We start from the raw sequence: 72089 nt of genomic DNA, 5'->3' as shown, positions 1-72089 counted from the left end.
CTTCCACTCTATTCCACAGCCTCTCTATTACAGTGCTAAAGATTTGACGGGGCTATGTTTTATACTGGGGAGCGTATTCACTACTGATTGGCCTCTGGACCCCCTAGTCACTCCAATCACATTCCTAGCAGACTCCTGCCCCCTCAATTGGCTTTTACTGATGTTTCTGGTCCAATCGCAGGCTTTTAAAGCCCAGTTCCTGTCCCATTGCATTTTGGGCGGTTCTGGTGGCCGAATTCCGAACTTTTACCGCGAAAAGTTCGGAATTCGGCCGAATTTCGAACAGCCAATGTTCGGGTCGAACCGATGGTTGACCCGAACCGTTCGATCATCCCTAGTGATAAATGCTCAGCATAGAAACTGAGAACTGAGCATGTGCAGAGTTTCCACCATAGCTGCAAAATCCTTAGCTGAATTGGGGACATGGACAGAAGGGGGAGATAGAGAGCAGCAGGATCAACCAGGTTTTTTGCAGAATACAGAAACCTGATCCCAGTGTGTACAATATGCGCAGAATGTAATACACCATTTATTGATAGTGTTTTATGATAAGAGTTTAGTGTCACTTTAAGTATATGACGTGCGAAGGCCGCGTATGCCCACACGGGGTGCACAGGTGTTCTGTGCATCCCCCTGCAGGCAGTCCTATTCATGTCCATGGGGATGCAGAGTCTGCATGGACACAGCTGCTGCTCCCAGTTTGACATCCATGCTGGTGTGGGTGCATGTCCCCGAACACACACTGTCTGCATTCGGAGACACATACTCGTACCTATACAGCTGTCAAATTGGAAATAGAGGCTGTGTCCTACTGCATCCCAATTAATATGAATGAGACTGCCTGCACATGGATACATAGAGCACCCATGCATCTCCGTGCGGGCAAACACAGCCCTTGCACAGGTGTACGCTTAAGCACACCCGTGTGAATGAGGCCTAACAGTACTACACAACCAAAGTTTAACTCTACCACTCTGCAACGCTGTGCTTCAGTTTTGTCCAAATTAAAACCAACATGCCCCCTATAAGACTAGCTATGTTCCCGGCAGTCCTTCAGCAAGGATGCTAAACACATTCTTTGGTTTCCAGATGACCACGAAAAGGAACATCTGCATGTCTGTATAGGAAATATTATAATCATATTAACCACTTGCCGACTGCCTAACGACGATTTACGCCGGCAGTCAGCCCCTCACAGGCAAAGTGACGTAGTACTACGTCGCTAGCCTGTGAGGCTCTAGGGAGCGAGCGCGCGCCGCAGGAGGCGCGCTCCCGCTCACTCACGGACTCCCCCGCGCGTGTGAGCGCCGGACCCGATGTCCGCCGGTCACTTGCGATCGTCGGTTACACCGGGAGAAAGGCAGGCGGCTAATGTAAACAAAGCCGCCTGTCATTCTCCCCTGTGTAACAGCACAGATCATACGGTCCTGCTATGTAGGACCGTAGATCTCTGCTGTTACATCACAAGCCACATCCAATCACAGTTAGAAGACCGCCCCTAGGGACACACTTAACCCCTCCCTCTCAAATAATGTTAACCCCTTCCCTGCCAGTGTCATTTTTACAGTAACAGTGCATATGTATAGCACTGATTACTGTAGTAATGTCACTGGTACCCCCAAAAGTGTCAAAAATGTCAGTCAAGGGTCCGATCTGTCCGCCGCAATGTCGCAGTCCCGCAAAAAAAAAATCGCAGATCGCCGCCATTACTCGTTAAAAAAAAAAAAAAACAATAAAAATGACAAAAATCTTTCCCTTTGTTAGTAAACGCAATAACTTTTGCGCAAACCAATCAAAATACGCTTTTTGTGATTTTTTTTTACCAAACATATGTAGCAGAAAACAAATTGGCCTAAAATGTTAAAAAATTTTGATTTTTGCATTTATTTGGGGGGAATTTCATATAAAAAAATGTGAAAAATATTGTTATTTTTGCTAAATTGTCGCTCTTTTTTTGTTTATAGCGCATGATCAAAAAATCGCAAAGGTGATCAAATACCACCAAAAGAAAGCTCTGTTTATGGGGAAAAAAGGACGTCAATTTAATTTGGGTACAGCGTCGCACGACCGCGCAAAAGTCACGCAGTGCTGAATCGCAAAATAGGCCCTGGTCAGGAAGGGGGTAAAATCTTCCAGGGCTTAAGTGGTTAAGTAACAGCAAGCAGGTAAAAATGTCATGTCAAAAATGCATTCTCAAAAAAGGTTAAAGCGTAACTCTTTTTTTGGCCTTTTTTTTCCCCCCTCCCACGAAAGTGGAGTTACCCTTTAAAATAACTTAAAAGGGGCACTTATTGAGAATACGCTATGGTCACCCTTTAATCGGGATATCAGTTCCCTAGGAATGGGTGACACCTTGAAAGCACTGCGTGCTTCATACCTTCCCGAGGTCACTTGTCGCCATTGAATTTCTACACGAGATTTGACTTTCTCAGCCCACGGAATTGTTGCTGTGACAGATAAACTTTAAAGTTGCTCATCCTCCATTTAATTAAACACCAATCTGCACAGGCAGAGTGAAATGACGGATTCGCAGCCCATCCTTTCATGTTTGTCTTTCCCCCGAAGACACAAGGTGACACACGCAAGTGCCTGTCCCTCAACAGACTCTTCAGCGTGCAGCCGAGCAGAAAGCCCTAATATCTATTCATTCATAATCTGTCATTTGAAAATCATTAGGGACAATTGACTTCACATGTCTCTGATAATTAAAATAGTCATCCTCTTCCCTCAGAATTTTTCAAAGCGCATACCGCACATTTCTAAAACCAGAGCGTTTATTGACGTCTCTCAACGAGCGACATCATCCTGTCAGCAACACAAGCGCTGTGAGTCTGCTATGGTATGATTACGGTGCACAGGTAGGATATGGTTAACCGTAAAGTTGGCGAGCCATTGGGGCGTGAAGTACACTTGAAGAATTGCTAGGAATTAAATATCTGACTTCTTAAAGTGAACCTGTGCTTTGCACATGTAGGCCAAAGCAACAGGTTCATATATTGTAACTCCCACTTTCTTCATCTTGGCCCCCATGAGGCTCCATCTGACCTCCAGAAGGGAAAAGGTCTGTGGAAGCCCAAAGTCACTTCTTGAAGCCAGTGCCGTGACAAGGTCATCCAACGCCCAGGGCAAGGATGCCAAACTGCGCCCCCCTTCCCTTGCGGTTAGGGTAAGGAGCCCTCCTTCCGTGCAATAAACAATTGCGCCCAGGGCAACCTACCCTCCTGCCCACCCCTTGTCCCGGCCCTGCTTGAAGCTTACACAGGGATGAGGACTCTCACACCCTCACCCCCCCTTATGTGAGAGCAACAAATGTCTGAATGTCCAATCATTAAGCTACAGTGTTATTACATGGGAGTTGGGAAGGAAAGTGAGTCACATGCTTGCATTATCCAGAGAACCCTTTCTCTTTGCTCCCCAAAACCAAACAGAGCAGTTGAACACCGAATGGGGGGGGGGGGGTCGAGTATGCGGAGCTGCAGGGGGCAGCTGTTTAGCTGTTTAGTGAAATTATAACAATAAAACTAACCATCTTTATAACCCTTATACTAACACTAGTCCTCCCGGCTATGCTAACACTAACCCTTTCTGCATCCCTAACACTAATTCTAATGGTAGCCTTTGCTGTAACCCTTACACTGACCATCCCTGTAACCCTTACACTAATTCTAACGGTAGCCTTTGCTGTAAACCCTTACACCCTTACACTGACCATCCCTGTAACCCTTACACTAACTATCCCTTTAACCTATACACTAACACCAGCCCTCCTAGCCAGGGCTGCTGTTAGAAATCGCGGGGCCCCGTACAGACTACCTGGCAGGGCCCCCCCAAGAAAATATTAAAGATATATTTAGCTAAAATTACAACAAAATCACTATTAGCAGACACAAATATAACATAACTCGCATAATTCCTGCTAAATCTAAAAAAAAAAAACTATGTTAAATAAAAATGAAGATGAGATGAGAAAAATATACAGGCTGGGCAGTTGGAGCTCAATGATCAGAGTGACAGAGAGAGAGAAACAAAGTTACAAATAAACTCCTGAGTAGAGATAACATTAGAGCCAGTGCTGGGAGGATTAGTAAAAGCTGATAGCAGGGAGAGGGACAGAACAGATTCAGGTGCTGGAGGAAGATTTCTGTATTTGTTGTCCATCACTAATCCCCCTCTCTGTATGGGCCCCCCTGTGTGCTTGGGCCCCCTACAAGAGGGCTGGTGGTCCCCCCCTATCAGCGGCCCTGGGCTCAGGTAAGTATAAGAGGGGCTGGGCTGCTTGCAGAAGGCTTTTTAACCTTAATGCATAGAATGCCTTGAAGTAAAAAAACCTTTTGCCTTTAGAACCATTTCATTTTCTTATGGGTAGCATGATCAGACACCCCTGCACTGTGCTGAAGCATCGTCCTATAAGATTTTGGATACTCAGTTCCCAGGATCTTGCTGGAAGGATCTGTCAGCGTCTTCCTGTCCTAATGCATGCAATCCAGCGCAGGCTGCTTATCATGGTGGGCTTCTCTATGGTGACAGTGGCAGAACATGCCTGAACAATTAGTATCATTGAGGCTGCTGGTAGTCTCCAACAGGAGTTCATGTGAAAGGGTGGTGACAACACAGGAGAGCAAATGGGAAACAGGGACAAGCGTTGTCACCCTATGTTGGGAAGAACCTGAACACTATTTCAATGAAAGTTGCAGATTTAAAAAGATTGAAAATGACTTCTGAAGCTACAGTAACAAATTTTAAGATTATATAGGGGAATGTAGTCATTGGGTTTCAGTCTCCGTACTAAAAAGGCAACGTGTGAGTAAATGAGAGAGGTACTTTACATAAAAATGCGTGTTGTCACTGCTATACCTGCTTGATGTTTTTTTCCACAGCGCTGGCTCTATTCTGGGTATCTTCCTAAAAATAACTAAACAAACAGATCTTATTCACATCCCTAGCCAGCAGAAACTCCTTAGGGACCAGGCACCTGCAGCACATGCACACACATACAGTACATTTACATATTCAGATTACACTCAAGCACCATAAAAGAGACACGGCTGGAGGGCTTGTCACACCTGTCCACTATTTAAGATCAAGATAACAAGAAAATGCCTATGTAGTGTGATTCTGTGCAGCACCTAATGCCTCAGAGCACATTGAGAAGTGACAAAAAACATATAAAAGCAATCAAAACTTCTTGATTGACAAGGCATAGGTGAGAATTTATGGCCGCTGTAAACACATAAATTAGAGAAATGTGTGAAAAGGGGAAACAGTTGGATAAGATGCTCAGAAATGATAAGATAGTTTGGTGAACGCCGCTGAGTCTTAAAGTGGACCTCTGATGAGTAGCTTTGCAAGTCTGTATGAGTAAAGTCCTGACATGTCATATCTATTGCAACAGTATAGATCAGCCTTTTTACCCTTAAAATAATTTTCAGGTCATGGAGAACCCCTGCTAAAATCAAATCGTTGGTTCAGTGAAAAATAAGGCATTTATTAGTGGTCATTAGGAAGAAAGCTCCCCTTACAGGCGGATCAGAATGCCATCTTTAACCACTTAAGCCCCGGAGGATTTTCCTGCTAAACGACCAGGGGGTATTTTGCGATTCGGCACTGCGTGACTTTAACAGACAATTGCGCGGTCGTGCGACGCTGTATCTAAACGAATTTGGCGTCCTTTTTTTCCCCACAAACAGAGCTTTCTTTTGGTGGTATTTGATCACCCGTGCGATTTTTACTTTTTGCGCTATAAACAAAAAAAGAGCGTACATTTTGCAAAAATAACAATATTTTTCACATTTTTTTTATATGAAATTCCCCAAAAAAAATGTAAAAATCAAAATTTTTTTTAATTTTCGGCCAATTTGTTTTATGCTACCTATGTTTGGTAAAAAAAAAATCGCAAAAAGCGTATTTTGATTGGTTTGCGCAAAAGTTATCGCGTTTACTAACAAAGGGAAAGATTTCTGTCATTTTTGGTGTTTTTTTTTTTAACGTGTAATGGCGGCGATCTGCGATTTTTTTTGCGGTACTGCGACATTGGAGCGGACATATCGGACCCTTGACTGACATTTTTGACACTTTTGGGGTTACCAGTGACATTTCTACAGTAATCAGTGCTATATATATATGCACTGTTACTGTAAAAATACACTGGTAGTGAAGGGGTTAACTTTATTTGGGAGAGAGGGGCTGTGTGTGTCCCTAGGGGCGTGCTTTCTACTGTGATTGGCTGTGGCTTGAGCTGTAAGGACACTGATCAACGGATCTACATAGTAGATCCATGTGATCAGTGTCTTTACAGCGAGGAGAATGACAGGTGGCTTGTTTACACAAGCTGCCTGACATTCTCCCTCTCCCCCGCCGATCGCCGAGTGACCGGCGGACATCGGGTCCGCTGGTCACACGCGCGGGGGGGTCCGGGAGCGCGCCTCCGCGGGCGCGAGCTCGCTCCCCAGAGCCTCACAGGCGAGCGACGTAGACCTACGTCACTCTGCCTGTGAGGGGCTGACTGCCGCAGTAAATATACTGTGAGCAGTCAGCAAGCGGTTAAAGATAGCTAAAAAGATCATTGGTGTCAAGGAAATGAGTCTGACATGGGACACTGGCCTTGGAACTATGCAGGCCCCATCAGATGGTAGGTCAATCAACTATAGCTCAAGAAACCCCTAGCATCATCTGAAGGAACCCTAGGGTTCCATGACACCCTGGCTGAGAATGGCTGTTAAAGGTAATAGTAGTTGATAACATTTAACTTGTTCTGTAATGTTGGTGATGCTTCGTAACTTCTTCAAGCCACTTCTTCAGTTCCAAATGGAAGGGATGGATTGGTTTGGAAAAGCAAAAAACACCTTCAACATTACAAATTACAGTGTCTTGCGAAAGTATTTGGCCCCCTTGAACTTTGCAACCTTTTGCCACATTTCAGGCTTCAAACATAAAGATATAAAACTGTAATTTTTTGTGAAGAATCAACAACAAATGGGACACAATCATGAAGTGGAATGAAATGTATTGGATATTTCAAACTTTGTTAACAAATAAAAAACTGAAAAATTGGGCGTGCAAAATTATTCAGCCCCTTTACTTTTAGTGCAGCAAACTCTCTCCAGAAGTTCAGTGAGGATCTCTGAATGATCCAATGTTGACCTAAATGACTAATGATGATAAATAGAATCCACCTGTGTGTAATCAAGTCTCCGTATAAATGCACCTGCACTGTGATAGTCTCAGAGGTCAGTTTAAAGCGCAGAGAGCATCATGAAGAACAAGGAACACACCAGGCAGGTCCGAGATACTGTTGTGGAGAAGTTTAAAGCCAGATTTGGATACAAAAAGATTTCCCAAGCTTTAAACATCCCAAGGAGCACTGTGCAAGCGATAATATTGAAATGGAAGGAGTATCAGACCACTGCAAATCTACGAAGACCTGGCCGTCCCTCTAAACTTTCAGCTCATACAAGGAGAAGACTGATCAGAGATGCAGCCAAGAGGCCCATGATCACTCTGGATGAACTGCAGAGATCTACAGCTGAGGTGGGAGACTTTGCCACAAGCCACCTGGGAGACACACCAAACATGTGGAAGAAGGTGCTCTGGTCAGATGAAACCAAAATCGAACTTTTTGGCAACAATGCAAAACGTTACTGGCAACACAGCTCATCACCCTGAACACACCATCCCCACTGTCAAACATGGTGGTGGCAGCATCATGATTTGGGCCACCTTTTCTTCAGCAGGGACAGGGAAGATGGTTAAAATTGATGGGAAGATGGATGGAGCCAAATACAGGACCATTCTGGAAGAAAACCTGATGGAATCTGCAAAAGACCTGAGACTGGGACGGAGATTTGTCTTCCAACAAGACAATGATCCAAAACATAAAGCAAAATCTACAATGGAATGGTTCACAAATAAACATATCCAGGTGTTAGAATGGCCAAGTCAAAGTCCAGACCTGAATCCAATCAAGAATCTGTGGAAAGAACTGAAAACTGCTGTTCACAAACGCTCTCCATCCAACCTCACTGAGCTCGAGCTGTTTTGCAAGGAGGAATGGGCAAAAATTTCAGTCTCTCGATGTGCAAAACTGATAGAGACATACCCCAAGCGACTTACAGCTGTAATCGCAGCAAAAGGTGGCGCTACAAAGTATTAACTTAAGGGGCTGAATAATTTTGCAAGCCCAATTTTTCCGTTTTTTATTTGTTAAAAAAGTTTGAAATATTCAATAAATTTCGTTCCACTTCATGATTGTGTCCCACTGGTTGTTGATTCTTCACAAAAAATTACAGTTTTATATCTTTATGTTTGAAGCCTGAAATGTGGCAAAAGGTCGCAAAGTTCAAGGGGGCCGAATAGTTTCGCAAAGCACTGTAGTTTCTGTAGGAAAAACTATGAAATGTCTTCAACAATACGGAGCAACTATCTTACCCTGGCATCCTCAAATGTTCCCATTGCCAATTAAATGAATGAGGGACATAGAAACCTAGTGAGAACTTTGCCCAGGCTTATCAGTCTGCTATAGGTAGGAGGAAGCATTTACTTAGGCCCCTTACACACGGGACGGGCTCTGTGAAGCCTCGTACACACGATCAGATTATCGAACGATCTGTTGTCCGTTTTTTTTTCTCAGTCTCACGTCTAAAGTGAAGAGGTTACTTTCATACGAAAATTCTCGTACGACAGATTTCAACTTCAGAAGTGATGTCATGTGTTGAATTGTTTTGTATGTGTTCTTTCGTTTCTGAGCATGCCTAGTCTTGCTTTTACGATTTTTTTCAGACAAAAACTGTACTAATTAAACGAAAATCGGATGTTGTGTTCACGTACAATAAAAATTTCATAGCCTGCACATCCAGTTTTTGTCGTCCAAAAATTCGGCTGTCGAAAGCACTATACTAACAATCCGAAAATCGGCAGATCGTTCGCCGGACAAATTTTTCCTTTCGATTTTCCTATTGTGTGTACGGGCCTTTAGAGTCTGCCTGCTCAGTGGGGAATCTCTGCGCTGAGCAGGCAGATGGCTGGTCCGTGCAGTGGTGTATTTAGGTTTTGTGCTGCCCTAGGCCTGACTAAACTTGGGCACCCCTAATTTAAATATGACCCACCCCTTCCTGTAACGGCCACACCCTTTCATGTTTATGACCCGCCCTGTCATCTGTATACCACAGACCACAACCACAGTCTATCAGTGCCCATCAGTGCAACCTCATCAGTTCCCATACGTTTAGCTTCATCAATGCCCATCAGTGCAGCCTTATCAGTGCTCATCAGTGCATCCTCATTGTTGCCCATCAGTGCATCCTCATCAGTGCAGCATATCATCGCGGCCTCATCAGTGGCCATCAGTAAAGCCCCATCAGTTGCAACCAGTGCAGCCTCTCAGTGCACATTAGTGCCGCCTATCAGTGCATCATATCAGTGCCTATCTGTGCTGCCTTATCAGTGCAGCCCTATCAGTGCAGTTTATCAGTCCTGCCTCATCAGTGGCCATCAGTGCAGTCTATTAGTGCCCATCAGTGCAACATATCAGTGCCCATCAGGGCAGCATATCAGTGCAGCCCCATCAGCTTTTTTGCTGCCCCCCTGCAAAGTGCTGCCCTAGGCCTGGGCCTTGATGGCCTAGGCCAAGATACAGCACTGGGTCCGTGTGCCCTCCGCTTTTGCTTTAGCGGACACAGACACAGTCCGCTGTCCTCCATGGGCAGTCAGATGTAAATGGACCTGTCGGTTTACATCCGACTGCCATTCAATTTGATCTGCCAGAGGTCTATTTTTAGAGGACAGGACCGGATCGGACGTCGGTGGGTGTCAACGGACACATGTCCTTTGACACCCGCCACTCCATAGAGGAGACTGGAGGGTCCAGTAAGGTCTGCCTGAAAAACTGATAGGTGGACCTGATCAGTGTGAAAGAGCTCTAAGTCTCCTCTCCCTCACTTTGCAGATCAGACTACAGAATTGTAAAAAAAAGTCAAAAGATAACAGGCTGCAGCAGGGCCTTATCTCTTACAGATATTTGGGAACACAGCCAAGAACTACAAAAGCACCAAGCTTTGCAGTACATGATTGTATCATCTTTGGGCCCGCATCTCTATCTAGGAAAAAGACTGTGACCCTTGATGATAACTAAACAAAGATGGTTCTGTTGACTTTAGGGGGGTAGGGACAATGGATATGGCCAATTTGGTTTAGCCAATCTTGGGTTAGCCCTCTTTCCTTAAACTCTCCCATCTTTCCCACTTCTCTCCTTCTCTATCCCCTCAACCCTTCCCACTACTGCCCCCCCCCCCCCCACACACACACACACATTTTCCCCCTTCTTTCACAAACAGAAACCTCAAGCCCACTCCCCTATCTTTTATTTAGTAATTTTAGTTCCTTACGATAACAGCTCTATTCCCCCTTCCTTTGCATCATTTTAATCTTTACCTACTGCTTCTAAATCTATCCATTCTATGATACCCGTTGTTTTCTCTTTCTGTGTTTCCCATTGTAAGCAACATTGCATTTCCAGATTGGTATGATCTGCACATAAAACCTGTATCTTTTTGGATTTCTTTAACAAGTTGAAATTATTTTATGAGAATCAATAAAAATATTGAACAACACAACATGGTTATGTCCTTCTGGAGAGAAAAGCAGATGAAGGCATTGTTAGAAGTACTGTGGTCTCTGCGGGAAGTAATAATACCTGGAAGTGTTACATTTACACACTACTTAAAAAATATATCTCTTGCTAGGATTGTAAGCATTGCTTTTAAAAATCAAGACCAGATTAGAAGCCAGGTAGTTTGACCATTGGGTGATTGTTGCCCACTAGCGAAGATCACCAGCTGTTACCATATTTCTGATTGCAGAGATTGATTGGACATGTTAGAAATTGTTGTAAAGTAATTATTTTCTCCCCATGCAGGGGCTTTGGTACTTGTTCACTTGTCTTTCCCTTGATGTCCTGCAAAGTTCCAATTGCCAACTAAATTAATACGGGCCATGGAGGACCTTGACTTAAAGAAAATATAAGCTGAAACAAATTTACTCTTACCCGTTAAGCAATTAAAGCATTTGAAGGCATGACTTGGCATGGAGAAAGCATTGGATCATCAGGCACAAATGACATACAAAATGCCTATAACTTGACAGATCAGACAGGAAAATACTGCTGAATGCCATACCAAGTTAACTCTGTACCTATGCAGACACTATTGGGTGGGGGATCACTGCATAGATCCAGTGTCGGGTGCTGGAACACAAAGTGGTTCATCAGAGGGTATTTATTCCTACTCTGTAGACCTTTTCCTGTCCAGGAAACAGCTTACACCACTGCAAGTATCATTAGTCTTTGGAAGATTCAGAGAACCCAGGAGACTTGCTACAACTGTTGGAGGACTGGAAAAATACCCTGAGTTATTGGACGTCTCCCAAGTTTTCCATTAACAGCTCTGTATTTAGAAACTGATGTGAAATTAGCTGCGTGCACAAACAAGCATGTTAACTCAAATGGCACCATACAGGAGATGACTAGGCAGAGGCGTATTAGCCATCCAGGCCAGTACTAAAAAAATATGTTTGGCTGGTTGTCCTGAATGAGACCCACAGCCAGTGACACTTGGTGGACTTATATAGCTATCTACACTCTGTTCAGACCAGCATTCCCTGCTAAACAGCTTCTGGTCATGCCCAGAAGCTGTGGAGGAATGCGGCGCCGCACCGGAAGTGACGAGAGGGGCCGGTGTAGGTGCATTCTGGGAGAAGAAGACATGGAAGAGGACGCAGAAGAGGATCGCGCCGGCTTCAGCTTCCCACAACAAAGATGGCAACGCTGGAGAAGAAATTTTATAAGTGAGTATTTCTTCTTGCAGGTAAGTGCGAACCGGGACAGATCAGAAGCTAGCCATTGTGGAATGTACTAGCCCTGACTGTCCCGGGGGTATGTTTATTGAGAAAACGTTTTCGTGGCCCGGAACTCTGCTTTAAGTAGAAGTCTTGCAGTTAGGGTGATGAGGTTCTTAGCCTTTTAGTGCCTTATCTAGGGGCTTGTGGATACAAGAGTGACTTCCCATTAGGAAATTCCTAGTCCCTAGCATTTAACACTTGCTTGTCCTCAACGAAAACAGGTTCACACTTGAAGGTGGTTTTAATGCTTTACTTAAAATTTCGTATGAATAATAAACAGAGGCGGACTACCCAAAACTTTCGAGGGGCTCCTACAAATCCTTATCTTATAGTCACTGGGTGACTCTCTGCATCCTGGAGCATCCAACAGCTTCCTCTGGAGTGTAGCAGCCACAAAATTGGAGGTTCTAGTGTCTCTTTATTCCAGTAAAAACTCTAGCAGATCTTGTAGACCCACATGGCCTCCTGGGATATAGCTTGCTCACGCAGAGAAGATATACCCTATGGCCTGGACTCCAGCCCTAGGGCACTAATTCAGGCGCAGCCTACTCAAAGGGGAAGTGCCGCTTCAGGAAGGACACTTTTCTACCCAGAGGTGGGGGGTTAACTAGGGATGCCTCTATTCCTCAAAGAAGGGAGGAACCCCTCCAGAACATCAACTCCATGTTTTGTCAAAGTTAGGCCCAACCTTCTAATGACAAGTTCACGAAGAGTTGACCAGCTGACAGAGCAGACAGGGTTCTCTATACCCACCCCTGACATAGGACTCTGGAGGCATCTCAATTAATACAGAATATTCCTGATTGCAATGCTCTGCAAGAAAATCCATACACAAGCGTCACTAATAACGTCAATTCTTAGGAAAGTTTTTTAGAATACACTGACTGTCCCCATCTGTAGCCATGCCCTACTGACGCATTTCACCTGGATTTGGGCTTAATCATAGAGGTGGGCTCTACATTTAAGCTTAATCCAGGTGAAAAGCATCTGAGAGGCATGTCTTCAGCTGGGAAATGTCAATGTGTATGTTCTGAATAAACTTCCTTGAGTATTGACATCATTGGTATGAGGTCACTTTTGTATGGACTTGCGGCGTGCTGGAGCGAAGATGGAGTACCATGGCCAGCACCTTTCATCTTGGTCCAGAACAAAGAACACATTCCTGCATGTGAAAGGGGCACAATAAACTATGTTCTTTAGGAACACCTACCTTTCACCATGCCCACCACCTTTCCGTGGTTTGCTTTCTTTATCCCACATAAATCTGTGCCTGCCATGAAAGGGCTACTTGGTTGTGTATGCCCCTTCCTATTGCCAAGACAAAGTTTCCCAGTCCTCCCCTGGACTATGGTTATATACGATGATAACATTCAAGGAACATGCAGGCTATACATGGGCAACACAAGGTTATTCAAGTATATAGGTAACAAACGTCAGCTACATACTGACTGTTGTCACATCAGATATGCAACAAACTTGAGCCACAAACAGGTACCGGTGACAATACACGAGCAACAAAAGGCTTTGGTGGCAAATAGGCAGCTAAAGCCTCGTACACACGCGTCGAAAATTGGCAGGGAATTTTCGTCCAACGACCGATCTGCCGATTTTCGGCTTGTTAGTATGAGGCTTCCGACAACCGACTCCGACTTTTCGGCCGAAAAAAATCTGGTCTGCAGGCTATAAAATTTTTGTCCGCCGTCAAAACACGGACCATTTTCGTGCAGTCAGTACAGATTTAGACAGGGAAAAATCTAATGGGCAAGTCTGGGCATGCTCAGGGAAGAAAAAACACAAAGAAAGCAAACCAACACATGACATCACTTCTGAAGTAGAATTTTGTCAGGCGAGAAAATTTGTGTGCAGTCTAGGCACATTCCAACCAACAGACACCACTCTGGACAAAAGACGGACGATCGGTCGGCCGATAATCGTTGCGTGTGTACTAGGCTTAAGAACCAGGCAATGGTAGCAATATAAAAATCAATAAAATGTAGAGATGATCCCGTCCAGTTTGGACCTCAAAACCATTTAGCCAAGTGAATCCATTCATGGTGGGCACACTTTTGTTAGCCTTTTTTTTTTTAAAATCATCAATCTATTCTGTGAACAATTTAGAATCTTACAGCTATTTGCTCACCAACAGCAATAAAATCAGAACAGAGCAGCAGACAATGACACACTAAGCAGTGTATCAGACCATAGGAATTGAAGAAAATGAGGAAGACAGAATTGGAGGCATTAATTACACAGACATATATACCTTTATCTGTGAATACAGTCAATTTAACAATAATAAAAAAGAGATAATTGCTATTTTCTGAGCAAAAGTGTTCATTATTGGAGAAAAAAACGGAATTAATACTTTATGTTAAAAAATGCCTGAGTGTAAAGATATGGAGCAAAACAGTTATCAAAAATAAAAATGCGCATGAGTGATACGTACAGCTGAGGAATGTGATTGATCGGGATTACAAATGATGTTTTATGCAATACAGCGATATAGCTAACAGATGATTGCTTGTTTGGATTTATGTATACAGTACAATATTTTAAGTACTACTACAGCTACTAAATCAATCTATCTTTCCAGCAAAGGGTGTGTGTATACAGGCTGCAGGGATAGGCCCTGGCCCTGTTTCTTAATTAAAAAAAAAAAATATATATATATACATATTGTGGGGACTTAGCTCGTTGGTAGGCGTGGATGACCCCTTTGGGGGTGCGTTTTCACAGAGAGATAGCCGAGCAGTGGTTGCAAACAACACTGATTTATTCATGCAATTTACTTCACACAATTGCAAGCCTCAAAACAGCCAAAATAAAATAAAACAAAATAAATTCTTGCCACTGTGGGCGGCTACCTTCTCACACACTGGAACCTATCTAATGAGGTCTGTCCCCAACCTACTGTTGGCCAGACTTTGCTGGTCATACAGCAGACTCTCAATAGTCCATGTTTTATCTCTCCACCACAGCAAACAGTTCATTTAACATGTCCCTTTTCCTCTTCATATGGAACATGTCCCTTTGTTTCTTCACACTCTTCTCATTGAACACAGTTCATTTGCTTGTCTCTTCACATAGCAAGCAGTGCATTTATTTCTTTCCACATAGAAATAGTTTCTCTTCTCACCTTGAGACGATCCAAGACCTCACTTCGAGTAGTCTTCACAACTGGTTACCCTCCTTAGCGCACATCACTTCAGTGGGTCTTCTCCCATGCTCACCAGCTTGTCGGGAGGCACTCATCTGTCTGTCCTCCTCTCCCAGCCCACACGGCGACAGGAGGCAGCAGTCCTTCTCCCATGCCCACACGGCGTCGGGAGGCACACGTCTGTCTGTCCTCCTCTCCCAGCCCACACGGCGACAGGAGGCAGCAATCCATTAGACTTCCTTTGGACAATTATAGAGGCCTTCATTTCCTCATTCTGAACAGCTGAAGGCCTTTCAACTTCCTTAGACAGTTCTGCTGCCTTTGCAGCCGACACCCTATAGTAATTAGTGAACTCCAATCCAGGTGGGAATGTGTCTCCTCTCTGTGACTACACTCCCAGATTTACCTGACGTCCTGTCACAATATATATATAGAGAGAGAGAGAGAGTATCTCACAAAAGTGAGTACTCCCCTCACATTTTTGTAAATATTTTATTCTATCTTTTCATGTGACAACACTGAAGAAATGACACTTTGCTACAATGTAAAGTAGTGAGTGTACAGCTTGTATAACAGTGTAAATTTGCTGTCCCTTTAAAATAACTCAACACACAGCCATTAATGTCTAAACCGCTGGCAGCAAAAGTGAGTACACGCCTAAGTGAAAATGTCCAAATTGGGCCCAAAGTGTCAATATTTTGTGTGGCCACCATTATTTTCCAGCACTGCCTTAACCTTCTTGGGCATGGAGTTCACCAGAGCTTCACAGGTTGCCACTGGAGTCCTCTTCCACTCCTTCATGACGACATTGCAGAGCTGGTGGGTGTTAGAATCCTTTCGCTCCTCCACCTTTGGTTTGAAGATGCCCCATAGATGCTTAATAGGGTTTAGGTCTGGAGACATGCTTGGCCAGTCCATCACCTTTACCCTCAGCTTCTGTAGCAAGGCAGTGGTCGTCTTGGAGGTTTGTTTGGGATCATTATCATGTTGGAATACTGCCCTGTAGCCCAGTCTCTTAAGGGAGGGGATCATGCTCTGCTTCAGTATGTCACAGTACATGTTGGCATTCATGGTTCCCTCAATGAACTGTAGCTCCCCAGTGCTGGCAGCACTCATGCAACCCCAGACCATGACACCACCATGGTTGACTGTAGGCAAGACACACTTGTCTTTTTACTCCTCACCTGGTTGCCACCACACACGCTTGACACCATCTGAACCAAATAAGTTTATCCTGGTCTCATCAGACTACAGGACATGGTTCCAGTAATCCTTGTCCTTAGTCTGTTTGTCTTCAGCAAACTGTTTGCGGGCTTTCTTGTGCATCATCTTTAGAAGAGGCTTCCTTCTGGGATGACAGCCATGCAGACCAATTTGATGCAGTGTGCGGCGTATGGTCTGAGCACTGACAGGCTGACCCCCCACCCCTTCAACCTCTGCAGCAATGCTGGCAGCACTCATACATCTATTTCCCAAAGACAACCTCTGGATATGACGCTGAGCATGTGCACTAAACCTCTTTGGTCGACCATGGCGTGGCCTGTTCTGAGTGGAACCTGCCCTGTTAAACCGCTATATGGTCTTGGCCAACCGTGCTGCAGCTCAGTTTCAGGGTCTTGGCAATCTTCTTATAGCCTAGGCCATCTTTATGTTGAACAACAATTCTTTTTTTTCAGATCCTCAGAGAGTTCTTTGCCATGAGGTGCCATGTTGAACTTCCAGTGACCGGCATGAGAGAGTGAGAGCGATAACACCAAATTTAACACACCTGCTCTCCATTCACACCTGAGACCTTGTAACACTAACGAGTCACATGACACTGTGGAGAGAAAATGGCTAATTGGGCCCAATTTGGACATTTTCATTTAGGGGTCTACTCACTTTTATTGCCAGCAGTTTAGACATTAATGGCTGTGTATTGAGTTATTTTAAGGGGACAGCAAATTTACACTGTTATACAAGCTGTACACTCACTACTTTACATTGTAGCAAAGTGTCATTTCTTCAGTGTTGTCACATGAAAAAATAAAATAAAATATTTACAAAAATGTGAGGGGTGTACTTACTTTTGTGAGATACTGTATATCTATCTATCTATCTATCTATCTATCTATCTATCTATCTATCTATCTATCTATCTATCTATCTATCTATCTATCTATCTATCTATCTATCTATCTATCTATCTATCTATATATATATATATATACACATATATATAGATATATGTATATATACCTATATATATATATATATATATATATATATATATATATATATATATATATAGATAGATATATATATATATCTATATATATAGATATATATATATATATATATATATATATATATATATATCTATATATATATATATATATATATATATATATATATATATATATATATATGAATACAGTATGTAAACACATGCGTGTGTATGAGCTTTGGGGTGCACACCCTAATGCAGTAAGCTGCACACATCTATGGTAAAATAATTGGAGCCATACCTTTTATTTATGTTTTTTTTTTAACTTGGCTAAAAAAGATTTTTTGGCTTGTGGACATCTACAGACAGCATTGCTAAGAAGCAGAATATAGGCAGAGGACTGAGATAAACATGGAGAATCTGCCAAACAGAATTGGAGTAAAATAAGGAACCTTAAAAAATCCAAAGGTTATTACCGAAGATCTTCATATCTATTTTCTCAACAAAAACCTTTTAACCATTTTACAAATTTTTAAACCAGACTTTCTTAACTTTTTTACCATGGAGGAACCCTTGAAAAAAAAACTTTCAGGTCTCAGGGAACCTCTGCTAATAATTTATTAGCAGAGGTTCCCTGAGACCTGAAAGTTTTTTTTTCAAGGGTTCCTCCATGGTAAAAAAGTTAAGAAAGTCTGGTTTAAAAATTTGTAAAATGGTTAAAAGGTTTTTGTTGAGAAAATAGATATGAAGATCTTCGGTAATAACCTTTGGATTTTTTAAGGTTCCTTATTTTACTCCAATTCTGTTTGGCAGATTCTCCATGTTTATCTCAGTCCTCTGCCTATATTCTGCTTCTTAGCAATGCTGTCTGTAGATGTCCACAAGCCAAAAAATCTTTTTTAGCCAAGTTAAAAAAAAAACATAAATAAAAGGTATGGCTCCAATTATTTTACCTAAGTAGACTAAAATGTGAGCTATTAGGCCCTGTAAAATCCATAGGCATGCTTTTCTAATTAAGCAGATTGCATAATAGCAGAGAAGGAGGACAAAAAGGAGCAGAAAGGATTCCTACACATCTAATGATCCAGCCAACATCACAACATGCGGACTTTCATGTCACGAATGTGGATTGCTTGCAGATAAAGGAGAAATGTGCTATAATGTCCCTTTACTGAGTGGGGAAGACAAGCAGAAGACAGCCGGTGAGCGAGGCCTCCTTTGAAAGTATAAAAGTTTGCGGCAGTTCATAAACTTTAGTAGCTTAACGTTTTAAAGATGCCAGAGAGTGAACTGTTGTTTGGAATCAGTTCGTATAATTAAGGGGTCAGTCCTTCCAAAAATGTGTGCTATAAGTAGAGTCTGGTGGGCTATATTTTACATCTATCTATCTATCTATCTATCTATCTATCTATCTATCTATCTATCTATCTATCTATCTATCTATCTATCTATCTATCTATCTATCTATCTATCTATCCATCCACCTACCTACCTACTTATCCATCCATCCATCCATCCATCCATCCATCCATCTATCTATCTATCTATCTATCTATCTATCTATCTATCTATCTATCTATCTATCTATCTATCTATCTATCTATCTATCTATCTATCTATCTATCTATCTATCTATCTATCCATCTATCTATCTATCTATCTATCTATCTATCTATCTATCTATCTATCTATCTATCTATCTATCTATCTATCTATCTATCTATCTATCCATCCATCCATCCATCCATCCATCCATCCATCCATCCATCCATCCATCCATCCATCCATCTATCTATCTATCTATCTATCTATCTATCTATCTATCTATCTATCTATCTATCCATCCATCCATCCATCCATCCATCCATCCATCCATCCATCCATCTATCTATCTATCTATCTATCTATCTATCTATCTATCTATCTATCTATCTATCTATCTATCTATCTATCTGTAGCACCCTCCTTGGTAGGTGCTAGGTAAAGGCACTGTTTTGCTCCATTTGCCCTACAGGGGAGCCTGATCAGTAGTTTTGCCTGTTGCATGTGTCCATGTGTGATTTACTTTTTCTGAGGGAGTGTCCCCACTGTATCCAATTGGGGAGCCTGTTGGACAGTGGAGGAAACCCAGTCAGTGACACACAGGCTTTTGTGGCTGTCCCAGTGGGAGGGCACAAGAGTGGTGCATCCTGAGACAGGTCATAAATGCCAGGGGCACATGTGACAGGGCGTATTTGGGAGGGAAGCCAGGTCTCAGGAGGAGGGTGACGGTTTGTCTCTCCTCCTGTCAGCAAGGAAGGTGGTCACAGGCAGTCAGCCTAGTGGACCAAGTGTGCAATGCTGAGCCAGGAGGTCCAGGATACTGATGAGAGGAGCTTAAAGTGGAGTTCCACCCTAAAATTGAACTTCGGTCCATCTTCTTGCTCCGGGTCACCTGAAAAACAAATGGATAATCGCAATTTTTTTTTTTCACTTACCTTGTTTTAGAAGAAAATATACTTACCTTACTTCCTCTTCCTCCCTCTGCGTCCGCGGCCCGTCATCACTTCCTGGCTTTGCAATGATTCCTGGGAGTTGAACGTCATCGCTCCCAGGAATCAATGCCCCTGCACCGGCGCAGAAGAGGATCGCGCTGGCTTCAGCTGCCCACACCTGAGATGGCAGCGCTGGACAATACATTTTCAAGGTAAGTATTTCTTCTAAAAGGTAAGTGCAACCCGGGACAGTTCAGAGGCTATCCATTGTGGAATGCACTAGCCCTGACTGGGGTATTTTTATGTATTTTTTTTTGTTTTAGGTGGAACTCCGCTTTAAGGCAGAGCAACCCAGGGAAAAACAGTGTCCGTGAGCAGTGGCGGCTGGTGCTCAAAATTTTTGGGGGGGCGCAAAAAGAAAAATGTAATAGGTATTGCTTCGCGCCAAAAAACGCAGTAAAAAATTGCGTGACTTTGAAGTCATGGTACAGGCATGGCACAGGTGATGGTATAGGCATGGCATAGGTGATGGTAAAGGAGATGGTATAGGCATGGCACAGATATGGTATAGGCACGGCACAGATATGGTATAGGCATGTCACAGGTATGGTACAGGAGATGGTATATGCCCCCTTTCAATGCAGAGACCAGCGTACATGCCCCCTTTCAATGCAGTGACCAGCATACATGCCCCCTTCAATGCAGAGACCAGCGTACATGCCCCCTTTCAATGCAGAGACCAGCGTACATGCCCCCTTTCAATGCAGAGACCAGCGTACATGCCCCCTTTCAATGCAGTGACCAGCGTACATGCCCCCTTTCAATGCAGAGACCAGCGCACATGCCCCCTTTCAATGCAGAGACCAGCGTGCGTGCCCCCTTTAATGCAGAGTTCAGCGTGCGTGCCCCCTTCAATGCAATGAACATTGTGCTGTGCCCCCTTCAATGCAATGAACACTGTGCTATGCCCCCTTCAATGCAATAAACACTTTCCTGTGCCCCCTTCAATGCAATAAACACTGTGCTGTGCCCCCTTCAATGCAATAAACACTGTGCTGTGCCCCCACAATGCAATGAACACTGTGCTATGCCCCCTTCAATGCAATAAACACTGTGCTGTGCCCCCTTCAATGCAATGAACACTGTGCTGTGCCCACACAATGCAGAGTTCAGTGTGCATGCCACCTTCAATGCAACTGTGCTGTTCCCCCTTCAATGCAATGAACACTGTGCTTTGCCCCCACAATGCAGAGTTCAGCGTGCATGCCCCCTTCAATGCAACTGTGCTGTGCCCCCTTCAATGCAATAAACACTGTGCTGTGCCCCCTTCAATGCAATAAACACTGTGCTGTGCCCCCTTCAATGCAATGAACACTGTGATGTGCCCCCACAATGCAGAGTTCAGCGTGCATGCCCCCTTCAATGCAACTGTGCTGTGCCCCCTTCAATGCAATAAACACTGTGCTGTGCCCCCTTCAATGCAATGAACAATGTGCTGTGCCCCCTTCAATGCAATAAACACTGTGCTGTGCCCCCTTCAATGCAATAAACACTGTGCTGTGCCCCCACAATGCAGAGTTCAGCGTGCATGCCCCCTTCAATGCAACTGTGCTGTGCCCCCTTCAATGCAATAAACACTGTGCTGTGCCCCCTTCAGTGCAATAAACACTGTTCTGTGCCCCCTTCAATGCAATGAACACTGTGCTGTGCCCCCACAATGCAGAGTTCAGCGTGCGTGCCCCCTTCAATGCAACTGTGCTGTGCCCCCTTCAATGCAATAAACACTGTTCTGTGCCCCCTTCAATGCAATAAATGCCTTTACCTAGCACCTATCTAAGAGGGTGCTACAAATAAATAGCCCTATGCCAAAATGATGTCATAAATCCCAGGAGTTTACATGGGAGGAGAGGAGGAGGGGCTTTCTCAGCTAAGCACACTATCCTGCCTGCATGCCTGTGCTAAGGGCAGATAGGAAACCAGGAACGCCAGGGCCTAGTTGCGAGTGCAACCTTTGTGACCCTGGTAGTTCAGCCACTGATGTCAGAAGTTTTTATTTTTGTTATTTTACTTTTTTGTTTTTTATCATTTTTTTTTACAATTTTATTTTTTATTATTTTTTTACCTTTTTTTTTTTTTTTTTTTTTTAGAAGCCCCATTGGGGGCTTTGCTGAAATATTCGACTTCTAAACAGACCTCTGATGTTTCACCTTTGAGGCAGAGAGAAAAAAGATTGAAAGGTTGAGGATGCAGCTCTCAATTTCCATCTCTGCAGCCTCAACAGCACAAAATGAATGAACAGGAATTGCTCTGCACAGATCGGTACCGGTAATCTGTAATCGGTACCGGTCACTAATTCTGTCCATTGAGAAATTAAGGTGCCAGTAAATTAAATTTTACTGGCCCCTTCCCTGCTCTCAATCCTGACATATCCCCCTGCAGGAGGAGAAACAGGCTTTCAGCGTCTGTAGGAGGAAAATAGAGGGGATTGGTTCCTCTCCCTCTATCTGCCGCCCCTGCCGCCCCTCCTATCCAGGTGTACAGGGAAGCCCCACAGGCCCTCTGGAGCATGGGGCATGGGGAGTTGCATTAGCGACCTCTATTGGTACGACCCTGAACCAGAACATTTTAGATGCCCCTACATTTCTGCCATTTGGGTTCCCCCAGGCTGTTATGAGCATGATACTCAGTTTGTCCTTGATCAGAGTAGGATGAGAGAACCCTGAGAGAGTTGTATAAAGTACTCAAAACCCATACTTGAGTAAAAGTACAAGTGCTCGATCAAAAAGTGACTTGAGTAGAAGTGGGCGTGCTCGATCAAAAAAGTGATTTGAGTAGAAGTACTAAAGTATTCAACATTTTTTGTACTTAAGTATTGCAAGTAGTTTTTTTTTTAATTTTGATACTCAAGTACTGAAAGTAAAAGTACAAGTACTGTGTTATGTAGTTATTAAAGAAAGAAGTCAAAAGTTTTAACATCATATTGTTTTTTATTATTTCAAATGCAGCTTTTATTTGTACATACAGTAGCATTTATTTTGGTATGCGCTGATAATACACATGTTTTGAGCTTCATGAAACCTGCCATTTACTGTTCTGGCAGTGGTAATTTTTATAATAGTAACGAGTAACTATGCAGCACAAAAAAAAAATATTGGAGTAGAAGTATTGAAATCATTGAAAAAATGTAGTGAAGTAAAAGTGGAAGTAGGAGAAAAAAATTCTACTCTAGGAAAGTACAGATACCGCCTTTCGGTACTTAAGTACAGTAGTGAAGTAGTTCTACTTAGTTACTATACATCTCTGTGTGATGGGGGGACTCAGTCATGGGGTACTCTGATGTGATAGGGCCTCTGATGTATAGGGGGACTTTAATGTAATAGGGTTAATCTGACATGAAGGGGGGGCTCTGATGTGATAGGTGGGGGGACCTCCATAGTGAAGGGGGGCTTCTTCCTAGCATGGTTACATTGTTGCAGATAGTTCATTTCTTTGCATTGTGTCTGCACACAGTGTGCTGTACATTAACCTGACCTCCATTATCCTCGATGTTAATCTGCCTCTTTGCTGTCCAATCAAAGTCAGCAGAGCAGCACAACAACTAATATTTGTTATCTATCGTGTGCACTCGAGCAAGCGATTGCCTGTTTGCACTTCATTAAATCCAAAGGAGCAAACTGATATGTACATTTAGCCGTACTACTCAGTTATCAGAATGGACTTTTTAACTCTATAATATGAACATACTTTATTTTATTATACAAGGAATTTTTATTATAATATATATTATATATATTATATTATTATTATATATATATATATAGGTTAATATATATATTATATTATATTATTTTATTTTATATTATATTATATTATGTAATATATTATTTTATATTCTAATAAATATATTTTTATTATATAGGTATTTCATTATATAAGGAAACAGAGAACTTAAAGATACATCGATAGAAGATTTTTTTTCTATATAGTGCAGAGAACCGTGAACTGTTCACACAAGTCCTCATCCTTAGAATAGTTTGCAATCTAATGGCCAAAGTGGACATACAAACAATAGGAACAATTTTGTTTAGAAACGGTTCAAGTGGGCCTACATCAATTATATTTCTTAATAAAAAGGCCATGCCTGCAAAGACCCGGTTCACACTGCTGTCATGCAACTTGAGAGTTCAAAGTCGCATGACAAGTCGCGCCCCATTAACGGCAATGGAACCATTCTTATTGGTGCGACTCAAGTTGCTCCGACTTAGAAAATGGTTCTTGTACTACTTTGGCCAACTTCAAAAGGGCTTGCATTGACTCCTGTTAAAGAATTTGTATGCAAGGTTCGATGAAGTTGTGAAGGGATGTCGGCTTCAAAGTCGTGCAACTTTGAAGCCGCGCTAGTGTGAAACATGCCTAAGGGATGTGTAACACTTCCAGGTATTTATTACCTCTCTCAGAGATCACACCACTCCCACTGACAATCTCTTTATATGGTATAGATATTAATTGGGGATCCTATACGAAAAAAAAAAAAAAAAAAAAAAAACAGCATGGAGCTTTTTCCATAATTCCCAAAAAGGGCTTGGTATGGATTTCAAGGGGATATGCCACACAAAAAGGCAATAAGGAAATAAAAGTGTGGGGTCCCTTCTACAAATTCCCACCACTCTTATCTGAGCATGCAGTCTGACAGGCCAGGAGGGAAGGAAAGGGGGGGTGGACAAGGGTGCTGCCCTCCCCCGAAACATAAAATGCTGCATGCCCTCTACATGGAGGGGTGCCTTGCCAGGCAGGGGCATATATACTGCTGAGGACAAGGGCCTCTTACCCACAACCCTGGTATGGTGGTTGTGGGGGTCTGCGGCCAGGGTTCCTATCGGAATCCAGAAGCCTCCTTTAATATTAGGGGATAACCTGTATGAATATGTAAGAGGTACATAGCATGAGAGGGAAAAGTAAATCAAAACACAAGAAAGGAGGACCCTCACCTTGCCAATGTCCAAATTATATAGAAAAAAGGGTTGAGAGCCTACTTTCTCAAAAACAGTGGACTTTGTGGGCACAACATGAAGCTATAAATGTAAAAAATACAATCTTTGTTACAATTATTGTTTAACCACTTAATGTCTATTCATGTTGCTGCTACTGCAGCAATGTGGCTCGTTATCGTCTAGCGACCTAGTACTACATCGCTAGACTCCTCCCCCTGTAGGCGGCGCGCCGCCGGAGACACGCTCCCGCTGTTTTCAGTCAGGCCGTCAGTCGGGCCAGGGGAGGAGCAGAGGCAATCGCCGCTGCTCTTCCCCGATCGTCCGGGAATCTAGTTTGGAGATCCGCCCGCTTGTGTAAACAGAGCGGGCGGATCTCCTAAGTGACAGAGAGTGACAGATTGGAGTGTTCAGCATAGCTGAACCTGCGATCTGTCCCTGACTCACTCAGTCACCTCCCCCCACACACGTCAGTAAGCACCAGGCATACATTAACCCCTCCCTCTCCAATAAAATGAAACGCCTTCCCTGCCAGTGTCATTTTTACAGTAACAGTGCATATATATAGCACTGATTACTGTAGAAATGTCACTGGTAACCCCAAAAGTGTCAAAAATGTCAGTCAAGGGTCCGATCTGTCCGCCACAATGCCGCAGTCCTGCAAAAAAAAAAAATCGCAGATCGCCGCCTTTACTCGTTAAAAAAAAAAAACACCAAAAATGACAAAAATCTTTCCCTTAGTTAGTAAATGCAATAACTTTTGCGCAAACCAATCAAAATACACTTATTGTGATTTGTTTTACCAAACATAGGTAGCAGAAAACAAATTGGCCAAAAAGTTTAAAAAAATTTTGATTTTTACATTTTTTGGGGGGGAATTTCATATAAAAAAATTTTAAAAATATTATTTTTTCAAAATAAACGCTCTTTTTTTGTTTATAACGCAAAAAGTAAAAATCGAACAGGTGATCAAATACCACCAAAAGAAAGCTCTGTTTGTGGGAAAAAAAGGACGTAAATTTTGTTTGGGTACAGTGTCGCACAGCGCCGAATCGCAAAAAGTGGCCCAGACGTAAGACAGCAAAATCCTCTAGTGGTAAAGTGGTTAAAAAAATACACATGATAAAATGATTACAACACCGTCTACTTATTAGTAGGTCAAAAGGTACCGAATCACAGACATGGAGGCATGGATCCAATCATATAAGGCGTATAGAAGTCCATCGATATATCAAGAATCAGGTCCACAACTCATCCATCTGTGTTTGTCAACGCGTTTCAGAATATTTATATTTCAGGACAGATTGGGTGGGTGCTATTATTAGGTACAAATATATACAAAAAAATTCACATATTCATATTCAATATATTAGAACAATATATTAGAACAATGTATATTCAGAATTTCCAATATATTTGTGCATTTATTTGTCTTGTTCATAAACATTCAAAGGTATTAGAACAAAAAAGAGAGGCTGTTTTTTCTTCTTTTTTTTATCTTTTTTTGTTCTATTTAAATGTTTATGAACAAGACATATACATGCACAAATATATTGGAAAGTGTGAATATACATTGTTCTAATACATGATACTCATGTGAATTTTCTTGTATATTTTTGTACCTTATAAATATACTTCTATACGCCTTATGATTGGGTCCATGCCTCTGTGTCTGTGATTGGGTACCTTTTCACCTACTGATAAGTACAGGGTGTTGTAATGATTTTATCATGTTTTTTTTTTTTTTAACAATATTTGTAATAAAAATTTTATTTTTTTACATTTATTGCCTCGTGTTGTTCCCACAAAGTCCGCTGTTTATGAGAAAGTAGGTTCTACTTTCTCAACCCTTTTTTCTAAATCAAAACATATACAGTACTTTATTAAAAAAAAAAAACAAACATCATCCAGCAATGCAGATCCATGTCAATCCCGATGAATGATGCATGATGACGTCAGCACGGACTGACGAAACGTGCGTCGGGAGCGTGAGACCATAGACTTCCGGGTTGGTGGAACGCAGGCGTGGAGCGGCGATCTTACATTCCAACAACCGTGAATTAAACTGATTTACAAGGCTGTAGTAAGTGCAATATGTAACAATAAAATGCGTGTTTGAATTGACATACTGCGCCATGAGAGCTTTTTTGTTACCTCTTTATACTGTATGTCCTGAAATTGGGATCCCATATCTGATCTGATTATACACCCCTGCTGGTGAGGGAATGTGATGTGGATGGTTGGAACTTTGGTTGGGTCATATCCTTCTGGTAAGGAGTACCTATAAAGAGCACTGGGTGAAAGTGTGGAGGTGAAGGCTTTTGGAATCTCACTTCTATCAAGTCTGTGCTTCTATCAATTGCTGCTGTTAACCACTTAACTACCTCCGATATTTTAATGCACCAAAGACTTTATTTATTTGCACAAGTGCACTTTTTCATTGTGAATAATAATGTGTTGAGCGCAATATTTATACCAATATGACAATGATGCATGATGACCCACCAAAAGAAAAAAAAAACCTGCTGGCCGCCAATACAACCTGATCTTGACAACTGCTCATCTGTGAATGACATTTCTGGGGAAATATAAATAAAGGGGCAGAGTCTCTCAGGGGACATCCTTTACCGGTTAGTGGGAATTCATCATCTGGCCCTATTCATGTACTGCCTGAGAATCCATAAATAAAGCGGTATCGTTAAAATAATAAATGATGATGTGGCATTCCCCCATAACTTATACCATACCTGACCTGGGGGAACACCACTTCCTTTAAACTGCCCCCCAGTCACTTTTTTAAAATGGTTGGGGATTCCCAGCCAGTAAATTATAGACATCACTGGTCGCTAAGGATGCAGCCGTGCCTTCCTCAACAATTTCGGAAGAGTGAATCTGTCATACTATATCCGCTTTACGATCGCCCGCTGCAGTTATACTGCGGCAGGCAGCCGCTCCTGTGGCACCGCCGTAACGATACATCGGTCGTGCGCAGGAGGTCAGCGGGGAAGCCGATGCAGCGGGCAGGCGACTCCGATTGCCACCTGATACCCGCGATCGCTCCCCGCTGAGAGAGGACGGTCGGCTGTAGTAAACACAGCTGACCGCTCTTCTCCGTGGAATGATCACAGAGCGCCTGTGATCCTTCTATATCACAGGTGTCAAACACAAGGCCCGCGGGCCGAATGTGGCCCCCCAGGCCATTTCATGTGGCCCTCGCACCTCTCCTGCAGCTGCGGCACCTCCATTGTCTCTGCCCCCATCTTGTCTCTGTAGTCGGCAGAAGAGAGGGCAGAACTCCTCCTACAGATCCTGCACCTCTCTGTGCAGCCACAACACCACCTTGCCTCCGCCTCCCCTGGTCTCAGCATTTAGCAGACTCTGGAAGCTGACTCCAGACCTCCTCTGGTTCTCATCCAGACCCTGCACTTCTTCCCAGATCCACCCGCATCTTCTTCCTGGCAGCAGCACAAGGTAAGGGGGTGCATTGTGATGTAAGGAAGGTTGGGTGACTCTTGACTTCTGATGGTGGGGGGGGGGGTCTCTTGACATCTCATGTAAGGGGGGGGGGTGGGGTGGGTGCTCTGGACATCTAATCTTACAGATATAACCGGCCCTTTGAGGGCAACCATAATACTGATGCGGCCCGCGATGAAATGAAAAAAAAAAAACAATAAAAATGACATAAATCTTTCCTGTAGTTAGTAGACGCAATAACTTTTGCACAAACCAATCAAAATACGCTTATTGCTATTTTTTTTACCAAAAATATGTAGCAGAAAACAAATTGGCCTAAAATGTTAAAAAATGTTGATTTTTAAAAAAAATTTTTGGGGAATGTTATATAGCAGAATGTGAAAAATATATATTTTTTTTTTTCACAATTGTCGCTCTTTTTGTGTTTATAGCGCAAAAAATAAAAATCGCACAAGTGATCAAATACCACCAAAAGAAAGCTATATTTATGGGAAAAGATTTCCTTTGGGTACAGCATTGCATGACTGCGCAATTGTCAGTTAAAGTCACGCAGTGCCAAGTTGAAAAAAGTGGCCTGGTCATTAAGGGGGCAAATCCTTCCGGTCTTAATCATCAACCATGTGAGTTGCTAAATGTTGAACCTTCATTAAAGCGGAGTTCCGGGCACAGAAATGATTTTTTCCTGAACATACCCCCGGGACAGTCAGGGCTAGCACATTCCACAATGGCTAGCCTCTGATCTGTCCCGGTTCGCACTTACCTTTTAGAAGAAATACTTACTTATAAAATTTCTTCCACAGCGTTTCCATCTCTGTTGTGGGCAGCTGAAGCCGGCGCGGCAGTGGCGTACCTAGAGCATTTGGCACCCGGGGCGGATCCTATATCTGGCACCCCCCCCCCCCCCCCCACACACACACACACTTTAAAATGTAAAAACACCCGCAAAAATTTGTAATGTCTCCAAGAATATTTATTGCACAAATTTCCCAGCCCCCATATCACAGTGCCCTTTGCAGTCTGCCCCCCCCCCCCCGTCTCTCTAATCACAGTTCCCCCTTTTGCACTCTCTGCCTCCCCTGCACAGTCCTACCTTTGGCATAGACAGATAGCTAATACTATTATCAATGTGTTTAAGTTTGAGTAAGAGATTGGAGACATGCTAAAGGAGATAGTCAGAGACTACGGACCTAAAACAAAAGAAATCAGATACTGAGGACATGATACAAGAGATGGTCAGAGACTGAGGACATGATACAAGAGATGGTCAGAGACTGAGGACATGATACAAGAGATGGTCAGAGACTGAGGACATGATACAAGAGATGGTCAGAGACTGAGGACATGATACAAGAGTTGGTCAGAGACTACGGACCCAATACAAGAGAAATCCAAGACTGAGGACATGATACAAGAGATGGTCAGAGACTACGGAGGGGATACTAGAGATGGTCAGAGACTGCAGACAACACACAGGAGATGGTCAGAGACTGAGGACATGATACAGGGGATGGTCAGAGACTGTGGACATGATACAAGAGATGGTCAGAGACTGAGGACATGATACAAGAGATGGTCAGAGACTGAGGACATGATACAGGAGATGGTCAGAGACTGAGGACATGATACAGGAGATGGTCAGAGACTGAGGACATGATACAGGAGATGGTCAGAGACTGAGGACATGATACAAGAGATGGTCAGAGACTGTGGACATGATCCAAGAGATGGTTGGTCAGAGACTGAGGACATGATCCAAGAGATGGTCAGAGACTGTGGACATGATACAAGAGATGGTCAGAGACTGAGGACATGATACAAGAGATGGTCAGAGACTGCAGACATGATACAAAAGAAGGTCAGAGACTGCAGACATGATAGAAGATAGAAGAGCATTAGGGGGGCCGGAGAGCACAGGGCAAGCAGAGAGCACTGGAGGAGCTGAAGGGCGTGGGGGGGGGGGGGACTGGAGAGAATTAAGAGGGGTTTGAAAAGCATTGTAGGGGGGTTGGAAGGCGCAGGGGTGGAGAGCACTGGGGGGGGGGGACAGGGAAAACCAGGGGGATGGAGAGCATGGGGGGAACTGGAACTCACTGAGGGGGGAGGCAGGGAGCACAGGGGGGTGGAGAGCACTGGGGGAGCCAGGGAGCATAGGGGGGAGATGAAGAGCACTGGGGGAGCCAGGGAGCATAGGGGGGAGATGAAGAGCACTGGGGGGCTAAGGAGCGTCGGGGGGGGGGGGCAAGATAACTGAGGGGTTAAGAGCAGGGGGAGTGTTAAGAGCAGGGGGAGTGTTAAGAGCAGGGGGGTGTTAAGAGCAGGGGGGTGTTAAGAGAAGGGGGGTGTTAAGAGCAGGGGGGTGTTTAGAGCACTGGCAAGTGTTTAGAGCAGGGGGGGTGTTTAGAGCAGGGGGGGTGTTTAGAGCAGGGGGGGTGTTTAGTGGAGGGGGTGTTTAGAAGGGGGGGTGTTTAGAGCAAGGGGGTGTTTAGAGCAGGGGGGGTGTTTAGAGCAGGGGGGGTGTTTAGAGCAGGGGGGGTGTTTAGAGCAGGGGGGTGTTTAGAGCAGGGGGGGTGTTTAGTGGAGGGGGGTGTTTAGAGCAGGGGGGGTGTTTAGAGCAGGGGGGATGTTTAGAGCAGGGGGGGTGTTTAGAGCAGGGGGGGTGTTTAGTGGAGGGGGGGTGTTTAGTGGAGGGGGGTGTTTAGAGCAGGGGGGGTGTTTAGAGCAGGGGGGGTGTTTAGAGCGGGGGGGTGTTTAGAGCGGGGGGGGTGTTTAGAGCGGGGGGGTGTTTAGAGCGGGGGGGTGTTTAGAGCAGGGGGGGGTGTTTAGAGCAGGGGGGTGTTTAGAGCAGGGGGGGTGTTTAGAGCGGGGGGGTGTTTAGAGCGGGGGGGGGGGTGTTTAGAGCAGGGGGGCTGTTTAGAAGGGGGGGGGTGTTTAGAGCAGGGGGGGTGTTTAGAGCAGGGGGGGTGTTTAGAGCAGGGGGGGGTGTTTAGAGCAGGGGGGTGTTTAGAGCAAGGGGGGGGGGCTGGAGAGCACTAGGGGGCCAGCAAGTTGTATAGGAGAGGGGATGGGACAGCTGCATATAGATGATTTGATCTTTACATATTCCTCCTGCTGCCGCTAACTGACTGCAGGAGGGAGAGGAGAATCGGCCATTCAACAGCAGCAGGAGAAATACGGAAAGATGAATCCCTCTATATCCAGCTGTCCCATCCCCTCTCCAGTCCAGACAGTTACACAGAAGGAGGCTGCTCAGTGCTCACCTTCTTCCCGCCGGCCGCCGCCCCCGCGAGCAGCGCGGACTAAAGGAGCTGCAGCTCCTTCACACTGACTGAAATTCCGAGCAGCCTGACACCCCCCCAGCACGTGGCACCCGGGGCGGGCCGCCCCCCCGTCCCCCCCGTTAGTACGCCACTGCGGCGCGGTCCTCTTCTCTGTCTTCTTCCGCGTCTTCTTGTCCCAGAATGCGCCGCACCGGCGCCTCTCGTCCCTTCCGGCGCCGCGCCGCATTCCTAAACAGCTTCTGGGCATGCCCAGAAGCTGTTTAGCAGGGGAATGCGGCGTCGCCCGGAAATGACGAGCGGGGCCGGTGCCGTCGCATTGATTCCTGGGAGCTGTGACGTTCAGCTCCCAGGAATCATAGCGAGGCAGGAAGTGACGGGGTGAGCCGCGGCTCCGAGGGAGGAAGCAGTCAGAGGTGAGTATTTACAATCTTCAATAAAAAGGTGAGTAAACAAAAAAAATAAAAATAACTATCCAATTCCTTTTCAGGTGAGGTCTACCTAGCGGAGGGGCACAAAAAAAAAATCGTTTTTGTGCCCGGAACTCCGCTTTAAAAGTAACCATATTGCTACACTTAGAGGCGCCTCTCTTCTCTTTTATACTCTGTAACTCCTGCTGGATTTTGCTTCCAATCACCTTGTGGATGCTGCCAATTGTGGATGGACATTTGATGGTTGCACAACCTATCACATTGCTAGAATCTTTTTATATGGACTACGAACTCAATACCTTATGAATAAGTGGTTGTGGAACAAATCACCTGAGTTTCCATTATTTCTTATGGGGAAATTTGCTTTGATATAAGAGTGCTTTGATTACAATCATGTTTCCAGAACAAATTATGCTCGCAATCCAAGGTTTTACTGTACTAATGTTTAGACACACCAATGCATTTAGGCAGTAGCAGGCAGTGTAAGGATGAAGCCCTATGGACATCTCCAGCTTCTCTCTGCTCCGTGTATAGAGATTCTGATGTCACTGTATATATATGGCGCTCATAAACATCGCTGTTTTTAAAAAGAAAAAATTTCAGTAAATCAACACACACACACTGTGATTTACAGTATATCTAGTGATGTGCCAGAGAAAATACTGTGCAGAATCAAATATTTACACACCTGTCTGATTTCTAAAGCGGAACTTAACTGTAGACCTCAAACTGAAAACACTGTTTGATGTATTTTTAATATTCAAAGCAAACTCCCCCATCCATCCATGTCTCCATGCTTTATTTTATTGAGAAAACACTTTGCACCCCCCCCCCTTCCCCTCAGCATTTTTAGCCACAGCCATCTTGAGTAGTGGAAAATGATTCATGTAGCATTTACTTCTTGGAATCCATCTGCCCTTAGCTCAGGCAGTAGGGTGTGCTTAGCTGAAAAAAGCCACTCCTCCCCTCCAGATGAAATAAAAAATGCCCATGAAGACTCCTGAGATGTAAGACATCATGTTGGCCAGAGCTAGACACCGGGAATGAGCTGAATAAATATAAAATGTTTTAACCTCCCTGGCGGTATGATTGTTTCCGATTTTACGTGCTGAAAGCGGTACCATTATTTTGCATGTAATTCTTAAGGATGAGCAGCCCAAACCAACTATTTACATATGATTATTTTTTTACTGTGCGTTCTTCTTTATAACATCTCAGGTATGATAAAGTTTGAAACACAAAAGCATAAATTATAATATAATAAATAACTATAAATAAGTTAAAGTATGTATATATATATACTGTATATATACTTTTATATATATATATATATATATATATATATATATATATATATATATATATATATATGTATACGTATATATATATATATACACATATATTATATATATATATACATATATATACTGTATATATACTTATATATATATATATATATATATATATATATATGTATATATACAGTATATATATATATATATACTGTATATATACTTATATATATATATATATGTATACGTGTATATATATATATACACATATTTTATATATATATATATATATATATATACACGTATACATATATATATATATATATATATATATATATATATGTATACATATATTATATATATATATATATATATATATAAATATATGTGCTGAGTATATATATATATATATATATATATATATATATACACATACATAAAAAGTACAGTAAAACTGCAGGAAAGGGCACTGGGGGGCAAACTAATGTGAATTTATTTTATTTTGAATGGTATCAGTGTGTTTGGTGCGTTTTACTATTTGAATTTGCCGCCGGTTCCACCCCCCTGCAAGCGTCACGTCGCAGGAGACAGATGCCAGAGCACAGAGCATCGGGAGGAAGATCCGCCGCCGCACACCGCCGGGATAAATCGCTGGATCCCGGGGACAAGGTGAGTACCCTCTCTTCCAGGATCCAGCGAGCTTCCTAGCGGTACCCCGAGTGTGGCTCGGGGTTGCCGCTTTTGGCACTGAAATTTAACCCCAAGTCACACTCGGGAATACCTCTAGGAAGGTTAAAAGATTAAATATACTATATCTTCCTATCTATTTACTAATGCTAACAGGAAGACTAAAAATAGTTCATGTTCATTGAGAGGGTTTAGTTGCTTTAAAAAAACCATCAAAAACATTTTTTGCTTTCAAACACAAGCATAGAGCAATGGATTCTGTACTTTCTCTCAAAGTTGGTTGTATGTATTGTTTAAATTGCATAATAAAGGTTTACCTTTAAAAAAAAAAAAAAAACACAAGCATAGAACAAGGTCTTTATTAGATGTTGAACAAGGTTAAAGTAAAAAACCAAAAGTGACATACTATATGATGTAATCTGTCATGACTAGGGTAGTTCAGATCCATCCTGTTTAACCATATTACCTGGATCAGTACCCAACACCACCCCCCTTTACCTTTAAATGACAACACTAACTCAGCATTGGGATTAATTGGCCGGTTCGGCCTTTTATTAAACAAAACCATAAATAACAGAAAAACATAAAACAGTCAAACCAATCCAGATCAAAGAATGGTTGCAGATCCTTGACGATACCATCTCCCACAACTTTGGAGTCTGTGGTACCATTAAGTTAGGTTCTGTCCCCAGCCACCAAAACACTGCCCCGAGGACTATCCTAACTGACCACAGACCCCCTACCACCTTACACTACCCGGTAGGTCTAGACTGAACCAGACCAACCATAGGACTCCATACCTGAGATGGGTCCCACCATTTTATTATTTGACACAATGTTTTGGACCCTTGTCAAGGACCCCAACCGCCAACGTCCAACCTCCTTAGCAGAATTACAGAAAACGGCATCACCAGGGCGGGCGGGAGGGACGTTTCTCCTATGATCTCCAGTCTGTAAGTGAAGCCCCTTTACTCCTCCCTCCAACTACTGTCTCTCCTGCTCCTCCCCATTACCTCGTCTGATCTGCCAATAAGGTAAGAGTCCTGACCTCTCATATCCCAAACAACTAATTGAACCCCCTACTGCCTGGTTTTCCTTCCACCTTGTCATGTATGCCCTATGCTTATCATTTCCTTCAAGCTCCGGGCATGTCTCTTGTGTTAACACAACAGTTTTCGTCTTTCTGAGTGCACACTGTAACAATGCTATGTTACCTGTTGATCCTGCCAGGATATCTGTTGTTTTTCTTCTTCCTGTAATAGGGGGACAATGCTGCTTGTCCTGCTTTGAAATTTTACAGCAGCATTGGCAGGGGGTCTTAGATGAACTTTAATTGTGTGCAAAAAAAAATGTATACATTGAATACTATCAATACAGGTATTAATGACAATATACAGTTACCAGAATACAATATTTTTTAAATAGTGGGCCATTAAGCCCCCCAAGACCATAAAAATCGCTCCAGCCCTGAAGAAGGGAGGTTTTTCCCCCAAAATGCATTTGCTGTATCAGATGCTCTTAACCATTAAATGTTTCAAAAAGTCCTTAGGGTAGAACTATAGGCAATTTTTTTTTTTTTTTTGAATAGAGTAAGGGAGGGTCATAACCCCTATCAGTTTTTTTTTTTCCATTTGTGTCCCATTAGGGAGATTTCCCTTTACTTCCTGTCCCATGGGCAAAACAGGAAATGAGAGGAAATCTCTGCAAATTAAGGGAATCCCATTGGGACCCCCAGGCTAGTGTCTTCATTGTAAACAGGACAAATAGAGAAGGTGAATCTCCCAAGGTGGCACAGACAGCAATAAACACTGACAGGGGTTCTAATCCCTCTCCACTCTATCCAAAACTAAAAAAGTTTTACCTTTAGTTGTACTTTAAAGTGAGATTACTTTTATATCACGCACACCTCCATACGCATTCAAGAATTGTCTCCTTGTGTCCACAAGTTGCAACCCTAATGTGTCAAGGAAGAACTCCTATAACACCTCTGTAAGAAACCATTGCATTCTGAATAGCTGATGGTGAGCCCTACCTAGTGTTAAAAATTATGATATTTCACCGGCCAGACTGGATAAAACCCTATTGAACCTAATTACTGGTTTATTATGCTCTGGTATTGGCCATACCTTAGAACAATGGGGACCCTGACCTTTCTTAACTGGGTTCTTTGATGAAGTTTTCCATCTCCACTTCCTCTTAGCAGAGCTTTAAATACATGATGCAGAGTCACAAAGAACGCCTGTAAAGACTATAAAACTTTCCTGGGCACCATGTTGCTGACAGGTCCAGGATGGGAAAACCTGCTTACTCCAAGAATAACAGAAGTCAGTAAGGCCCCCTTCACACTTATGAGTCCTGCGATTTGGGACTGCAAAGTTGCATGACAAGTCATACCCCATGATTTCCAATGAGTACTGTTCATATCTGTGCAACTTCAAGTTGCAGCGACTTCAAAGAAATCCCTGCACTACTTTGGTCCGTCTTTGATGCAACTTGAGGTTCATAGACCTCAAGATTACACAGGCATTGCTTCAACTTTTAGGTCGCACAAGTGTGAAAGGGGCCTAAATAGTCAGGCTGTCAAAATGCCCCCTACAGGTGGTTACTGGCCGTCTCTCTAAACAATCAGCTCATACAAGGAGAAGACTGATCAGAGATGCAGCCAAGAGGCCCATGATCACTCTGGATGAACTGCAGAGATCTACAGCTGAGGTGGGAGACTCTGTCCATAGGACAACAATCAGTCGTATACTGCACAAATCTGGCCTTTATGGAAGAGTGGCAAGAAGAAAGCCATTTCTCAAAGATATCCATAAAAAGTGTTGTTTAAAGTTTGCCACAAGCCACCTGGGAGACACCAAACATGTGGAAGAAGGTGCTCTGGTCAGATGAAACCAAAATCAAACTTTTTGGCAACAATGCAAAACGTTATGTTTGGCGTAAAAGCAACACAGCTCATCACCCTGAACACACCATCCCCACTGTCAAACATGGTGGTGGCAGCATTATGGTTTCGGCCTGCTTTTCTTCAGCAGGGACAGGGAAGATGGTTAAAATTGATGGGAAGATGGATGGAGCCAAATACAGGACCATTCTGGAAGAAAACCTGATGGAGTCTGCAAATGATCTGAGACTGGGACGGAGATTTGTCTTCCAACAAGACAATGATCCAAAACATAAAGCAAAATCTACAATGGAATGGTTCACAAATAAACATATCCAGGTGTTAGAATGGCCAAGTCAAAGTCCAGACCTGAATCCAATCGAGAATCTGTGGAAAGAACTGAAAACTGCTGTTCACAAATGCTCTCCATCCAACATCACTGAGCTCGAGCTGTTTTGCAAGGAGGAATGGGCAAAAATTTCAGTCTCTCGATGTGCAAAACTGATAGAGACATACCCCAAGCGACTTACAGCTGTAATCGCAGCAAAAGGTGGCGCTACAAAGTATTAAGTTAAGGGGGCTGAATAATTTTGCAAGCCCAATTTTTCAGTTTTTCATTTGTTAAAAAAGTTTGAAATATCCAATAAATTTAGTTCCACTTCATGATTGTGTCCCACTTGTTGTTGATTCTTCACAAAAAATTACAGTTTTATATCTTTATGTTTGAAGCCTGAAATGTGGCAAAAGGTCGAAAAGTTCAAGGGGGCCGAATACTTTTGCAAGGCACTGTAGATGCAGAGTCTCAAGAAATGTCTGGAAAGACTAAGAAACTTCCTCACTTTCCTCACCCTGCTGGTAAGAGGTTCAGATTGGGGAAACCTGCTTAATCTAAGCATAACAGAAGTCAGTAAATAGCTAGGATTGAAAAATGCTCCTTAAGGCTGGTTATTGGTCCATTATAGGCGGTAATGGGCGAACCTTACACCAATGAAGTCCTGAACCTCTTTTAACTGGCTTCTTCTCTATCGTTACTTCCTTTTAATAGTTCTTTGCTTCTAATTATGTGACAACCTGATGCAGAGTCACGAGGAAAGTTTGGAAAAAATATAAAACTTCCTCCATCTCTATACTGATGACAAGCCCAGACTGACAATCGCCGCTCTCCAATCTTCCCCTCCAGCTCTCACTGTAGAGGGATGGGAGAGTCAGAGCCAGCTGTCATTCAGGCAGCTGGGTGGATCCTGACAATATGATTGGGATCCTTCCAGAGCCTGGAGCGGCTCTGTGATGTCAGCTGACAGTAAGAAATAGCCCGATAGGAGCTGACTCTGGGTCACAAGAGAGCAAAAGTAAAGGCCCGTACACACGTACCGATCGTCGTCATACAAACGTTCGTCTTTTCTCCCCGGGATGTCGATGTCTGTTGAAAAGTGCAAAGACAGCACAAGAATTTTGTCCGCCGACTTCAGCTGACTGCAGAAGTGATGTCATGTAATGGTTAACTTTCCCTGTGTTTTTTCTTTTCTGAGCATGCCCAGTCTTGCAAATCTGCGGTCTGTCGGCAGAATTCTGTACTGACTGGCGAACAATCGTCCGTTCTGGTGTCGGCATACAAAAATTTTTATGTTTGCAAGAAAGACTCTTGTCCGCAGAATGTGCGCAGACAGCTGTCGGAGGCACCATACTAACAAGCGTACAATCGGCAGATCTTTCGTCCGCCGACGTTTGTATGACGACGATCGGTACATGTGTACGGGCCTTAAGTGCACTTCTGTGAACCAGAAGAGAAGTATGGCCAAAAAAGCTTAAATATATATATATATGTATATCAATAATTCAGTCATTAGATTAAAAAAAAAAAAAACAGCATTCTAATCATAAAGTACTTCAAGCCTGACCTGAAATTAACCTTTAAATCTGAGCATTTTGGGTAACTTTTAAAAAGTTCAGTCTGCTATAATTTAAGTTGTAAAAAAACTTCTCTAAATCTCCTAAACGTTTTCTAATCTTCGTGAAACGTTTTCTAATGAGTCTGACCTTTGAATGCTTGATGCAGTGTGTCCTGCTAAATAATAGTAGACATTATTGCCTTGTATACTTTCATACAGAAATGTTTTTCGGGTAAAGTTAGGGTGTCATGGGCTGCCGGTGGCGGCGGTGGGCAGCTGTGATATAACCAATATTGAGCCTGACCTTCTACCATAATAAGGAATTTTAGAAAGTGTGCACTTCGCAGGATATTTTACTCACTCCATCTGAACCTACTAATTTTATGGTTAACCCAAGCCTAGACAGAAGTCTGAGAAAGGCATGGCTTTGATCTGCAGGATAAGGCTGTACTTTGTAATGGCATTTATGATGTAATGGACATGGAGAGCATCCTTACAGTAGTCACTCCCTGGTCCATACCTAAGTGTTGGTCAGGCATGACATAGCATTTCCTAACCTTTGATCCTTGGGTTCTACAGTACAGCATTGCCTTCATAAAGAAGCCTTTCTAATCAACTTTGAACTCAAAGGAGCTTGTTGTGTCCATAAAATTCTCCGAGAAGCATTTATTGCGTTTTAAAAAAAAAAAAAAGCATCTGGAGCCGATTGTCTGTGCTTGGATACATGTTAAAGCTGAACTCCAGGCAAACAGCTAAGTTCAGAGATGAAATACATACAGTATAGGAGAGTTGTTTTATCAAAGGATTTGTATCTCTGTCTATCCATCAAGTAATGCTCAACTTGGTCTTGTACCTCCCACAGCCTGTGATTGGACAGTGAAAGGAGAAGTAGCAAATTGATTACTCTATCCACTTATCACCATACTCACTGGTAGCACATACAATACATTGTGACCACACTGACCAATGAGAATCTCCTCTTTAGAAATCAGTGAGCTCAAAAGAGGTCTAAAAAATGCCCCTTGGTGGTCCGATCAGCAGAGTTGCCCATTGTCATATGTCTAAGGACACGTCGGAGGAAATAAAGAAATTAAATGCTCAATAAGCCAGGTGACTCTAACCAAACCTTAGACCAGGGGAGGACTGGGCCAGGGGGCAGGGGGGCAATTGCCCCCTAGGCCACTCTGATGCTCTGTAAAAAGGCTGCACTGCTTCTGCCACAGACATGCCTAAAGGATTCCAGGTGAAGAGAAGTAAAAAGTCCCCGCCACTGACCTACTGAGTGTGGGATGAAGACAAGGACAGAGCGTAGGCCTCCCCCCCAGCATGAATGGTGTAAACTGTGTCTGAGCAGAAACTGGTTCCATGCCCCACTGGAGACTCTTCTCCCCCGGCCAGCCCCAACCAAGCTGTCCCAGCTTCCCCCAACCGCCCCCTGCTGGTCAGGTCAGGAACCCTGATTCAGCCGGTAAGTAGAGAGTACCTGGAGCAGGGCTTCAGCTTGGAATGGGGATCAGGAGGAGGACTGGAAGAGGGAGAGTGGGAGGGGGGCCGAGTTGCTGCACCATGTGCCTCTGGTTTGTACTTGCCCCCTGGGCGCAAGTTGCCAGTCTGCCCCTGCCTTAGACATATGACAACAGGCGCCTCTGCCGGTTGGAATAGTGACAGGATTTTATTAGACCTCGTTCAAACTCACTAATCTTACACACCAGCCTGAGAGCTCTGCAGAGGACCCAGTATTGTGACCTCTGTGGCATCAAGAGTGACCACCTTCATCTTGCGTAGAGACAAGGTATTTCTTCATCCACTAACTTAAAAAGTTGCATGTTTTTCATCCCCTAGGGCAGGGATCCTCAAACTACAGCCCTCCAGCTGATGCAGAACTACACATCCCATGAGGCATTGTAAAACTCTGACATGTACAGACATGACTAGGCATGATGGGAATTGTAGTTCCTGAACAACTGGAGGGCCATGTTTTGAAGACCCCTGCCCTAGGATCACCACAGCCTCAACAGATGTAAGTTATTTTCCCTGTTTTTTCCTATTGATGAACCTTTTTTGAGCCAGTTACCGTATATACTTGAGCATAAGCCGAGTTTTTCAGCACATTTTTTTGTGCTGAAAACGTCCCCCCCGGCTTATCCTCGAGTCAACAAAAAAAAAAATGTCCCCAACGTGTCACCGCGCATGCGCCGACGCCGCTCGGGACAGGCCGTACACGTTCGGCTATTCCCGGGAATAGCCGAACGTATACGAGCTCTCTCGAGCGGCGGCGGCGCATGCGCAATGACGCGTCGGCACCGGGCGGCGCCATTTTTTAAATTTAAAGCGTTTCTAGAACAGGTAAGTGAAACACAGCCGCACTACCTGCCATTATGTGGGGCTGCGGGCATACTACAAGGGATGCAGTGTTGCGGGCATGGTACACCTGTACCATGCCCGCAGCACTGCATCTCCTATAGTATGCCCTCAGCCCCCTATTCTCTTGTACTATGCCCACAGCATTGTCCGGTACCATGCCCGCAGCCCTGCATTGTCCTGTACCATGCCCGCAGTCCTGCATTGTCCTGTACCATGCCTGCAGCCCTGCATTGTCTTGTACCATGCCCACAGCCCTGCATTTTCCTGTACCATGCCCACAGCATTGCCCTGTACCATGCCTGCAGCCCTGCATTGCCCTGTACCATGCCTGCAGCCCTGCATTTCCTGTACCATGCCCGCAGCCCTGCATTGTCCTGTACCATGACCGCAGCCCTGCATTGTCCTGTACCATGCCCACAGCCCTGCATTCTCCTGTACCATGCCCGCAGCCCTGCATTCTCACCGTAGGCTTATACTCGAGTCAATAATTTTTCCCATTTTTTTGTGGTAAAATTAGGGGCCTCGGCTTATACTCGGGTCGGCTTATACTCGAGTATATATGGTAAATAGACTATATAACGGCTCTCCCACCTCCCACTTTTATTTTTCCAGTGGACACCCTGAACTGCGCCAGAGACTACTGGCCAGTTCTTTAGGTCTGAGCCCCTCTGACCTTCAACCACCACATCTTAGATCTTCTTATTTAGAAAGGAAAGGAATGTCAAAGGAGCCTCAAATGCATTCTCACTGGTTAGCACTGTCAAGTAGCCAGCCTTGACCAATGAGTGCTCACCATTGCTGCTTGTATTATGTTGTTATAAAGGCTCTACCGACTGGAGAGGGGGCGCTGGATGAAGGAGATCACATAAGGTACATGCATCAGGAACTGGACCAGTGGGGACAGTGTTGTGAGTTAGTTCAACTTTTCGTAAGAAGGTGAACTAACCCTTTAATTCTGCCAAAGGGAACTCAAAGCCAAAAAGCATATGAAGCAAAAATGCAGTGTAGCTTGAAGCTGAAAACTTTTTTTCTTAATGGAGTTCTTAAACTCACCCCATCTTCTGAAAGTAAATGTAAAGTATTCTTTTATTTTCACAATTTGCAATAATCGTTTTCCTCTGAGCTAAGCCAATCTATGTTTTTTACTCTACCCTATAATGCCTACACATAACCAGCTACTTGGAAGACAGGAAGGAAAGTGAGTGCACAGCTAAATTGGTTCTATTCCTTTGTCAGCAGGAGGCAATACATTCCTGAAGTTTGCCTCTGACTCTTCTGGCTTACTAAAGAAGTGTTCCAATTATGAAAGGCAATAGCCTCAAGCCATCACGCTTCTTAAGTACAGGTGCAACAGCCTGTGACAGTTGTCTTTCAGTAATTCTACCTGAATCCATCACATTTCTACACTGGAAAGGGACAGGAAAACATCCTACACCAATCAAATACCTACATACTGTACAGTTACATAACTAGAAATAGACAAGAAACCTTCCCGAAAATGGCTTGGGTAATTAAAATCTTTTATGCAATAAAAATATCTGAGAGTCAGACAAAAGAAAATAAGCATTCCCTGTGTTGTAGAAAAATAAATCTTAAAGAAGAATTCCAGGTATGGCATTTTTTACATAGCTGAGCTTGGACCAATACAACTATCCCTCTGGAGATCACTGTTGAAGGTAACGTCACTTCAGTGATCTCCACCAGCTTCTGGGTCTTTTGTCAAGCGGCTGGCCTTCTGAATTCTGAACACAGGAGGTCAGCCACTGGGCATGGGCACCATTCAGAGAATGATTTATATTTTCTCAGTGAATGCAAGCATTTTCTGATTGGACAAGATGGGGAGTGTGATGTCACTGCCCTGCTCTTCCCCTTGTCCAATCAGAGAATGCTTTGCATTCATTGAGAAAGAGCATTGTCTAAATAGTGCCTATGATTACCAGCTGACCTCCTGAGTTCACTAAAGCAGAAACCAGACAAATGTCAATACAGCTATGGGCAGGCTGGTTGTACTGAAGTCGATCTATTGATTAACTTCAATACATCCAGCCTGTCTGTTTTTTTTTTTTTTTTCATTCAATCACTAATCAATATATTCTGATGGCTGGGAAAAGTGGGAGTTCCTATTATGTATAGAGGACTGATTGTGTCCAGTGGTTGAAGAAAAGAAAATTGCATAATGTAGGGGTCGATAAGGGGGTAAACCAGTCCTCCTGTATGGGCCCTGGGCCAGTAGGGGGCCCAGGCAGCAGGGTGAATCAGATACGGGCAGGCAGGGTGATTGGTATTATAGGGGAGCAATAACTGGAACCAATATCCTGTATGGCACTCTCTGCAGCAGCTAAAAGCTGGCTGCTTCTCCTCTCCCTCCTGTTGGCTTCCAGCTGCTGCAGGGAGAGCCTTATAAAGGATCGGTTCTAGTAATTGACCCCCCGCCACACTGATCAGCCTACCTGTGCACCATACATTTCCTCCTGTTGCCTAGGCCCCCCTGTGTGCCCCCCCCTGCCCCCCGCAGCACTGTTGGCTTTCCTCATCTTTCCACTGCCAACTACAAGCACACAATAGGATCCTTTAAGATTGAGAGTGGGGAAAGGCTAGGGAAATATGTCATATTTATCAGCCCCTTCCTTTCCTAAATGAACTCAATGAGTGATTGGTACTGATCACTCACTGTGTTCATTCATAACTGAAGCTATAGCTGTATGGGGGCCACATGTCAGATTGTCTGTATGGGGCCACATGTCAGATTGTCTGTATGGGGCCACATGGTTTCTAATAGCAGCCCTATGTGGCTGTAATACTTTACTTCGTGGCCACCTTTTCAGAGTGGTGGTGGGTAGGGTTGAGCGAACACCTAGATGTCCGTGTTCGACGGGTTCGGCCGAACTTTAAAAAAAAGTCCGGGTCCGTGTCCCGGACTTTTACCGAACTTTTCCCGGACACCGAACCCCATTGAAGTCAATGGGGACCCGAACTTTAAGGCACTAAAATGGCTCTAAAACACCAAAGGAAAGGGCTAGAGTGCTGCAAATGGCAGCAAAACGTAATTAAGAGCATGGCAAGTGCTCTGCAAACAAATGTGGATAGGGAAATAACTTAAAACAACAAAAAAAAAACAGAAAAATAAAACAATGTTCTTCTTCATCTCTGAAGGACGAGGCCCATATGGAGTAGGAGGGAGGTTGAGGTGGTGGTGGATGTGGCGGTGACATAGGCGTGCGCACAGGGTGTGCTGGGTGTGCCTGGGCACACCCTAATCACCTAGGGCACATAGCATTGCCAGTGAGGAGATGGGAAAGATCTCCCTGGGACCTGCTCTGCTCTATTTCTCCTTGCCTACAGGTACATGGCCCCGATACATTACTCTCCCTGCTGGCAAACACATGCATGTGTATTTCAACTTTGGGGTGCACACCTTAATGCAATAGGCTGCGCACACCTATGGGCGGTGTAGGTGGAAGCGGCGGTGGAGGAGGACCAGGGCCGGATTAACAGCATCATGGGCTTGGTGCTGAGGATTTTGAAGGGCCTTAAGGGCCGTGCCTTGCCATGCACCCAGAGGAGGAAGGGTGCAGCCATGCATGCCTAATTCAACATGGGATGCTGTCTCTGAAGCCCATAAACACATCCATGCATCGCCAACTGTCCCTCCTTGTCCGGCCTTCACGCTGTGTGGGGAGGTTCTGAGGGTGCTGCCTGGGGAAGCGAGCATAGAAGCCAGACTTCTGTGTTTACAAGTGACAGAAGAGCGGTAACAGTGAATATGGCCAACCCGGGGCCTATATAAAAGGTAGGGGCCTGGAGCTGCAGCTCCAATAGCCCCTACATTAATCTGGCCCTGAGGAGGAGGACGAGGTAGCCAACACTGCTTCTTTTCAAAAATTTTAAATGAGGGTACACCCCAAAAGAGTGAGAAAGAGCAAAAATGGAACAATGGGTGGGTAAGGTCGGTATCCATTGCTATTCTGCATAAGGTACGGAAAAGTCCCGTGGGATCCATGCCTGGTTCATTTTAATGAACGTGAGCTTGTCCACATTGTCTCTGGACAGGCGGCTGCGCTTGTCTGTTATAACGCCCCCAGCCGTGCTAAATACCCGTTCAGATAATACACTGGCTGCAGGGCACGCCAGCACCTCCAAGGCGTAAAGGGCAAGCTCAAGCCATGTGCCCAATTTGGAGACCCAGAAGTTGAAGGGGGCAGACCCGTCATTCACTACATGTAGGCGTGTGCACACATACTGCTCCACCATGTTGGTAAAATGCTGCCTCCTGCTAAGACGTTCCATCTGAGCTGCTGGTGCTGCTGTTTGTTGTGGCGTGCTGACAAAGCTTTTCCACATTTCGGCCATGCTAACCCTGCCTTCTGAGGTGCTGGCGGTGCCCTGGTTGCGTTGGCGACCTCCTCCTCCTCCTCCTCTGCCTTGTGCTTCCACTGTGGCCCCGCTGTCAGATGGGAATGCCAGCAGCATGGCGTCTACCCGCGTGCGCTTGTACTCGCGCATCTTGCGATCGCGCTCCAGTGAGTGAATTAAGGACGGTACGTTGTCCTTGTAACGGGGATCCAGCAGCGTGGCCACCCAGTAATCAGCACAAGTTAGAATGTGGGCAACTCGGCGGTCGTTGTGGAGACACTGCAGCATGTAATCGCTCATGTGTGCCAGGCTGCCCAGAGGCAACGAAAGGCTGTCCTCTGTGGGAGGTGTATCGTCCGTGTCCTCTGTATCCCCCCAGCCACGCACCAGTGATGGCCATGAGCTGGCCTGGGTGCCACCCTGCTGTGAACATGGTTCCATCTCCTCCTCCAGCTCCTCCTCATCCTCCTCATCCTCCAGAACTGTGCCCCTGCTGGACAATTGCGTCCCTGGCGTTTGCGTGTGCAGGAACCCACCCTCGGAGCCCCTTGCGAATGACTGCCCTGAAAGCCTTGGAAATGTTACCTCTTCATCCTCCTCCTCCTCCTCATCCTGTGCCACATCCTCTTCCATCATCGCCCGAATTGTTTTTTCAAGGAGGCATAGAAGTGGGATAGTTAAGCTGAGAACGGCGTCATTGCCACTGGCCATGTTGGTGGAGTACTCAAAACAGCGCAACAAGGCACACAGGTCTCGCATGGAGGCCCAGTTAAATTAAATAGCGGAATAGAAAATATGATCCAAAAAAAGTGTATGTATATCACACGTACACAACCACACTGGGCCCCAATTACTATTGTTTGTACCCCTAAAAGGCTAGATGAGGAGTAGGGGGAGTATGGAACAGGCAGCACCCTCAAACCTTCAAAAGTATGAGATGAACCCCAACAACTTGGAAAGGTGGATCTCTCTCACACGTACCGACACAGACTATCCCGCAATTCAATTGATCCTCAAAGGTTTTTATTGAATAGCGGAATAGGAAATATGATCAAAAAAAGTGTATGTATCTCGCACGTACACAACCACACTAGGCCCCAATTACTATTGTTTGTACCCCTAAAAGGCTAGATGAGGAGTAGGGGGGGTATGGAACAGGCAGCACCCTCAAACCTTCAGAAGTATGAGATGAACCCCAACAACTTGGAAAGGTGGATCTCTCTCACACGTACCGACACAGACTATCCCCCAATTTAACTGATCCCCAAAGGTTTTTGATTAAATAGCGGAATAGAAAATATGATCCAAAAAAAGTGTATGTATATCACACGTACACAACCACACTAGGCCCCAATTACTATTGTTTGTACCCCTAAAAGGCTAGATGAGGAGTAGGGGGAGTATGGAACAGGCAGCACCCTCAAACCTTCAGAAGTATGAGATGAACCCCAACAACTTGGAAAGGTGGATCTCTCTCACACGTACCGACACAGACTATCCCGCAATTCAATTGATCCTCAAAGGTTTTTATTGAATAGCGGAATAGGAAATATGATCAAAAAAAGTGTATGTATCTCGCACGTACACAACCACACTAGGCCCCAATTACTATTGTTTGTACCCCTAAAAGGCTAGATGAGGAGTAGGGGGGGTATGGAACAGGCAGCACCCTCAAACCTTCAGAAGTATGAGATGAACCCCAACAACTTGGAAAGGTGGATCTCTCTCACACGTACCGACACAGACTATCCCCCAATTTAACTGATCCCCAAAGGTTTTTGATTAAATAGCGGAATAGAAAATATGATCCCAAAAAAGTGTATGTATATCACACGTACACAACCACACTGGGCCCCAATTACTATTGTTTGTACCCCTAAAAGGCTAGATGAGGAGTAGGGGGAGTATGGAACAGGCAGCACCCTCAAACCTTCAGAAGTATGAGATGAACCCCAACAACTTGGAAAGGTGGATCTCTCTCACACGTACCGACACAGACTATCCCGCAATTCAATTGATCCTCAAAGGTTTTTATTGAATAGCGGAATAGGAAATATGATCAAAAAAAGTGTATGTATCTCGCACGTACACAACCACACTAGGCCCCAATTACTATTGTTTGTACCCCTAAAAGGCTAGATGAGGAGTAGGGGGAGTATGGAACAGGCAGCACCCTCAAACCTTCAGAAGTATGAGATGAACCCCAACAACTTGGAAAGGTGGATCTCTCTCACACGTACCGACACAGACTATCCCCCAATTTAACTGATCCCCAAAGGTTTTTGATTAAATAGCGGAATAGAAAATATGATCCAAAAAAAGTGTATGTATATCACACGTACACAACCACACTAGGCCCCAATTACTATTGTTTGTACCCCTAAAAGGCTAGATGAGGAGTAGGGGGGGTATGGAACAGGCAGCACCCTCAAACCTTCAGAAGTATGAGATGAACCCCAACAACTTGGAAAGGTGGATCTCTCTCACACGTACCAACACAGACTATCCCCCAATTTAACTGATCCCCAAAGGTTTTTGATTAAATAGCGGAATAGAAAATATGATCCCAAAAAAGTGTATGTATATCACACACGTACACAACCACACTAGGCCCCAATTACTATTGTTTGTACCCCTAAAAGGCTAGGAGTAGGGGGAGTATGGAACAGGCAGCACCCTCAAACCTTCAGAAGTATGAGATGAACCCCAACAACTTGGAAAGGTGGATCTCTCTCACACGTACCAACACAGACTATCCCCCAATTTAACTGATCCCCAAAGGTTTTTGATTAAATAGCGGAATAGAAAATATGATCCCAAAAAAGTGTATGTATATCACACGTACACAACCACACTAGGCCCCAATTACTATTGTTTGTACCCCTAAAAGGCTAGGAGTAGGGGGAGTATGGAACAGGCAGCACCCTCAAACCTTCAGAAGTATGAGATGAACCCCAACAACTTGGAAAGGTGGATCTCTCTCACACGTACCAACACAGACTATCCCCCAATTTAACTGATCCCCAAAGGTTTTTGATTAAATAGCGGAATAGAAAATATGATCCCAAAAAAGTGTATGTATATCACACGTACACAACCACACTAGGCCCCAATTACTATTGTTTGTACCCCTAAAAGGCTAGGAGTAGGGGGAGTATGGAACAGGCAGCACCCTCAAACCTTCAGAAGTATGAGATGAACCCCAACAACTTGGAAAGGTGGATCTCTCTCACACGTACCAACACAGACTATCCCCCAATTTAACTGATCCCCAAAGGTTTTTGATTAAATAGCGGAATAGAAAATATGATCCCAAAAAAGTGTATGTATATCACACGTACACAACCACACTAGGCCCCAATTACTATTGTTTGTACCCCTAAAAGGCTAGGAGTAGGGGGAGTATGGAACAGGCAGCACCCTCAAACCTTCAGAAGTATGAGATGAACCCCAACAACTTGGAAAGGTGGATCTCTCTCACACGTACCAACACAGACTATCCCCCAATTTAACTGATCCCCAAAGGTTTTTGATTAAATAGCGGAATAGAAAATATGATCCCAAAAAAGTGTATGTATATCACACGTACACAACCACACTAGGCCCCAATTACTATTGTTTGTACCCCTAAAAGGCTAGGAGTAGGGGGAGTATGGAACAGGCAGCACCCTCAAACCTTCAGAAGTATGAGATGAACCCCAACAACTTGGAAAGGTGGATCTCTCTCACACGTACCAACACAGACTATCCCCCAATTTAACTGATCCCCAAAGGTTTTTGATTAAATAGCGGAATAGAAAATATGATCCCAAAAAAGTGTATGTATATCACACGTACACAACCACACTAGGCCCCAATTACTATTGTTTGTACCCCTAAAAGGCTAGGAGTAGGGGGAGTATGGAACAGGCAGCACCCTCAAACCTTCAGAAGTATGAGATGAACCCCAACAACTTGGAAAGGTGGATCTCTCTCACACGTACCAACACAGACTATCCCCCAATTTAACTGATCCCCAAAGGTTTTTGATTAAATAGCGGAATAGAAAATATGATCCCAAAAAAGTGTATGTATATCACACGTACACAACCACACTAGGCCCCAATTACTATTGTTTGTACCCCTAAAAGGCTAGGAGTAGGGGGAGTATGGAACAGGCAGCACCCTCAAACCTTCAGAAGTATGAGATGAACCCCAACAACTTGGAAAGGTGGATCTCTCTCACACGTACCAACACAGACTATCCCCCAATTTAACTGATCCCCAAAGGTTTTTGATTAAATAGCGGAATAGAAAATATGATCCCAAAAAAGTGTATGTATATCACACGTACACAACCACACTAGGCCCCAATTACTATTGTTTGTACCCCTAAAAGGCTAGGAGTAGGGGGGAGTATGGAACAGGCAGCACCCTCAAACCTTCAGAAGTATGAGATGAACCCCAACAACTTGGAAAGGTGGATCTCTCTCACACGTACCAACACAGACTATCCCCCAATTTAACTGATCCCCAAAGGTTTTTGATTAAATAGCGGAATAGAAAATATGATCCCAAAAAAGTGTATGTATATCACACGTACACAACCACACTAGGCCCCAATTACTATTGTTTGTACCCCTAAAAGGCTAGGAGTAGGGGGAGTATGGAACAGGCAGCACCCTCAAACCTTCAGAAGTATGAGATGAACCCCAACAACTTGGAAAGGTGGATCTCTCTCACACGTACCAACACAGACTATCCCCCAATTTAACTGATCCCCAAAGGTTTTTGATTAAATAGCGGAATAGAAAATATGATCCCAAAAAAGTGTATGTATATCACACGTACACAACCACACTAGGCCCCAATTACTATTGTTTGTACCCCTAAAAGGCTAGATGAGGAGTAGGGGGAGTATGGAACAGGCAGCACCCTCAAACCTTCAGAAGTATGAGATTGTGTTCACTGTACCCCACAAAGATTGAGTTCACTGCACCCCACAATGATTGTGTTCACTGCACCCCACAAAGATTGTGTTCACTGCACCTCACAAAGATTGTGTTCACTGTACCCCCCAAAGATTGTGTTCACTGCACCCCACAAAGATTCTGTTCACTGTACCCCACAAAGATTGTGTTCACTGCACCCCAAAAAGATTGTGTTCACTGCACCCCAAAAAGGATGTTGTTCACTGCACCCCAAAAAGGATGTTGTTCACTCCACCCCAAAAAGATTGTGTTCACTGCACCCCACAAAGATTGTGTTCACTGCACCCCAAAAAGATTGTGTTCACTGCACCCCAAAAATGATTTTGTTCACTGCACCCCAAAAAGGATGTTGTTCACTGCACCCCAAAAAGGATGTTGTTCACTCCACCCCAAAAAGATTGTGTTCACTGCACCCCAAAAAGATTGTGTTCACTGCACCCCACAAAGGATTTTGTTCACTGCACCCCAAAAAGATTGTGTTCACTGCACCCCAAAAAGGATGTTGTTCACTGCACCCCAAAAAGGATTTTGTTCACTGCACCCCAAAAAGATTGTGTTCACTGCACCCCACAAAGGATTTTGTTCACTGCACCCCACAAAGATTGTGTTCACTGCACACCAAAAAGGATTGTGTTCACTGCACCCCAAAAAGATTTTGTTCACTGCACCCCAAAAAGATTGTGTTCACTGCAGCCCAAAAAGATTGTGTTCACTGCAGCCCAAAAAGATTGTGTTCACTGCAGCCCAAAAAGATTGTGTTCACTGCAGCCCAAAAAGATTGTGTTCACTGCAGCCCAAAAAGATTGTGTTCACTGCAGCTCACACACAGAAAAATGGATGTGGATCACTGACACCTGCCTATCTCCAATCCCACACCACACAGCAATATCGATTGTAGTTTGCAAAAAAACAAGGAGTTAAGTGAAAGCCCTGGTGTGAGGGTCGAACACAGACACCTTGTTTAAAGTGATGAAGGTCTAGAAATGATGAAGAAAAGGAATGAAAATAGTGAATTTAAGCAGAAAAAGGGAGAATGGGGAAAAGTTGAAAGAGAAAGGGAAAGTAAGAGAGCTGAAAGAAAAATGGTAGAGGGGAAAGAAGAAAAAAAAGGAGGGAGGGAGTGAAGGGAAAGGGGGAAATAGAAAAAAGGAAGGAAAGAGGAGGGAGGAGGGGGGGGGGGGAAGGGAAAAACAAGGGGAAAGGGGAGGAGAGGGAAAGAAGAGAGAAGCAGAGGGTTGGGTGGGGAGGGAAAGGGGGAGATAGGAAGAAAAGTTAGTAGAGGGCTAGTGGGATTTTAACGGTACTTAAATCAACGATGGAAAAACCACCATATATAAAAAGATATAAATTTTATTATTCCATTAAAAATTACATACATAGAGAAGAGAAAAAGATTGTTGTAAAATAAAAAATTGTACAGAATAGATTACCATCATAGTCATATCAATTACATACAGTTCTGAACATTGCAGGCAGTATCGATGTTATACAAGCTCCGATAACCCCAAAACAGGGTACCGGGCCTTAACCCAACATGTTTCGCGGGTTTCAACACTCCGCTTCTTCAGGGGTGTAAAATTGTACACTATATTGGTTGCCTTAGAGTTCCTGTGCAATAGAAATATGTTATGTTATGAGAACATTGTAATCAACAGTTGTATGCAGAGGGGTTATTTGCATGCACAAACACATACAGGTCCAGGGTTCCCACCACCAAAACACATGCAGGGGTATCCACCCAGTGAACGCCTCACCCACGGATGTGGAGGGGGTCATTAGGGTAGCGTGATTTTAATAATAAAGGTTATGTGTGACAATGTCACAATACCTGTATGTGATAGTATCAGTATCTGGTAGGTCATAGAATGCCCATGAGGTTGTATGGCCAGACAAAGTGGCACTTCTTTCTGTTGAGCATAAAAATGTTTATGTAATGCCGTAGCCAAGGGGGGGCTCTAAGCCTTTAAGGACACACAGTTCCATTAAGATTAAAGCTTACCAAACTTGAGTTGGAAGTATGCAAGTGTATCTATAAATACATCATGATGTTCCAAGTAGTTCTTTTTTGGCTCCAAGTTTGCATATAAGCAATTATGGAGGGATGTATGGGTGTTCCGGATAAAGGCTCCCTTTAAGGAGGTAAGAGGCACTTGAATGCCTGTATAGTAAAAAACAGATTGTATATAGATTAGGAGAGCATGAATCTAGGCATATGCAAGTCTGTCATATCCAAAGAATGGCTCCCAGCGCTTACCTCGTGTCTGGTCTGCTAGTGTATACCCCGGCATCTGCAAGGGAATTGTTTGCCCGCCACCTTATGAACATCCCCTCAACCCGGCGTGTATGCGCACCTCCGGGCGGAAGTGACGACATCGCGTCGGGTCAGGTCTCTAACGGCGCTCGCCAATGCGCAGGCGCGCGCCGTGCTGCGTAATCCACAACCGCAAGAGCAGCTGTACGTAGCCACATGATCAGACATGGGCGGGGACATTGCCCCGTAAGTCTGTCAGTCCAGAGACCACACATCCGTTGGGAGTGCTGAGTGATATCGCCCCCCGCAGTTGGATAGTGGGAAGTAGAGGACAATGAATGTGCATGCCGAAGCTCCAATGTGGAAATCAGATCTTGTATAGATGGAAAATGATTCTTATGAATATTAGAAAAATACAACAATATGACAATAATATATACATATATGAACATGAAACACCAATACTGAAGAAATGTTTGCAAAAATACATATATTAAAGGGTATATTGTAGGATGCTGAGATTGTTCCCAATCATAACAGCACCAACAATAACTAGTACTAGGCATCACACAGAAAGATTTTTTTTTTGTGTGGCCTGTCATATCAAATTATTACAACATAGTCTAAATTTTGGCTTCTGATCTGTAATAGAGAGTAAATATTAGCAAATCCAGGGAAAATATTAAAATAAGAATATAAAGAGGAAGAGGGAAAAAAAGCAAACATATATTGTAAAGTACAATATATGTAAGGTAAGATTGTTTAAAGTGATCCCTCGATTGAATATAAATCGAGGGAAGCTCTCATGGTCCAAATTTGTCCCATATACATGCAGATCGCGGCTGCAATAGGCGGCCCTATGGAATCCTCCACGGGGGTCCCGGATGGTATTATGCAGAGTACAAGATGTGGTGATGTGTCACCTATTCAGCCAAGAAATGGTTTATAAGTAATCATTTCGTTGATACCTGGGGGTTGTGTAGCATTCAATGTTTCAATCCAATAGCATTCTTTTTGAAGAATGCGCTTGTCCCAATTACCCCCACGGGGATCCTGGGGAATAACTTCTAGGACAAAAAATGATACAACGGAATTATCAAATTTATGATACAGATTAATGTGTCTAGTGACACTGGTTTGATAAGTGCCTCCCTCCGAATGATAGACATGGTCCCCAATTCTTTGTCCTAGTTTGCGAATTGTCTTGCCGACATAGTAAGAGCCACATCGACAAGTCATTAAATAAACCAGTCCCTGTGTATTGCAGTCAGCGTATTGTTTAGATTTTAGCCATTGGCCATTAGGCAGGCGGATACCATTACCACTGTGGATCCAAGGGCATCTGCTGCAGGATCCGCAGGGGTATGTGCCTTTTTTATTGCCATAGTAAGGGCTCTGAGTTGTATAATGACTTTTAACAAGATTATCCCTGAGGGATGTGGCTCTTCTGAAGACTAAATCGGGTCTAGGTTTGACATATTTATTTAGCGTGTAATCCTGTGTGAGGATAGGCCAGTGTTTGCGCAGGACATCACGAAGAATTTCCTCATGTGCGGAAAATCTCGTGATGAACCTCACATTCTCTTGGTCATCCCTAGAGGCAGTTTTATACAGAAGTTCAGATCTTGATTTTGCCTTTGCCCGGTTAAATGCTTTTCTCAAGAGGCTTTTTGAGTAACCTCTGGCCAATAGCCTAGATCTTAGATGATTGGCCTGAGTGTGAAACTTTATGTCGGTTGCACAATTTCTGCGAATTCTGAGGTATTGCGCATATGGTATGCTTTTAATCAGTACTGCTGATTGACGGCTGTATATGCGGCCATGGACCTAATGGGGAATGCCTGGACGGGCTTTATGGCAGATATTCAGTCCAATTGTGGGGTACGAACCAAAACTGAGGAAGATTTACAGGTATATTTAACAAAAATGCACAGTTTACTAAAACGGAAGTCTCATTTGTACTGGCACACCGAGTTTTTCTTAAAGTATATTAATGATAATATCAGCCCCCAGGGACTCAGGATACATAACTTACCAACTTTACGAGATCCCACAGAAAGTTTTAAAAAAGAATGGGAGGGCATTCTAAATACATGTAGTACAGACTTAATGAAGGCTCTGGTGACCCAGCACAAATCAGACATGGTAGTGCTGGACAAGGAGATTGAAGTCATGAACACTCAATTCGAACATGTATTTGATATACCTACCTTTGTCACTAGTTGGCAAGAGGTCAAAAACAAGTTGGAAGCTTTAAACAAGGAAATTTTTACCAAAAAACAACAAAAATACAATAAAGATAAACAGGCCTTTGTAGAAGGCTATGCCTACAGATGGACCACAAAGAATCACCCCTCACGGTCACGTAGACCCCCAACACGTAACACCACAGAGAACACAGAAGAACACATGGAGTCTGACTCCTCACTTTCCAGTTCTGTATCACATTTATCACAGGGCTCAAGACACAGTGTCACAGCCACACACAATCGCACTAAATCACAAAAACGTGGAAGGGGAGGAATGGGCCCCTCACCTAACCAATCTAACAAAAATAGCAAGAAAAAACCAGACACTCATGCACAACTTCTCACACCCTCACAAATGCCAAACTTGACACCGACTGTTCAAAAAATCCTCTCAAAAGGCCTTAATTCCAATACTCAAACTGAAAATGAGGATGGTTTTTTAGTGCTACCCCAAACCTCAATCACCAAGATTTCCAAACAGGGCAACCTGGATATCTATATAAAACCACAAACAAATTAATTTCCTGTTCAAATACTGACAACACCAAAAAAAATTTTAATATCATTAATCTAACTGACTTCAATCTCACAAAGGCACAAGAAGATGTTCTAGGGTTAGGCCTTGGCTTTTGTCCTTCAAAATCCATCGACACCCCAGAAACTATTAAGGACTTGCACCTTTTTGCAAGAAACCTTACGTTTAGATACATATTCGATACCGATAGGAAACAAAAACAATTTGAACGACAAATAGCGGAACAAACTAAACATCTTACCATGGCCGAAAGCAGAGCCCTCAAAGATTTGGTTCTCCTGTATGAGGAGGGCAACACAGAGGTGGTCTCTGTCTTTGATACCTCGACCTCCACAAAAAAACCCCCCCACACACAGGGTACCTTGATCCCCAAAAAAACCTTCAAACCTAAATCAGAAAAATTTCCTGATCTAACCATTAATCCTCACATCTGGACTTTTGTCCAAAGGGTTTCCCAGGACCTGAAATCCACTTCTTGGCCACCTGTAACTAACAACTTAACACACGAACAAGAAACTGCATTAAAACAGTTAAAAGCAAACAAAAACATACTGATAAAGCCATCAGACAAAGGTGGCAACATCGTGATCATGTCACCTTGTCAATATGAACAGATGTGCATGAAGGTCCTGGAAAACCCGGATTGGTATCGTCCCATTCAATCCACACGCATTCAAGGATTTATTGAAGAATTCAAATCTCTTTGTAACAATGCTTATACAGCCGGATTAATAGACAAAGACGTGTACAAATTTTTAAATGTTAAGTTTCCAAAAACTCCTACGTTCTATACGTTACCGAAAGTTCATAAAGACATTTCATCCCCCCCAGGTAGACCGATCATATCCGGTAACGAATCACTAACTGAGAATGCCAGCAAATTTGTCGACTCATTCCTCATTCCTCACGTATGTGGTTTACCTTCATACATACGTGATACCACTGATCTTCTCAAACATCTGGAAGAGATTCAAGTTCCTCCGGATGCCCTGCTCGTAGCCATTGACATCGAGGCTTTATACTCGAGTATCCCGCACGAGCAGGGCATCCGGATGACTGAATCCTTCTTAAAAGAACAAGACCATACTACCTGGCCCCTTATGGATTTCGTCCTTGAATTACTCAGATTTATTTTGACTAGAAATTATTTTACTTTTTTAGAACAGATATATTTGCAAATACAGGGGGTCGCGATGGGCACTTGCTGCGCGCCGTCCTATGCCAACCTTTACCTTGGTGGCTGGGAGCGTCTGGTTTTTTCCAATGAGGACATGGAGCAATGGTTGTCCCATGTCCTCATTTGGTACAGATTTATTGACGATTTACTATTGATCTGGACAGGCAGCAGAGAGGACTTAGAGAAATTTTTATTAGCATTGGACAACAATGATCTCAATTTAAAATTTACACATACCATCAGCCATCATCAAATTTCCTTTTTGGATCTCAATATCTCTCTGCTGCCCAATGGCCATATCGACACAGATCTGTACCGAAAACCCAGCGCAGGCAACACCATACTGTGCGCAGCAAGTGCCCATCCCGCCCCCCTGATAAAAAGCATACCATATGCGCAATACCTCAGAATTCGCAGAAATTGTGCAACCGACATAAAGTTTCACACTCAGGCCAATCATCTAAGATCTAGGCTATTGGCCAGAGGTTACTCAAAAAGCCTCTTGAGAAAAGCATTTAACCGGGCAAAGGCAAAATCAAGATCTGAACTTCTGTATAAAACTGCCTCTAGGGATGACCAAGAGAATGTGAGGTTCATCACGAGATTTTCCGCACATGAGGAAATTCTTCGTGATGTCCTGCGCAAACACTGGCCTATCCTCACACAGGATTACACGCTAAATAAATATGTCAAACCTAGACCCGATTTAGTCTTCAGAAGAGCCACATCCCTCAGGGATAATCTTGTTAAAAGTCATTATACAACTCAGAGCCCTTACTATGGCAATAAAAAAGGCACATACCCCTGCGGATCCTGCAGCAGATGCCCTTGGATCCACAGTGGTAATGGTATCCGCCTGCCTAATGGCCAATGGCTAAAATCTAAACAATACGCTGACTGCAATACACAGGGACTGGTTTATTTAATGACTTGTCGATGTGGCTCTTACTATGTCGGCAAGACAATTCGCAAACTAGGACAAAGAATTGGGGACCATGTCTATCATTCGGAGGGAGGCACTTATCAAACCAGTGTCACTAGACACATTAATCTGTATCATAAATTTGATAATTCCGTTGTATCATTTTTTGTCCTAGAAGTTATTCCCCAGGATCCCCGTGGGGGTAATTGGGACAAGCGCATTCTTCAAAAAGAATGCTATTGGATTGAAACATTGAATGCTACACAACCCCCAGGTATCAACGAAATGATTACTTATAAACCATTTCTTGGCTGAATAGGTGACACATCACCACATCTTGTACTCTGCATAATACCATCCGGGACCCCCGTGGAGGATTCCATAGGGCCGCCTATTGCAGCCGCGATCTGCATGTATATGGGACAAATTTGGACCATGAGAGCTTCCCTCGATTTATATTCAATCGAGGGATCACTTTAAACAATCTTACCTTACATATATTGTACTTTACAATATATGTTTGCTTTTTTTCCCTCTTCCTCTTTATATTCTTATTTTAATATTTTCCCTGGATTTGCTAATATTTACTCTCTATTACAGATCAGAAGCCAAAATTTAGACTATGTTGTAATAATTTGATATGACAGGCCACACAAAAAAAATCTTTCTGTGTGATGCCTAGTACTAGTTATTGTTGGTGCTGTTATGATTGGGAACAATCTCAGCATCCTACAATATACCCTTTAATATATGTATTTTTGCAAACATTTCTTCAGTATTGGTGTTTCATGTTCATATATGTATATATTATTGTCATATTGTTGTATTTTTCTAATATTCATAAGAATCATTTTCCATCTATACAAGATCTGATTTCCACATTGGAGCTTCGGCATGCACATTCATTGTCCTCTACTTCCCACTATCCAACTGCGGGGGGCGATATCACTCAGCACTCCCAACGGATGTGTGGTCTCTGGACTGACAGACTTACGGGGCAATGTCCCCGCCCATGTCTGATCATGTGGCTACGTACAGCTGCTCTTGCGGTTGTGGATTACGCAGCACGGCGCGCGCCTGCGCATTGGCGAGCGCCGTTAGAGACCTGACCCGACGCGATGTCGTCACTTCCGCCCGGAGGTGCGCATACACGCCGGGTTGAGGGGATGTTCATAAGGTGGCGGGCAAACAATTCCCTTGCAGATGCCGGGGTATACACTAGCAGACCAGACACGAGGTAAGCGCTGGGAGCCATTCTTTGGATATGACAGACTTGCATATGCCTAGATTCATGCTCTCCTAATCTATATACAATCTGTTTTTTACTATACAGGCATTCAAGTGCCTCTTACCTCCTTAAAGGGAGCCTTTATCCGGAACACCCATACATCCCTCCATAATTGCTTATATGCAAACTTGGAGCCAAAAAAGAACTACTTGGAACATCATGATGTATTTATAGATACACTTGCATACTTCCAACTCAAGCTTGGTAAGCTTTAATCTTAATGGAACTGTGTGTCCTTAAAGGCTTAGAGCCCCCCCTTGGCTACGGCATTACATAAACATTTTTATGCTCAACAGAAAGAAGTGCCACTTTGTCTGGCCATACAACCTCATGGGCATTCTATGACCTACCAGATACTGATACTATCACATACAGGTATTGTGACATTGTCACACATAACCTTTATTATTAAAATCACGCTACCCTAATGACCCCCTCCACATCCGTGGGTGAGGCGTTCACTGGGTGGATACCCCTGCATGTGTTTTGGTGGTGGGAACCCTGGACCTGTATGTGTTTGTGCATGCAAATAACCCCTCTGCATACAACTGTTGATTACAATGTTCTCATAACATAACATATTTCTATTGCACAGGAACTCTAAGGCAACCAATATAGTGTACAATTTTACACCCCTGAAGAAGCGGAGTGTTGAAACCCGCGAAACATGTTGGGTTAAGGCCCGGTACCCTGTTTTGGGGTTATCGGAGCTTGTATAACATCGATACTGCCTGCAATGTTCAGAACTGTATGTAATTGATATGACTATGATGGTAATCTATTCTGTACAATTTTTTATTTTACAACAATCTTTTTCTCTTCTCTATGTATGTAATTTTTAATGGAATAATAAAATTTATATCTTTTTATATATGGTGGTTTTTCCATCGTTGATTTAAGTACCGTTAAAATCCCACTAGCCCTCTACTAACTTTTCTTCCTATCTCCCCCTTTCCCTCCCCACCCAACCCTCTGCTTCTCTCTTCTTTCCCTCTCCTCCCCTTTCCCCTTGTTTTTCCCTTCCCCCCCCCCCCCCCTCCTCCCTCCTCTTTCCTTCCTTTTTTCTATTTCCCCCTTTCCCTTCACTCCCTCCCTCCTTTTTTTTCTTCTTTCCCCTCTACCATTTTTCTTTCAGCTCTCTTACTTTCCCTTTCTCTTTCAACTTTTCCCCATTCTCCCTTTTTCTGCTTAAATTCACTATTTTCATTCCTTTTCTTCATCATTTCTAGACCTTCATCACTTTAAACAAGGTGTCTGTGTTCGACCCTCACACCAGGGCTTTCACTTAACTCCTTGTTTTTTTGCATTATTATTAGGGATGTTGGTACCATAATACTATTATACAAACAAACATCTATCTATATAATCGATTGTAGTTTGTAGAACACAGTTTCCCTAAAATTCAGCAGACTCTGTCCCTAACAGGATTGAGAAGAGATCGTAGATCAGGATTGAGTGCAGACCCCACCCCCCACACAGCAATATCGATTGTAGTTTGTAGAAGACACTGACCCTATAATTCAGCAGACTCTATCCCTAAAATGCCTACAACTCGCCCTGCCTAAACACTCCGACCTGTCCCTCAATTCTATCCGGACACAAATGGTTTTTTCCTGCCTATCTTTCCCTAATCAGCAGCCAGCACGTTGATGTGTGCTCTGTCCCTGAATCTAAGCAGCATAATGACGCCGCTGCGGCTGCCTCGAACTTATAAAGACTTGGTCACATGCTTCAGACGGCCAATCACAGCTACTGAGACATTTGCAGGCATGGCTGGGATGGCTTAAGGCACACCAGTTAAACGATTGTTGATTGGCTGTTGAAAGCCCGCCATGAAAAGAGCGCCAAAGCATGCAAAACCCGGAAATAAAACGACCGAACACGGATTTTTACCCGAACATACAGTAAAGTGTCCGTGTCCGTGTTCGGGTACAAAAAATCCAATTATTCGGTACGAACACGAATAATACAGTCCGTGTTCGCTCAACACTAGTGGTGGGGGCTGCTGTACAAGTAAACAGTAGACACAAGTGTAACCCAGGATCCATTTTCAGTTTGTTTGCTGTCGTGCCTCACTTTATACGATTTTCTATTTTTCTGGAGATCCTTCCAGTAAAAGCAATTCCTGTTTTACGCTGGCAGCGCTAAGCCACTGCTTCACCATTAGCAGCAGCATTGTCAGCACACTCCTTCAAATGGCCACTGGGCTGTTCAATAGGCAACCCAAGGGCCAACTGAAGGAGTGCGTATGGCAGGCTGACAACATTGCTGATAATCACAAGACAGTGGCTAGGCTTTGAAAGCATGAACCAAAAAGCCCTATTGCTGGCAGGATCTCCAGCTAAGAAACTTTGCAACAAAAAGAAGGTACATTGGAAAAAAAAGGTGAATTAAACATTTGAAAGCTACAGTATATAGATAAAGGACTCTGAGTAGGTAGTTACAAATTATTTCAGCTAAGCATTCATTTAAAAAGAAGAAAAAAAAAAAAAAAATATATATATATATATATATATATATATATATATATATATATATATATATATTTATTTATTTAGTGCAACTGATGAAAGTACCTTAATTTCACTTGCCATTAGTCTCTGCAATCCTCTATACAGACTGGGAAAGAGAGGGGCAGCACTGGGAGAAAATCGGTAATGCTGCTTGCAAATGGGTTGAAAGCAGCATGCTGATAGGAGGAAAGAGTAGAGTGAGCATAACGACAAAGGAAAAGCTTGGGACTTTGTGTGAGGCATATAACCACCCGTAATTATATTACATATAGGCATAATGTAAATATATAAAAAAGAATAAATATATAATAAAACAAGATATTTATTTGAATCTGTTTGATAAATGATAGCAATAATATATCCTAGTAGGAACAATTCATGAGATGGTTTTGATACATGGATGATATAATAGAGCCATGGCATACTAAAAAACTGTAAAATAGGTTTGCTGAACAATCATAATAATAAATATACATGATAAGCTGATAAGTTGATATATATACAAAAATCTGAATAATTCATAATAAAAACCATAAAGATTGCATCCTATAGTTCTCTACGCGTTTCGTCAGATTCACTTCTTCAGGACAGGTGCAATTCATATATCTACAAAAATATATACATATATATATATATATATATGAGAATATATCCAAAACCCCATGTGGCAATAATTTGAGTTGATCTGTAAGTATATTTTGTGATAGGCATGGCTTTAAATGTATGCTAAAATTGAGATATATTGCTATTCTCATATTTATATTTTTGTAGATATGTGAATTGCACTTTCTCCTGAAGAAGTGAATCTCACGAAACGCGTAGAGCACTATAGGAGGCAATCTTTATGGTTTTTATTATGGATTATTCAGATTTTTGTATATATATATATATATATATATATATATATATATATATATATATATATATATATATAATCAACTTTTGCCTATCATGTATATTTGTTATTATGATTGTTCAGCAAACTTATTTTACAGCTTTTTTAGTATGCCGTGGCTCTATTATATCATCCATGTATCAAAACCATCTCATGAATTGTTCCTACTAGGATATATTATTGTTATCATTTATCTAACAGATTCAAATAAATATCTGGTTTTATTACATATTTATTCTTTTTTATACATATACATTATGTCTATATGTAATATAATTATGGGTGGTTATACGCCTCACACAAAGTCCCAAACTTTTCCTTTGTCACTCTCAAATATAGGGATGGAGGCACATTAGCATATGAGCCTCATATAATGTCCCAACCTTTCTTATTCTTCATATAGAATGAGCATAAGGGGGGCTATAACAGTCTGCAGCTGCTCTTTTACTGTCAAGTCAGCAGGCTGGGGTTAGAGAGAGGACACCAATGTATTCCGTAACTGTAAGTCTTGTCAAATGTGTGTGTGATAGCGCTGGACCAATGGAAACAAGGTTCGCTATTAGTGAATACACAGTTGAGTGAGTCCTCCTTCCAGGCTAATACCCAATGGGGGTACGGTGTAATTGGATTTTGTTATGGTCCCGAAATGGTGCCTTTCTGACAGCGACAAAGAGAATGTTCTACAGAAAACTCTGAGATGGGTATAAAGGAACGCCCAGTATGAAAATTTATATTGTTTGAGATTTCACTTAATATGGTTATTGGTCAAAAACAATGGAAAAAGCCAACGCATTTCAAGGGAAAAGCCACCCCCTCCTCAGGGCTAATGTGTACTGGATTTTTCCATTGTTTTTTGCCAATTAAAATTTTAAATAGACCCTCAAGTGATACGAACCTTTTGTATTGGGCATTCCTCTATACCAGGGATCCTCAAACTACGGCCCTCCAGCTGTTGCAGAACTACACTTCCCAAGAGGCATTGTAAAACTCTGACATTCACAGACATGACAAGGCATGATGGGAATTGTAGTTCCAGAACAACTGGAGGGCCATAGTTTGAAGACCCCCTGCTCTATACCCATCTCAAAATTAGCTGTAGGTGGTGTAATCTACCTGTCTGTGCTGTGCAAGGGAATGAGGAAATCAGGGCTGGCAGAAATACAAATCCTCTAGAGGCAAAACCATCTCTAATATATGTATTTCCCTCTGCATTTTAAATTACCCGGTAGTTCTTCTTCCCGTCCCATACCACCCCCAACCATCCAAATATTCTTCTAAATCCAATACAAAGTTGCCAGTGGTGACTGTGTGACTTTCTGAAACTGCTACGAAATGGGCTAATTTCACAAGTGGGCACAGACATCTCTGGGCCCTTCACTTGTTTACTTAAAACTTTCATTCTTGACCTCCATCTTTAAACGCCCGTCCTGTATTAATCATTTGTTTCCTGAATCAGAGGGAATATTTTCAGAGAGGGGAAAATTGTTCTCGGGCTGAGCGAGTCTTACAAGGCGAGCGGACATGTGCAAATGACAAATCGCCATGCACATGACAGCTGAGCTTCAGTCCAGCTGCTAGGGGCCCTGTACGGAGTGATTGATGGTGTTGATGTTCTAAATAAGCCTGAGATATGCCAAGCCCGGGTGGAATAACAAAGACCCAGATTTATACTGGAGATAGAACAGGGAAGTTAGAAGACATGTTCTCAACATGTGACCTTTCTGCAAGCCGTGTCACCAATATGGCTGACCTCACCATGTGCGTCTGGGTCAATCCTAGGCTAGACTGAAACCCACCAAGTTCAGATTCAGATCCTTTGACTGTCTGTTGTTCTGTACACCATGTTACAGTCCACTGTTACGTGGAGCTGCCTTATTAATTGTATGATAAGATCTAGAGCTGCGGACTTTTAAAAATCCAATTCTTCGACGGCTTGAACAAATGGCGTCAATATAGGAAAACTGTAGGGCCACCTTGAATAAACCAGGATATCATTAACAATAGGGTGTTACTTGGCTTATAAAAGGGATCTGTCAGCGCCTAGAAATGAAGTGGCTCATTAATTAGGTAAAGTACCATATTTTCACTACATCAGAATTAATGAATTCATACTGGGGTATATAAACCCTAAATCTAAATATAAAAGGACAAAAATGTAATACATTGCAGCTTGCCGTTCCTTAGATGTCATTTGTTTTCCTTTGGGGAATCTCCTTCACTTTCTGTCGTTGATACAACAACCTCTCTGCTAAAATTACCCCCACTCAGCTCTCCTCCCTGCACAACCCCCCCCCCCCCCCAACCTTTCCAGGTCTCCTCTCTGCACAACTTCCTCTCTTCCCCTATTTCCAGGTCTCCTGACTTCCCAAACTCCCCCAGTTCCCCTCTTTGTACAAACCCCATTCAACACTTTCCCAGTTCTCCACTCTGCACAAATCCCCCCCAGCTCTCCTCGCTACACAAATCCCGCTTACCCTGTTCTTCTCTCTGCACAGATTCGCCCCCCCCCCCAGCTCTCCTTTCTGCTAAAATTTCCCCCACCCAGCTCTCCTCTCTGCACAAACTCCCTCCTCCCTTACACCTTCCAAGGTCTCCCTGTGCACAATTCCGCTCACTCACCCTGCCTGGATGTAGCAGCAGGCGGCGGCGGCAGCTTCGCATTCTTCCCCGTCTTCTGTGTCTCCTCCCTCCTCCTCCATGCCCAATGGCATGGCTTCTCCTTTCGGCCAATCGGGAAACGGGTCTCAAAACCCACTTCCTGATTGGCCAGGAGGGGGATCCATGTGACAATAGCGAATTTTCATTCGCTATTGTCACACAACTGGGTAGGCTCGGGCGCACTGCTCTGCACCCCAAGCCCACCTTTTTTTTTTTAGCCTGTGAGAGCCTCTGGCTCTAATCACGTGGCTAAAAAAAAAAAAGCCCCATTGAACTCCATGCGTCCGGCGCCCCGCATGTAGATCAGGGGGCCGGACGCATGTATAGGGGGGGGGCGGCGCCCCTGTGCCCCATATTTCCAGCCGCCACTGACCCCCACCCAGCTCTCAGCCCCGTAATATGCTCACAATCTTCACACAGTTGCTTCTCTGCACTACCGTCTCTCTTCTCCTCCCCTTGTCTTTCCATCCACAGTTCCCTCACCTCTTCAGGAAATTCCGCACCACTCTGTATGGTAGGTGCAGGCTTTTTTTTTCTTATCACACTACAGTGATTGGAGAGCTCTGCCTATCAGAACTGTAGCACAGAGCTGAGGAGGAGTTTAAGAGCTCTTTACTTGGCTCTGTGCTACAATGTCTGAGTAGTGGCGGCAGACGGGGAAAGAAGCTGCCTCCCACCCACAGGCAGCTGTAGTTGAAGCACCTAGACCCGAGTGACTCACCAACAAATGTAAGGGACGAGCAAGCCCTGGGTGTCCAGTATTAGTACATAGAAGCCGGTAGAGGAAGTGAGCTATGTAAAAAATTTCCTCTACAGCAGGGATCTCCAAATTACGGCCCTCCCGCTGTTGCGGAACTACACATCCCATGAGGCATTGCAAAAGAACTCTGACATTCACAGATATGACTAGGCATGATGGGAATTGTAGTTCCTAAACAACTGGAGGGCCATAGTTTGGAGACCCCTGCCCTACAGGCTTCTGTAGTAAGTCACAGACTTGAGAGTACCGGAACATGTTCTGGCTAATGGTGACAACACAGGGTACAACTGACAATAATCAATCAAACTGGAAGTGCCTGAGCGGGGGGCCTTCGTGGCAAGAACACCAGATATTCTTCCAGTGATATCTGCAGATGTTAAAATATGGCAAACAACTTATGAAGTTAGGAAGTTACAAAAAAAAAAAGGGCAGCAATTCACAGCCGAACATCTGGAAATTGGGAGGCATGAAACCTTTAACTACATCAAGGGTGTGAATAAAGTTCAGGAGCACAGTATTTTTATTATGACGCTAAGATCAAGACCATGGGTTGAATGACTTCAAACTAGATGAAAGAAAGCTCAAAACTAATCTTAGAAAGTATGATTTATCCAGTATACTAGACTTCATCAGGGGCACAGAGATGGTGGTGTGAGTGTTGTTCTTTTCCGTGATGACAGTCCTTTGTTTATTGGTAACAACAGCAAAAAATATTTTTTTTTACCTTGGGTACAGCCGTGGCATATCCGGAAATCATAAAAAAAATACAGAAATATTTTGAAATGACATTAATATGTGTAGCACTACTCCAATGGGAGCTGCTGGTTATGGATTCCCGTGGGTTACCCATAGCAACAACTTGACAAAATAGCATATTCTAAGTGCTTGGCTCAGTCAGAAAACAGTCCAGGGGTTTTGGGTTTTTGTTGATTTATTTGAGAACTGGGATAGGAGAAGGGATGAGTGGGATACTCCAACTGAATAACAATGCACCATTGCTGGGACTTTCTGATTAGCTGAATGCGGCAAGGCCGCTACTTCACCTTGCCACTATAGAGAAGAAGAATTAAATGAACTGCACTGTATTGTGAATCACTATTCAGGGTTCTACATGGCATCCCCTTTACTCTGACACTCTGTGTGAGCTAGCCCCTTGATCCCCTGACTTCCCTGGAGTGGTCCCCCTTCCTAGGCAGACCCTTTGGCAAGTCCCCTGGTACTCACGGACACTGTTTTTCCCGGAAGACTCTGCCAGCAGCTCCACTGGATCTTCTGCAGCTCAGCTCCACACCTGGTTCACTAGGTTGACTGCCTATGACCACTTTCTTCACACACACAGCAGAAGAGACAGCCATCAGTCTCCTCCTGGGACTCTGCTTCCCCCCCAAAAACGCCCTGTCACATGTCCCCCAGGCTTTTATGAGCAATCCCAGGATGCACTGCAAGAGTGCCCTCCCACTGGGACTGTCACAAAAGCCAATATATCACTGGCTGGGTTTCCTCCACTGTCCAACAGGCTCCCCTATTGGATGCAGTGGGGACACTCCCTTAGACCCAGTGAATCACACCTGGAAACATGTAACAGGCAACCTAACAGACCAGGCTCCGCTGATGAGCAGAAGGAGCATAAGATGCTTTTACCTAGCACCTACTTAGGAGGGTGCTACATATGTTTAAAATTATTTGAGATTTTAGTGACTTGGGTTACACCTACTTTTTTTGTACATTAGAATACAATTCGTTGTCACAATTTTTTTTTCACCTGAAACATTTCCAAATTTCTGTAGAAAATCAATTGGTATAGGAATTCAGGTAACCATGGCACATGAATGGTATGATGATCTTGAAATGGAAAAAAAAGCACTTGTATGTATTTAATATACGTCCATGTATGTACAAATACGAAGTGGCTTTGTTCCATGAAAGTACCAAGTAGTTTTGTCAGCTCTGCCGTACTACCCAGTGGCTCCCGGCTCTGTCTCCATATATAAGGCAAGGTGTCCTCTAGTCCAGCAGGGGAGAACTCGGGCAGGGATAACAATGCTGTTAGGGTATCAGACTATTTTCACACTCTGTGCTTGCTGGGAATGCATGCAAAATCACACGCTTTCTCAACATGCACAGAAACACGATTAGGTCTAATTGACAGCACCGCACATTTGCTGCTGGGAACCATGCAGTTCAGTGCAGTAAGATTTTGCAAAAGGGTCTGGGACTTCTTTACTTGTTTCTCCTGCGTAGCCCACATCTTAATGTAGTAGCGAGAAGAGCACTAGACTTCTACATTTCTGAAAAGAACAGCAAATATTTTTCTGCATTTGCAGTGCTTTTAAGAGATAAAACATGAGGAAATATGTATGTATTGCAGAGATATAATGTATTTATTTTCTGCTTTGTCCAGACATACACTTTAAATCATCCGACCAAATCCTTGTTCATTTCAAATACCAAATCAATAAAAATAATAGGTAAAAAAAAAAAAAGCTCAAGTTTCACTTTCTTCCTGTTAAAGGCTTTGACCACCCAAAATATTGGGTGACATTTGCCTCTAAAGCAGCCAGCGTGACAGGCGAAACCGGTCAGGCTTGCAGCCTTGCTCCCATGATAACAGCTTTTGGCATACCTTCTCCCCAGGGGCGTAACTACAGGGGTTGCAGGGGGTGCAATTGCAACCGGGCCCCATGCTCCAGGGGGCCTACTCGGCTCCCCTGTACACCTGGATAGGGGGGGCAGTGAGGGCAGCATGTAGAGAAATCACTGTCCTCCTTTTGCCACCTGTAGCTGCAGGAGGAAAATGGAGGAGATTGGTTCTTCTGTATGCTGCCCCCACCACTCCTCCCATCCAGTTCACTTGTGTTCTGCTGTCTTTGCAGGACTTGTGAAAGGGTCCCGCTGTGGGACTGTAATAAAGGGCCCCGCAACGAGAATAAAGGGTCAAAAGATCAGTGGGAAGAGCCCCTGGCTTGAAGGGAAGGGCCCCGGGCAGGGGTCCCTGGGGGCCTTTCATGGTTTCTTGCACCGGGGCCCTGAAGGTTCTAGTTACTCCTCTGCTTCTCCCCTATCTCCTCCATCCATTTAAGGGACCATGGTTCCTCTGGATATGGACCTATAGACCATAATTTTCTATAAGAACAGCTTGGACTTTCCAAGACCCACATTGATGGCTCAGTCTTCTGTTTGAATGTTATATGGCTTGGAAACTCTTCCTGATCAAAACTGATGGCTCCCACATTGGGCAATTATGAGTTACATACTACACAGTTGGATGTGCTTTCCTATGTGGATCCAGTTGCCAACAAAGGGAGGGTATAGGGTACCACACTACAAGCTATGTGAGGGCTATACGTGATGATTTGGGCCCCTCTCTTTGGGAGTTTTCTAGTTTTGCTTGATGCTTGATATGTGTGCCATAATTCACTGTGGCTCCACGCTGCTTATATTATGGTTGGCCTCACAACACATTTCATTGAAGGACACCCTCACAGACTTTAAATGCCATTCAGCCACATGTAGTGGCCCATCACCACCATTTATATGCGGGCTGTTCTCACTCTATATTCCATTAGGGGTGTCAAACGCAATTTTATCGCGGGCCTCATCAGCATTACGGTTGCCCTCAAAGAGCCGGTTATATCTGTAAGATTAGATGTCCAGAGCACCCCACACCCCATTACATGAGATGTCAAGAGCCCCCCCCCACCATCAGAAGTCAAGAGTCACCCACCCTTCCTTACATCACAGTGCACCCCCTTACCTTGTGCTGCTGCCAGGAAGAAGATGCTTGTGGATCTGGGAAGAAGTGCAGGGTCTGGAGGAGAACCAGAGGAGGAATGGAGTCAGCTTCCAGAGTCTGCTGAATGTAAAGACAGACCAGGAGAGGCGGAGGCAAGGTGGTGTTGCAGCTGCCCAGAGGGGTACAGGATCTGTAGAAGTTCTGCCCTCCTCTCTGCTGCAGACTGCTGAGAAGGGGGGGGGCAAAGACGAGCCTTTCTGCAGCTGCACAGAGGAGTGCAGGATCTGGCAAAGGAGTTCTGTCCCTTCTGCTGCTGACTACTGAGACAAGGTGGGGGCAGAGACAAGGGGGGTGTCGCAGCTGTAGGAGAGGTGCGAGGGCCACATGAAATGTCCTGGGGGGCTGTATTTGGCCCGCGGCCTTTTGTTTGACACCTGTGCATTAGAGGATCTCTTAATGAACTTTCAGGCTCAGCAAACATTGGTGCGATGTGGGAAACCCTGTGAATCCACTGCGGGTTCCCGCATCGCACCCGACTCGCAGGCAGTTCAGACTGCCATATGCAATGTTAATGAGACTCCTTAGATCGGTTCGCATATCGCAGTGCAAACTGTCAATTCAGACAGGAATTGGATCGTATAGGTGTGAACAGCCATGCGTTCTGATTCTGGTGCGGACCAAAAAAAGGGTCCTGCATGACTTTGGTCCGAAAGCGATGCAAATTCAGCCGTACAATCTGCATGGCTTAATTTACATTGCATAGACAGCAGTGCAGTACGAATCACATGCAATGTCTTCCATCGCACCAATGTAAATCCAACCTGAATGACATCCAGCTACATGTTGGTCCTGGAACACATCCTACCAAAGGATCTTTCCAGAAATTCAGAATAACATTCAGTTACATATAAATATCTAATCTTGAACATAAATATGGAGAGGATTTAAGACTGTGCCCCCTACTGGGGTATACATACCTATGTACATTTTGGATTGCACATTTTTGTTCCCCCTTTTTTTGGGGGTTGTTCACACAATTTCCCTGCAGCTGCCATGGTTGGGTTTTAAATAATTAGCCTAGCCAATTATGATTTTATTTGTTAGATAGGGGGTTTTGTATGTTCTAGGTTATATGTGTTTAAAAAAAAAGTTATTTTCCTCAATTTTTATCAGACTATCTTGCTGGGTCTCTTACATATACAGTATCTCACAAAAGTGAGTACACCCCTCACATTTTTGTAAATATTTTATTATATCTTTTCATGTGACAACACTGAAGAAATGACACTTTGCTACAATGTAAAGTAGTGAGTGTAAAGCTTGTACAGTGTAAATTTGCTGTCCCCTCAAAATAACTCAACACACAGCCATTAATGTCTAAGCTGCTGGCAACAAAAGTGAGTACACCCCTAAATGAAAATGTCCAAATTGGGCCCAATTAGCCATTTACCCTCCCTGGTGTCATGTGACTCGTTAGTGTTGCAAGGTCTCAGGTGTGAATGGGGAGCAGGTGTGTTAAATTTGGTGTTATCGCTCTCACTCTCTCATACTGGTCCCTGGAAGTTCAACATGGCACCTTATGGCAAAGAACTCTCTGAGGATCTTAAAAAAAGAATTGTTGCTCTACATAAAGATGGCCTAGGCTATAAAAAGATAGGCAAGACCCTGAAACTGAGCTGCAGCACAGTAGCCAAGACCAAACAGCAGTTAAACAGGACAGGTTAAACTCAGGCCTTGCCACGGTCGACTAAAGATCCATCCTCAAACGGAAGGTGGAGGAGCGCAAGGTCTCTAACATCCACCAGCTCCATGATGTCATCATGGAGGAGTGGAAGAGGACTCCAGTGGTGACCTGTGAAGCTCTGGTGAACTCCATGCCCAAGAGGGTTAAGGCAGTGCTGGAAAATAATGGTGGCCACAAAAAATATTGACGCTTTGGGCCCAATTTGGAAATTTAACTTAGGGGTGTACTCACTTTTGTTGCCAGTGGTTTAGACATGAATGGCTGTGTGTTGAGTTATTTTATGGGGACAGCAAATTTACACTGTTATACAAGCTGTACACTCACTACTTTACATTGTAGCAAAGTGTCATTTCTTCAGTGTTGTCACATGAAAAGATCGAATAGAATATTTACAAAAATGTGAGGGGTGTACTCACTTTTGTGAGATACTGCACATATATATATATATATATATATTTAGGGATTCATTAAACTTTTGCATATTGCGGTTGAGCTCAGTCTGGTTTTTATAATTATTTTTTTCTTCCTTCACCCAAAATATTTCCAACTAGAAAGAGTGGAGCTGCACACTGAGTATCAGCCTAGTGAAAATCATGTGACAATCAGCTTCAGTCAGTCTCCTCCCATATGCCACACTGTCTGATGCGTTTCACCCTCCCACAAGCTTAATAATAGAGGTCACGATTAAGACTGTGGGAGGATGAAATGCATCAGAGGGGTGCGGCATATGCCCCCTCTGATTCATTTCATCCTCCAACCAGCTTCATCATTACCTCCTATGATTAAACTGTTACTAAACCCAGGACTCTGCACTCACTATATCTGGTCTCCCACAGTACGCAGAACATGGAAATGCAATTATTTTAGTAAATATAAACTGCTAAATACCTTTTCTCATCAGCAGTATATAGCAGTCTTGTGACTTCAAGCAGTGTCTGATTAAAGCTTGTAGAAGGAGTTTTCATTCTCCTCTGACTGTCCTGTGAGGCTGCATGACCCCCTGACCCTGTGTGGACAGTGATGATTGGCCC

The sequence above is a fragment of the Pelophylax lessonae genome (genome assembly GCF_965119305.1).
Source record: "Pelophylax lessonae genome assembly, chromosome: 5".
In the NCBI taxonomy this organism is placed as follows: Eukaryota; Metazoa; Chordata; class Amphibia; order Anura; family Ranidae; genus Pelophylax; species Pelophylax lessonae.
Note: the sequence above shows the minus strand (reverse complement) of the source record.